At 34.0% G+C, this 70,710-nt stretch overlaps 8 protein-coding genes across 14 annotated transcripts in view; 5 read left to right on the top strand and 3 right to left on the bottom strand.

Moving 5' to 3' along the window:
• Positions 1–729: 729 nt before the first annotated feature.
• LOC109014524 (protein LURP-one-related 4-like) lies at positions 730–1,561 on the top strand. Its single transcript, XM_018997023.1, has 3 exons — positions 730–963; positions 1,065–1,286; positions 1,417–1,561. The coding sequence occupies exons 1-3, from the start codon at positions 730–732 to the stop codon at positions 1,549–1,551; spliced, it is 591 nt and encodes a 196-aa protein (XP_018852568.1). The 3' UTR covers positions 1,552–1,561.
• Positions 1,562–5,003: 3,442 nt separating this feature from the next.
• On the bottom strand, positions 5,004–10,516 carry LOC109014445 (myosin-11-like). 2 transcript variants are annotated; one of them, XM_018996914.2, is made up of 9 exons: positions 10,062–10,516; positions 9,455–9,655; positions 9,222–9,344; positions 9,035–9,072; positions 8,831–8,939; positions 6,356–8,548; positions 5,996–6,127; positions 5,498–5,637; positions 5,004–5,365 (listed from the first exon to the last, which is right to left on the bottom strand). In XM_018996914.2, the coding sequence occupies exons 1-9, from the start codon at positions 10,137–10,139 to the stop codon at positions 5,131–5,133; spliced, it is 3,249 nt and encodes a 1,082-aa protein (XP_018852459.1). In that variant the 5' UTR covers positions 10,140–10,516; the 3' UTR covers positions 5,004–5,130. The 2 variants fall into 2 exon arrangements, with proteins under 2 accessions (XP_018852459.1, XP_018852458.1); XM_018996913.2 differs by having other exon boundaries at positions 5,005–5,365; positions 5,996–6,133.
• A 16,669-nt stretch (positions 10,517–27,185) lies between these two features.
• On the top strand, positions 27,186–27,545 carry LOC109014507 (nuclear transcription factor Y subunit C-1-like). The gene has a single exon (XM_018997006.1). The coding sequence runs from the start codon at positions 27,186–27,188 to the stop codon at positions 27,543–27,545; it is 360 nt and encodes a 119-aa protein (XP_018852551.1).
• A 16,249-nt stretch (positions 27,546–43,794) lies between these two features.
• On the top strand, positions 43,795–47,730 carry LOC108984442 (remorin-like). Its single transcript, XM_018956413.2, has 5 exons — positions 43,795–44,147; positions 45,251–45,301; positions 45,382–45,469; positions 46,030–46,111; positions 47,212–47,730. The coding sequence occupies exons 1-5, from the start codon at positions 44,000–44,002 to the stop codon at positions 47,410–47,412; spliced, it is 570 nt and encodes a 189-aa protein (XP_018811958.1). The 5' UTR covers positions 43,795–43,999; the 3' UTR covers positions 47,413–47,730.
• A 1,025-nt stretch (positions 47,731–48,755) lies between these two features.
• Positions 48,756–51,336, bottom strand: LOC108984424 (remorin-like). Its single transcript, XM_018956377.2, has 5 exons — positions 50,704–51,336; positions 50,572–50,622; positions 50,387–50,474; positions 49,236–49,317; positions 48,756–49,157 (listed from the first exon to the last, which is right to left on the bottom strand). Exons 1-5 carry the CDS (start codon positions 51,071–51,073, stop codon positions 48,957–48,959), a joined length of 792 nt encoding a protein of 263 aa, XP_018811922.1. The 5' UTR covers positions 51,074–51,336; the 3' UTR covers positions 48,756–48,956.
• An 882-nt stretch (positions 51,337–52,218) lies between these two features.
• Positions 52,219–56,137, top strand: LOC108984437. Of its 5 annotated transcripts, none has more exons than XR_004800906.1 (10): positions 52,219–52,468; positions 52,562–52,673; positions 53,381–53,508; positions 53,834–53,973; positions 54,104–54,172; positions 54,446–54,584; positions 54,825–54,887; positions 54,967–55,237; positions 55,317–55,576; positions 55,666–56,137. XR_004800906.1 is itself a non-coding variant. In XM_018956407.2 (10 exons), exons 1-9 carry the CDS (start codon positions 52,366–52,368, stop codon positions 55,220–55,222), a joined length of 885 nt encoding a protein of 294 aa, XP_018811952.1. In that variant the 5' UTR covers positions 52,219–52,365; the 3' UTR covers positions 55,223–55,237; positions 55,317–56,137. The 5 variants fall into 5 exon arrangements, 2 of the variants coding, with proteins under 2 accessions (XP_018811952.1, XP_035543845.1); XR_004800907.1 differs by having other exon boundaries at positions 55,762–56,137; XM_018956407.2 differs by having other exon boundaries at positions 54,967–55,010; positions 55,136–55,237; positions 55,317–56,137.
• A 4,733-nt stretch (positions 56,138–60,870) lies between these two features.
• Positions 60,871–66,747, bottom strand: LOC108984420 (probable DEAD-box ATP-dependent RNA helicase 48). Its single transcript, XM_018956374.2, has 10 exons — positions 65,596–66,747; positions 65,165–65,271; positions 64,463–64,518; positions 64,152–64,376; positions 63,772–63,978; positions 63,585–63,671; positions 63,211–63,306; positions 62,870–63,085; positions 62,028–62,210; positions 60,871–61,471 (listed from the first exon to the last, which is right to left on the bottom strand). The coding sequence occupies exons 1-10, from the start codon at positions 66,633–66,635 to the stop codon at positions 61,241–61,243; spliced, it is 2,448 nt and encodes an 815-aa protein (XP_018811919.1). The 5' UTR covers positions 66,636–66,747; the 3' UTR covers positions 60,871–61,240.
• A 1,514-nt stretch (positions 66,748–68,261) lies between these two features.
• The window catches only part of LOC108984419, a 6,947-nt gene continuing 4,498 nt past the window's right edge, over positions 68,262–70,710 (top strand). Inside the window, exons 1-4 of one of the 2 annotated variants that reach the window (XM_035687024.1) lie at positions 68,262–68,456; positions 69,249–69,389; positions 69,483–69,584; positions 70,268–70,393. In XM_035687024.1, the coding sequence (XP_035542917.1) occupies positions 68,373–68,456; positions 69,249–69,389; positions 69,483–69,584; positions 70,268–70,393 (453 nt within the window). In that variant the 5' untranslated portion in view covers positions 68,262–68,372. The remainder of the gene's footprint in view (positions 68,457–69,248; positions 69,390–69,482; positions 69,585–70,267; positions 70,394–70,710) is intronic. The other variant, XM_035687025.1, reaches the window with a different exon arrangement.

Below are 70,710 nucleotides of genomic sequence, written 5' to 3' on the forward strand. Positions count from 1 at the left end.
ATGCAAGCTGACTTAGATCAGCTAGTTTGGAGGCCGGCAGCTAGCAATTGGGAATTGAATGATCGGATATTAAACATATAAATATTGCAGTTGATTTGATAAGGTGTAAGGCACTTAATTAGAATATCATGTATTGGCAAGGTTTGGAAGGCGTGCCACATGAATCTGATCTATTAATTATGTTAAGCTTCAGATGGCTAAGGTTAGGTGCTTCCTTTGTCCTTAATTGATCAGCTAGCTCCCAAAGGAATTTAATAAATAAATAAAACTGAGTATTATTCACAACAGTGTACGAAAAAAGAACAGAATAGAAAATGTGGGGCTGCATCTTAATTCTATTATATGTTACGCACCTTTTTTGGGATGAATAAGAGGGTGGCCTTTTAGAAAATAAAATGGACGTACTTAAAGAGACGTACCCAAAACTCCTTAATTTCCAGTTGACCTAGTTCTCTTCATCACTTCCTGCCATCTCAGATTACAGAAAACGAAGTGCTATTCCATTGAGTTAAATCCTATCCCTGTTTGGGTTAATATGTGACTCCAGTATGGTCAAGTACTTACAAAGGTATATATAATATATATATATATATATATAGACATGAGACCTGACGTCTGCAGTAGTACTACACTGCCCTAAAATCTCAACTATATATATATATATATATGTAAACAAGCATTCACACATGCCAAACCAGCTTTCCAAAGCCTTTTCCTACTCAAATTTCAATGGCTAAGGTGTATCCTCAAGTACCTAGGAGCTTTTCTCCCTACCTCATGACCTCAAAGAGAGAAACATTTACCGTATGGATGAAATCGCTTTTGTATCAGACAAATGGTTGTACTGTCTACAACACGAATGGTGATATCGTTTATCGTGTTGACAACTATGACAAAAAAGGTAGCAATGAAGTTCATCTCATGGATTTCCGAGGCCAAGTGCTCTCTACTATAAGACGAAAGGTAATTATTTCTGGGATTTTCAATTGCTCTCCGGTCTGTCAAGGCGGAAATCTAATGACTTGCACTGACTTTGGTTTCTGACGTTTGATGTTATTATGCAGAAATTACTTGCTTTCGGAGGTTGGGATGGGTATAGATGCAGTGGTTCTAATACAAACGAAGAACAGCCATGGTTTCAAGTTAAAAAATGCAACAGAATGCTAATGGGAGACTTGGCTTGTCAAGTTTCTGTGGGCTATGAAAAGTACAGGATAGTTAGATTAATGGCTGCTGGCAAAGGAGCTTTTAGAATAGTAAATAATGAGGGAGATATTGTTGCAGAGGTCGGTACAGCGCTTTCTTTCCTTAGATATCACGATTCCTTTTGGGACGTTGTTTCAACAAAATGATGATGAATTCAATTAATTCATAGATATGCTAAAGAACTAGTTGTTGTTTCTTTTATTTTTGCAGGCAAAACCAAAGCAGACATCTTCAGGAGTACTGTTGGGAGAAAATGTTTTAACTTTGGTGGTGGAGCCTCACATGGATCATTCCCTAATCATGGCTCTAGTGATTGTGTATGGACTCCTTCGTCGTAGAATGTAAAACAATCTTATAAATTTCTAACCACAAATTTGTAAAGGCAGCTTATACCTGATCATCTTTTTGGGCTTCTGATTGATCAGTTCTTTTTTTTCCCTTCTTTGGTTTGAGTTTTCTGTAAGTTTCGTTTCCATTCAATTTTGTTTGTACGTAGATGTGGGAAAGAGAGAGTAGACATGTACGTAGTAGAGCAAAAGATCGAAGCACGTACGCTCCTCATCATGTACTCGTTCTTAATTTATATTTAAATTATATATTGCCTCCTAATTCTCTCAGAATATATATATTGCTGTCGATTTTTAGCGCGATTTGCAAAAACTGGACGGTAACGATTGTAATTGTATTGACACCACAGGCAAAAAATCAGTACTCAGATTTTATCACATGCAGAGAAATTAAATAACTAGTCAACGTCGTTGTAATTGGATTCACTTTAACTCATTATAAAGGGTAAAAATTTCTACCTTCCAAACATCCTAATATCAGAATAAAACTGATTTGATTTGTAATTTGGTTTGTGATGTAGGAACGATAAAGAAAAAAAATAAAATAAAAAGTGGCCTGCAGATTCAATCGCACACACGATACAAAATTTACGAAATTTTATGAAATTCAGTACTAACATGTGGACTACACCCAAGAAATTAATTGCACAAGAATCTATTTTAGATAATAAGCAAATATAATATGATGGCCATATAAGATAATCATGATACAATATATAGTAAATCCTAATCGTCGGTCAGGTCGGATCGGGTCAAAATCTTATTGGATCATATCATCAAATTGAAACGTACGTTACAAATACAACCAAACTGATCTACACATAGATCAAGCCCAACACAATGAACACATTATAGGAAAACAGTACTCATTGCACAAAACTAAAAAAAAAAAAAAAGTACAAAGATCAAGCAATTTTGACCTAATCTTGTTAAGATCCCTCAAACAGGCGTGCTTTATTGAAATAATTTAGATATAAATTATTCATGTCAACATGTAGTACTACTCCTGCTTACAAATCATGCGTCAAAGAAAATTTGAAGAAAAATATATAAAAAATGGCCTCCAAGCAATGATCCAAGGCTGCCACCTATTAGCTTGCTGATCATGTTCTTCATAATGTATATATATAGTTGCACGTCGATTTGGAGTATTTCCAATATATAAAGTAGAAGTCAAACATGTATGCCGGCAATAATATATATATATATATATATATATATATACACCTCATCATGAACATATACTCCATTATCCATTAATTATCCCATTACGTACCATCTACACGTCTTAAATGTGATCTATCGGATCAGCCTGGCCCATCTAGTTTTTCATAAAAATACTCGATCCATATTCTGCATGAATCCGTTATTTTATATATTTCTATATTTTTCCTCCGAATTTCTTGGTTTATGATGTTAAGGAATAATCTCATATTGATTATGGATAAGGTCTTGAATATGTTTATAAATAATGAGCAATCTTTTTTTGTAGAACCGGTTTTATGAGATGAGTTAGACCCATTAATTTCTTCATGGTATTAGAGTCTGTCACAGGACGAATAGGAGCACACACTACTTATCCCGTGACAAGGAAAAAAAAATACTGGCCTACATGTGAGGAGGGTGTTAAGGAATAATTTCACATTGATTGTGGACAAAGTCTTAGACATGTTTATAAATAATGAACAATCATCTCTTATAAAACCAGTTTTATAAGATGAGTTAGGCCCATTAATTTCTTCAGATAATATAGCTAATTTCTAGAACATTATTTTTTATTTATTTTTTTAAAAAATGAATCATGCATGCATAATACAAGAAATTTATATATCATGCATAGACGATCGAGATAATGATGACGATGATGTTATACAGTGCATGCGCATGCACTTAATAATTAATTTCCCATATATTGTTGTTTACGTACGGATCAGTGAGCGCGCAAATCGTTTTTAGAAGTTATCATCACGTGGATCGATCAGCTTGAAAAGTTTGGAAATTAAGAAAATTAAAAAGACGTTCCGCTAGTGCTATAAAGCCCATGTATAGTCGTCGCCCGAAATCTTGTGGCCAGCTTTCTGTGTGCTTACTAAATTGGAAAATGAATTGTAGAGTTCTCGGGGAAGTGATCTGATACACTCTTTATAAAAAGAGCTTTGCTACACAACTCCCACCACACTCCACACTCCACACTTTTTTAAATTTTTTAAATTTTTAATATTTTTTTTAAATTTTTTTTTGAGTTTATTCTTTTTAAATTATTTCAAATTTTTTATTCATTATTCATATAATAAATATTTAATAAAAGAAAAAAATAATAAAAATTAAAAATAATATAGAGTGTGGAGGTTGTGTGAATAGTAGGAGGTTGAGTAGATTTTTTGTTATAAAAATAGGTAAGTTTGAAAACTACGGGAAAAATTTTATTTTTTAATATTTGACGGCTACATTTTTTTAAAAAGAAATGTGATAAATTTACATATCTTACAACTATAATATTCAAACTTACACTACTAAATAATATGTCACAACAACTATAATTAATAAAATCAGCTCCATGCATGCATGCACATTTTCTGCACATGACCGATATCATGTACCGTTTTCATCGAATATAATTAAAGCCTCGTTCAGATATTAAGATGAGATAAGATGATATAATAAATTTATGAATAATAGTGAAATAATTTAAGTTAAGATATTTTATGAAATTTTAAAAAATGAGAAAGAAAAAGTTAAATAAAAATATTATAGAATTAAAATATTGTTAAAATAAAAAAACTTTTAATATTTTTTTGTTTGGAGATTTGAAAAAATAGAATTGTTTTTTGAGTTTTGTTTGTAAGTTTAGAAAAGTTGTAATAATTAGATAAAAAAATTAAAAATTTGAAATTGAAAAGTGTTTGTGTTTGTGGTATTTGGATGTATTCCGTGAGATGAAATGAGACGGAATGAAACAAAACATCTTGCAATCCAAATGGGGCCTTTATTAATTAGCAAATTAACTAAATATGGATATAGCCCTTACAAGTGCATATTCATTCGATCGTTAATTAAGCTTCTTAAAAGATGATCATCTGAGCATAGATTATATAGAATATAATTAAGAACATGGATTATGTCATGATCATGAGTTCCTTACCGGCCGCTAGATCATATGAATTCGATAATTAATACAATGGAAAATGCTAAAGAAAAGAAATATATATATATATATATATAATTCTCCTACCTTGCAAGAAAGACCAGTTCTTTTGTATTTTTTCAACCACCAAATATGAAAAAAATATTAAAAAAAAAGGTAGCATATATTACAAAAGGTACACCGAACCACGGTCCACAGCTACAAAACCTTAAAAAAAAAAAAAAAAAAAAGACACAAAAAGGTATGTAACGTATAACTTTTTTTTTTTTTTTGAATTATTTATATATATATTTTTTTTACTTTTGAGAAGATTTACATATTAAATTATGCACTCGATCTGATGAAATTGCACATCCGAATTTCCCAAGATGCTTAATTCAACTGTGTTTCGTATTTAATTTATATTCCATAAATTCGGGAATAAATAAATAATTAAATCTTCTTAGCATTCTTGAGGTTACGTACTTTCATTACAAGCTTTTGTCTTTCACCTTCTACCTCTGCAAACTTGAGACTTATTTCTGAATATCTCTCTTGCATCTCCTTTAGGTCAGTTTCCATTGATCTGTTCCTCTCCTTTAATGACCCCAATTCGGCGATTAAATCGTCATCAAGGTTTCCTTTACTGGAGGCTTTGATCAGTTCTTTCTGTGAAGTTTCATAATTGCTGCATAGAAACGTTGAATAGACATATATATTAATAGCTTGCAATTCAAAAGAAAGAGAAGTTATAATCACCGTAATTATCCAAGAAACCAATGGCAACTAGTAGTAGTACGGTTCCATTTTCAAGTCAGACCTCTGATTTAGTGACAATGCGTTCTCATTCTCTCCAGGCCGAGGGCATGCTGTAATGCTCAAAGGGTCGGTTGCAGTAGTCCTTGCTTCTTGATCAGGTACACCACTGTTTGAAACATTGTTGCTAGTGTCTTTGCTTGCCTGTAAAATGAGATAATTCATTTAACGAGATTTCGACTTATAGCCTAGTTCAATTGAATGGCAACAATCTAATCTGGTTAATTTAGCAGTCAATCTTGATAGAGAAATTGGAGCGAAACAAAGCAGAACACTGACTCAAAAAACAAAATAATAAAAGTACACTGAATTTTAATAAAAAAAAAGAAAAAAAGAACAGCACTATGTACAGGTTTTAGCAAACCCTCATCAGCCCTCCAACCATGACAAGGAAATAAGGCAGGTCAAGCAGGTACTTTTTATCATTAGCTAATGCGCGCATTGAAATAACATAAGCATCATCTTATATATGATGTATTACATGAAGTACACTGTCACAAACCTTTTGAAATGGAATGGCCTGATTGAGTTCTTCCACCTTGCTCTCTAAATCTTCAATTTTATTTTGAAGATCCCTTTCCTTCTCCAAAAATGAATTTGTTGAGGTTTCCAAGGCAGTTTCCTTGAGCTTTATCTGTCCCTGCCAGAAAACAAAAATCATTATAGATACAAAAAATCTTTGTAGGAGTACCAATTTATGCATTAACAACAGTAAATATTACTATGTAACTACACACAGGAAACTGTCATCACTAGCAAAACTTTTGGCATTGGCCATAGTCATCCAGATTACATCACTTATGCATAAGAATATACTTTAAAAAAATCATGATTTGATCTACTCCTTGGAGTTGTAATTTACCTCAAGCAGTTTTATTTTCTCCCTCAGACTTGCAACTTCTTTCAAACCGTGGGGAGCTGTAGTTGGTTTTTGGTTTTTCAGAGTGGTTTGGGTTCCATCAGAAACCAACTGCCCATAACTATCCTTGAGCTTCTTCTCTATACTGGTCAATTCGTCAACCTTCTTCCTTGCGTCATTTTCTAATTCCAAGATCTGGTTCCTGAGGTTTTCTTTCTCAAACTCATCCTCAAACAAGGAATGTTTTAAATTATTACACTGAGATCTAACTGTTTCCATCTCCAATTGTAAGAAACCAACTATTGCCTCCTTCTCATCCTTGAGATGCCTAATTCTACTGAGCTCCTTCAGTGACTTCTCTGCTTCCTTCTTCAGCAACGCAATTGTGCTCACCAGTTCAATTCTTTCCTCATTTCCCCTTCGAACCAGCATCTCAGATTCCTTAATTGATATCTTCATTTGTTCCAATTCTGCTCGACAATTTTCTTGCTGTTCTGCACGTTCAGAAAGGCTTATATGTTCTTTCATGAGCCTTTTAATCTCAGCTTTGAGAACTTCAATCTCCTTGGAGAAAGCCCTGCTAACTTCTTCACCATGCTGCTTCTGATATTCCAGCTGCTTGGACTTGTAATCAATTTCCACCAACATCTGCTCTATCTGATATTGCTTCATATCTATTTGGTTGGAAAGCTCGTGCATTCTTGCCTCATAGTCATCCCTCATCGACTGGAGCTCTTCTTTGACTTTCTGGAGCATTTCTTCTAGTTGACTTTTCTGCCAACGGAGTTCATTAGCTTCCTTCAATGCTTTCGCAGCCACCTTCTCATTTGCATCAAATGTAGAAAACATTTGCACTGAGAGCCTTCTAAACTCATCCTGAAGCCTCTCAGCTGTACTAGCACTTTTCCATCTTGTCTTCCGCAAGGCTTCCTCTGCTCGGATGGCTCTTTGCTCCTGCTCAACTTTGGCACGTGTCACAGCTTCCAGATCACCTTCAAATCCTTGAGCCTGCTTCTCCAATTCTTCTTCCAACCTTTTGATATGGGTTTCAAGTTCCCTCATGGTAGCCAAAGAACCTGACAATTCTTTTGACTGCTTCTTGAGTTCATTTTCCAAGCTATCTATATGGGCTTCTAGTTCAGTTAGGTCAGGAGGGGTGGAACATTCATATTGTATCTTCAGTTGTTCTTGCAGTTGACTTTGCTCCAGTTTATATGACATGTCATGGTTTTCCTGCTTCAATATCTCGTAGTCAAGTTCAAGCTGCTCCATCTGCATCTCTAGCTCATCTTTATCTCTCCTATAAATCTCTATTTCACCATTGAGGTCTATGATCTTTTGCTCCAGCAAGCATGTTTCTTTGGCATCACTGTGCTCCTTAACGAGCTCTTCCAGTGCTTTCTGCTCTTCATCTTCATCTGTCTCACATTTTAAGAGGGTTCCCCTCAAATATTCAGCATTCTCACTGGATCCTATTTTGCTGTAAAGATCAGATATTTCCGTGTTCTTTGTTGTCAACATTTCTTCTAGGTCCCTTACAGCAAGAATCAACTCAGTGTTAGATTCCTGAGTTTTCTGCAATTGTAACCGAAGATTAGCATTCAGGTCCTTCTCATAGATCAATTCTTGTCCGAGTTCTTCAACAAGAGCACACAGATCCCCACCTTCTGACTGCAACTTGTTTTTGAATTTTGTCTCATCCATACGTTTATGGAAGGCCTTGAGTTTCTCGCATTCTGATTCGAGTGCATCTTTCTCCTCTTTCAAGCTTACAATCTCTCTCAAAAGATCCTGCCCCCTTTTGCTCTCTTTTACAATTTGCTTTCGAAGGGTCTGCAATTCTAAGTCTGACACATCTGCCTGCCTAGCCAACGCAACCAGCTCAGCCTTGAGCTTTTCAATTTCAATATCTGAGGCCTGCTGAGATCTCTCTCTTTGAAGGGCACTATGAGAACTATGAGTCGACTCATCTGTACTTATGCCATGATCAGAACTGCCTGACCACTCCTCGTATACTGTCATAGAGGCATTTGCTGCTTGTTCCTGATGCATGGTATTACTTCTCAGTCCAAGTTCTCTTGGGGTATTAAGTCCAGAGCTACTCTCAGAACCTGATAATGTAATGTCAGATCCAATAGACGCTCTATGGTTACCATTCAATTCAGAATTGTGGGTAGTTTTATTGGTTGGCCCATCCTGGAGAACAGCAGGGAAAAAAGAAACATGATGACATTAAATCAAACCATATAAACAAATAAAAAAACAACTCTAAAATAAGAAGAAAAAAATGCCATGCTCATATCTGTTTGCATATTTGAGCTAAACTGTGCAAGCATGAAGCAAGTTTTGGCACCATTACTCCCCCACCCCTCCCTCTCCATTCCCCCTTTTTGAGGGGACAAAAAAATTATATGACAAAATATATAGGCGGTATGCAGGCAAGCCAAATTTGTTTGGCTGGATGTAATGAAACCTTACTTCAGTAGGATGGCTTGCAATGATTTCATCAACATCATCATTGCTCAAGAATGTCTTCAAGCACTTATCCTCGGATGTTATGTTCAACTCTTCACATTGTTCCACTTCCCTGCAAAAGTCATTCAATAAGGCCAGACTCACAATTATAAGTTATAAAAAGGAAAGTGCACAATCCTCAGGAGAATAAACCATGGTTATTTATACCTTTGATCGGCATCTGCCTGCAGCCTCTGAATCAAAACCTGTTGAAAACCAGAAGCAAGAGTTCACTTTAATACGCAAGCAATCCTTAATAATCATGGGAGCAAGCAGAGAGGTCTATGAAGGATATCCTGGTATTGTTATGGGCAACAGATAATAACATGAGGGGGGACAGAAGGAGAGTACTAACATGCAAAACCGCATTCGAGTTTGAATTCTTAAGGGGAAGAGAGACAGACAAAGGTTTGGTCGCCTCAGCATAGTCAGCAAAATCAATAGAAATTTCCCCAATTGTACCTGGTTTTGAGGATCCCTGCACAAACTCACCGAACGAAAGTCACATACTGACCTCCCACAATGACACAGCCAGCTCACATTAAAAAACCATCTTAAAATTCAACAACTGCAGTTAATGTTTCATACAGTTGAGACAAGGAAGTAGTAGATCCTCCCAATGATCTTCCCAGTCCTCGGTTCCCGATTAAATCTCACCGTCTGGTAGACCGGTTTTTCCCAACAACAGGTTTCGTTTCGAACTGTAGCTTTCTCTGATTTGGCCGTCGGCTTTCCCACATCCGCAGGAATCAGAGATACCGTCAACGCATCCGCACTAAACTGCGACACCTGAAATCACAAGCCACACTCTCTTACTTTTACTGATTCCCAATCACATTGACCACAACAGCGTCATTCACATTCACGGTCAGTCACATTCCACTGTTTGACACCCAATAAACCAAGGATGGTTAAAGAACCATACTTCTGATTCTTCCATTTTTTTTCCCGAAAATTCGAAACCTCAATTGAAATGATTCGAATAGTCTGTGTCGAGCTCATTTCATTTTTCATTTTTCATTTTCTGTTCCTACATTTTCTCGGCAACCAAGCAGAAGAAAACTCAACTCATATCCGCCAATATTTAACAAAAATCCGATACTTCAACAAAATCAAAACTATTTGGACCGTAACTTTGATACTGGAAACCCAAAAAAAATATTATTTTAAAGAAAACAGAATGTAATAGACTCACCTGCGTTGCATGGAACTGCAATTTGAACACAGCTTTGACTTTGTTCTTGTCGCTCCTCCACCTCGCCGACTTGAACATCCTCTCTCTCCCAGCTGCACGTCTTACTAACAATATCCAAGCTCCGCCGGAGGTCCGCCAAGCTTTAACCGGAAACCTCCGCACTCACTGGAGTCCCGGCGAATTCCACCAGAACATCACCATGCCAGTGAGCACCGATTCAATGCGAGCCAAAACAATGAAGCTCTGCAACCTTGGAACATAGGGAAGAGACAGCACAGAGAGAGGGAGAGTAGGGAGCGAATTGACAGAGTAGGATCAAATGCGAGTTCTTCGGGCAAAGAGCCGAAGCGTAAGAGTGAAGAGATTGAACAGAGGATATTAAAAAAAAAAAAAACAGATCTGTGAGACACAAGAGAGAGAGACAGGCAGACAGAGGAAGCAGCTCTCTCTGTTCTTTTTTCTAACAGTTTCATTTACTGGCGCCTTGGTCTTTGGTTTTCTTTAATGAAATATAATTTTAAAAAAATCAATGGGAAGCTTCTCTCTGAGATTAATTTATTGATTAATTAATTAAGCGAAATAAAAAATAAATTAGGTGAAACATTATTTAAATATATATTTAATTTTTAATATATAAGTATGTAGTGCATTGGGTCAAAGGGAACAGTAATTATGATTTTATTCATTTGGACATACATACCCTTGTACTTTATTATATGTATTATTGTTCGAAATTAAACTATTTTAATTTGAATATTTCTTTTTACACGTAGATTTTTGGGGTTGCCCTTGTGTTTTCTGCGTTGTTGGTATTTCAATGGGACAGACATCAGTTCAGATTAGAGTTCACATGTATGTTAACATGGTACTTTTTTTTATATGGAGTGTTAATATGGTACTTAGATTCATGTTTTTGTCACTATCATCTAAACTATTACACGAGCTAATTAATTTTTGTTCGTTTAGTAGACTAAGTTATATACTCTTCTTAATTTTGGAGGGTTACGTTATGAAATAATATAAATTTGTTTTTCTTCCTGTAAGTATATGAATGATACACCTTTAAATTACTAGCTAACACAACAATATTTTACTTGCAAGTAGGGTTTAAAATTGAATTTTTTTACCAATCAAATCATATTATATCAACAGTATAGAATGTGTGTCATCGATCTATACTGACTTACAAATTAAAAAATATATATATTATTCAAAAAATATAATTTTTTTTAAATATATGACTCCCCTAATGATCATATAAGAATATTTTAAGAAATATTTCATTAAAAAAAAAAAGAAGTGGATAACTTCTTATATATACAAAAGTACATGTCGATATGTCAGTATCCTAGGGAATTTATTGGATCCGTTTGAAATGATTTCGTAATGTCATTGTCATTAAAATGGAATCTTCAATCTTATATATTGTGCGAAGCCCTAGCCAACCCAAAGTAATGTATTTTCTTCTCACTTCATCATGTATATATAGTTGGCATATATCTTATTTTATTTTATTTTTGTATGCAATTTAAATAAAAAATAAATAAATATTGGATGCCATTGTGAAGGGAAAAAATGTCCATAGCCCATAAATTGAGCCCAGCCCATCAAAAATCACTAAGGATAAAAAGAGGAACAAGAAAGAGATAAAAGAAGGTGACAATGGAGATATAAAGGCTGCAAATGACTGAGGGATGTAAGAGAGAGACAAGAAAAATACGAGGGATGTAAAATATCATGTCAGGAGAAGAAAGCAAAAAAACTCACACAAGAGAGATCTGCTACCTCATGGCAGGCTTGCATCCGCAATAAAGGGTCAGATAAAATATAAAAGGAGAGGCTCAAACGACATAAAAGGAGACTGAACTAATGATATAAAGATTTCTGGATACGGATGAACACAGATATATCAAGAGGGAATCGATGGAAATATATTGAGGAAGAGCTACAACCTTTTCCGTATAGTAAGATATGAGGATCCATGAGTGATTGTAACAAATATATTATAGTGGAGACTTTCCTCCCCAAAACCCCTTGGATGTAGGCATATTGCCGAACCACGTAAATCTTGATATCCATCTCTCTTTACTTTTCCTATACTTATTTTTCATTTACCGCTATGGACATGCAAAACATTACCGTACAACTGCACCAAAACACTACTGGAAGCTCCAAAAAATTCACATCGCGACACTACCTTTGTGGATTTGCTCGTGCCCGCAAAACACGACGTCAACAGTCATAAATACTTAATGGCAAAAGATGATGGCTAAAATTAAAAATAATATACAACATTTTTTTATTAGCAAATGATGTTGTTGATCCACAATTACTACCTGATCAAGAATTGAAGAGAATATCATACAAATTAAAATACTTCAAAAAAAGTTGGGAAAAGATTAATTCACAATATTATAATTAATTATCTCCAATTTATTTTAGGGAATTCAAGCATTTAAACGTGGCAGATGTATGGTATTATTATTTGTCACCTAGCTAGGGTTTGGTGAATTTCACCAGTTCAGATAGCTGCCACCATTAATATATTAATTATATGGTTTTAAAGTTTTTTCCACCATATTTAATTAAGGGGCATTAGAGTCATTTGGGTTTTGCTTTGTTGGGATGGAGAGCCGACCGACATAGAAGAGACCCCCGCCCAAATTAAGCTCAAATAATATATATAGCTAGCCTTGTAGAAAATGACGTTTTAACAATTTGATGGAATTACGTACGTAAGCTTCAATTATGATTAATGTCAAGCTATGGAACGTATCCAATTGATGGAATATGGGGTTTCCGTGCGACTTTGTAATTACTTTAATTCCTCATGGAGGCCCCAACATTGGATTCTAATTTCAACGTCCTGTCTCCACGTTATAATTAGGCCATGCACCCTTTTTTTTTAATAGCTAGAATTTCTATTAAAATAATAATAATAATAATAATCTATAATAAAAGGCTAAAAGGAAATATCTGATATCTGTGCGCAGGAAAAAATATTAATGCAATTGATCTGGCGCTTTAGAAAAAAACAGATCTAGGAGAAATAATTAATGGATCATGTTTTGGCATTACTTATAACATATAATACTTTATTATACTCGTTTGAATATTTGAATAGAAAAATTATTCTCATCAACTACTATTCATTATCTCACACTCCACATCTTATGAATAAATAAAAAAAATATAAGTGTGGGATGAACCGTGATTGATGCATATCATTAGCCATTTGAATATATAGAATAATTAACTAAGGGAAGCACATTGTGAGAATAAAAATCCCTATATATGATAATGTGCTACCCGTTCTTATATATATATATAAAGAGAGATAAATATTTTAGTTACAAATCGATTATAAAAAATAAATTCACAGAACAACATAATTTGATGCGGTACGTTAGATTGTGAAGTTATTTTTATTGTAAAGTATATCTAATGAATCATATAAAATTATGTTATTCTTGTGGGTTTATTTCAATATAATTCATTTATGTCTATAGCATTCTTATAAAATATATATATATATATTTATAAGATCATCCATACCTAGTTACTAGATCCAAATTAACTTTGTATTTTGAATTTTCCTCCATTCCTATGTACTAGTCTAATCCTTTACTCGAGAAAATAAAAACTAATGGATCTCCCGGCGGGTAATTAATCTATATATGTTAAGTGGAAAACAAGATACAAGAATATATCCATTCAAACTAGGAAGGTAAAATGTTGAGAAAAATAAAACAGGACATAGAACAAGTAATTAACAGAGATCTCTAAACAAGGATGAATTAATATGGAATATGGTATGACCTTTCAGCTCGATCGATATTCTAATAAAACTAGGATAGGTATCGCTTTGGAGGCAATATAGCGCGCTACTATCAACCTCGAAGAATTTTGTAATCATGAAGAAACTTGGCCGCAAGGTACCTTGTAAGGCAGTCAATCTCTCTCTCTCTCTCTCTCTCTCTCTCTCTCTCTCTCTCTCTCTCTCTCTCTCACACACACATTGTATGCGTGTGTGTGTGTGTGTGTGTGTGTGGCTGGTGGAGATTTGAAGTTGGATGAAAATTATGTCAGTGCTAGCTGGTATATGAGATATCATGGGTCCGTGGAAGAGAAACGATCGAGCTAGGTGAGGCTGATATACGAGAGATGTTGCTTTCGGTTCTTGTTTACTTGGCTTTAAAGCTGGTCATGGCCTGTCATGGGCGCGGGTGAGGTGACCTAGCTAGATAGCTCAAAATTAGTTGCAGTCAATCACAACTCCACATATGTCTGCAGATAATTTAGACGCAGAAACTCACCACCAGTACCAGTATTATTATATACACTTTGCATATATATATATATATATATATTACAATTGGAATTAGGGCATAATCAATCAGTACCTTGAGTCGACTCAGCTAGCTGGGCACCTTTGGCAGGCAGCACCAACTGCCAAACCTAACTGCATGTCCTCAACCCAATTCCCAGTTTAGGTAGCGCTAGCTTAATTCTGAGGCTTTCGTTACTATGGTGGTGGTCCTACTTTGTGAGTTGTCTTCCTTATTAGTTGTACAGTTTTAACCTGCTGCAACTTAATTGAACCAGTACTACACCACATGCTTGCAGGCCCCAAGAGGACGTGTCTTTTGGTTCTCGACAGATATAAATGTCTGGTTTTTTTTCCCATTCTTTGGTTACAGAAAAGTTCATATAAGTTGATTTTGATGTTGCTCTGATCTTCAGACAACAACAAGAGATGTTGTCCCCAGTAGTAGTCCACACTGTAAATTACCTCTCAAAAAAGTGAGTAGCATCTCTTCATCACGTACATTGTTTTTCATCATGTGCAATACAAAAAGACTTCCCTATATTAAATTTCCCTTGTCTGTTACATTCATGTGTAGCATCTTACACTGAATTGATGATATTCATCGTTTTTGTGTGCATGAAAACTCACGTGATCCATTTAATTGTGTGTGTATGTAGTCAGGGGGCATCGTTCGTTTTATATAGAGCATGCTAGATGCAGTTGATGGTTCAGCTATATATATGCTTAATTGCAATATTAAAGTCTATCTACAACAATTCCCTCTTGTGAGGAAATTTAAAGTGCTCATTTTGTTGCCTGTGCGTCCCTTACATGAAGGCACCCTGGCAAGATGGATTTTCCCCATTTTTTTATTCTTCCCAGATCTGTTGGCACATTAATCAGCGATGAGATTTGTCACTCTTTTCAAGATATATAATATATTTCAGGCTGGACTCGTGCCCTTTGAATCGAATCAAACAGTAGTATTACTGGTTAACCTAATTATCTCGATTAAACTATATATTCTTCCCAGCTAATTGTCAATTAGCTGGATTAATTAAGAGAAACACTTTGAACCGGTAGAATTGTTTTTCTTCCAATAACAGCCCTTCAATAAAAAAGTGTCACATATGAGTTCTATTTTATCAACATTGTAAATGCACCACAAAGGATTCAGAAATCTTCTCCCCCTCTTGAAATTTCTCTTCGCCTCCTCCCGCCCCTCTCGCAACCACCTCGCACCGACGTCGGTCCCTTCTCCCACCATCTCACGCCGGCGTCGAGCCCTCCCCCCACCCTCTCTCAGAAACCCTCACCCACGGAACCCCCTGAGGCGAACCCATCTCACCAGCCCCCCTAGGCAAAATATGCTCCTCAAACCCTCCTCCTTTTCATAGCACCGGTGTCGAGCCCTCCCCCCACCAGTGGGGATTCCTATTGTGTCAAAATGTGCTTGTTGTTTGACAAGGGCTACAAGGACTTGGACCATGTTCTTGCGTCTAGCAAGTTTGCAAAGGAAGTGTGGCAGAGAGCTGCTGCCCAAGTGGGGTTAGGTCGTGTATCAGCCTCAACGTGGAGGCACTTAATAGAGATGTGGTTCCGAAAGGCCTCAAAGAGTACACAAATGGGGCAGCTAGTTGGGCTATTACATGCTGTCATCACTTGGATTCTCTGGCTGAGGAGATGCCGAGCTCGAATGGAAGGGAGGATGGATTCGGGACAGAAGGTCTAGTTGCAATTGAAGTATTGGACAGCAAGGATTGGAGAAAAACTCAAATCGACTAAGATGCAGTCGATGCGGGATATAGCCATACTACAAGACTTTTAGGTTCCTGTGAAGATCTCGAAACAGAGGCTACCTCAGTTGGTGCGATGGCACCATCCGGCCAGCTGCAAGAAGAATGAAATTAAATGTAGATGGGACTTCTAGAGGGAACCCAGGAGCAGAGGGCATAGTGAGAGACTCAGATGGAAACATCAAAATGGCTTTCTCAATAGCCCTGGGCTTAGGACTAATAACTATGCAGATTTAATGGGATTATTGCATGGTCTTCAGTTGGTTAAAGAGATGGGCATAATTGATATAGATGTTGAGCTAGACTCCTTGCTAGTAGTGCAATGGCTGAAAAATAAAAAATGTGCAAACTAGTATCTTGAGGAATTTTGGGAAGAGGTAATGGTCATATCACATGGCCTTAATTTTCAATTTTTTCACATATTCTGGGAAGGAAATAAATTTGCAGATTATCTGGTAAGGTTGGGGGCGGAAGGCATGACTAGCAGATAGATTTTATTATTTATTTTATATTTTAACATTCTCCCTTAGGTGTGGGTCAGCTTCCTCTTTAATAGGTGACCCAACGTACAAGTAGAATATTTAATTAAATGAAATAGAGCGTAAAATTAATATTCAAACTCAAAATTTTTGCTCTCATACTATGTGAAATCAATGCTCATCTCAATTAAAAATTTAAATTAATGAAAATAGTTAAATTTTATTATTTATTTTATATTTTAATAATAAATATCTAAAAAATGGCCAAATATATAATAATAAATAGTACTAGTCGAAGTAATATTTCGGCGTCAGATAATTATTAATGGCTAGCTAGCTAGATTCCATTTTCTTTAATCACGTGCTGATCAAGGTGGATTAATTTCTTTGGTCACGTTGCGTAAGTACGTGACAACAATATTAAATGATATAAAGTAGTAGTACTCCTATTTATCGATCGTCATATGATCATTAATTACTTGTAGAAGAAATATATAAAACTAGACCACAAAGACATGTCTTAAGTACTCATGATAAAAAAAATTACAAATTTTCTTTATGTAGGGAATAGTAGTACTTAATTATAATGTAATATCTTTCATTTTCGGTGCATGGAGAAAGACAAAGACTGCAATGAATCCCGGCCACGATGGAGGGGGGTGGAATTATGAATTTATGAGGTTATAATGTGCGTAGACGAACATGATCATGAGAGACAACAGAAGGTGCATGCTCACGTGAAGGTACTGACCGTCGTGGTCGACCCCACAATCCACGCATGCAGTACTGATCTCCGGCACGGCCCTAATACAAGGAGACTATCAAATTAAAGGGGGTCCCATTGCAAACACAAGCCTTCAAGAACGTTCGTCACTGCAACTATCTATGATCATGCTCGAATTCTAGTACTGTTTTTGCTCCTGTGGATCGGATGCACTTCACTTACAGTAGTGAAAACCACTTCTCATGAGTTCCTCCTATGATCGGCCTATCACTCTCATGAGTCGATCTCTCATTAAGTTTGGTAACTAGCTGGCCTGCTAGTAGATTTTGAATTTCATGTCCTATCTAGTCTAGCCTAGACAATATAATTTTCTTTATTATACGATTTTCTTTGATAGAGAGAATAAAGGAAGAATTCTAATTAAGTGCCAAAATTAGGAATTGAATAAAGATAATCACCTAGGCCGGCTTATAACAGGCAAAAAGTGTACAGGTCGTGCATGTCATGTGATGAAAGAAATGATCCCCACCCTGCAGACACTATCTGAGGTGTGTCTCATGATTTTCTTAGAAACTACATCACACGCCAAAATTAGTTTTGGCCCAGTTGCTTCCAGAAAGCAGCTCTAGAGGTGACCGCGGATATTGCAAAGATCATCATGTACATCTGCATCAAGCAGTACTCCCAATAACAATGTCACATGCTAGCTAGCTAGGACAGCTTGAAAAAAGTGTACAGTTCTCGCGTGATAAAAGCTCATGACTCACTTCTCCCTCTCTCTGTCTCGATCGAGCAAATGAAGCAAGGATGGATAAGGGTGTGCATGCGTGGGTCCTTCGTTCAGTAAAGAAGCAAAAGTACTCACGAATTAATCTAGTTCACTTTTTCGGTTTTTCTGTTTTTTTTTTCTTTGGGATTGGATTTGATGGTTGGCCTGCACAACAAGGGACAATTCTCCCTTTTTGGCTAAGTCCAAATGCATGATCCTATGATGTTAAAACTTAAAAGACTTTTATCGAAGTTAGTAGGCTTCTGTACACGGATCATATATTACAGCTGAGTCGCTGAGCTGATTATGCCGCAATAACAGCTGAAACAGTGCATTAATCCAATCAAGATATTTACCCGAAAGAGAAAGATGACCAATCGTCCAATATATAGGACGTTAAAGGTCTTTGTAAATCACGGAAAAAGCTGGGAAGTTGAAGACGTTGAAAGGAGCTGGTTGCTTTTGATTACATGGGGTCGTCGATCGGTTCCAAGTTGGGTTAAGAAATAGAGTAATGCTACTCTTCATCTCAACTTTCATCATTCTTCCATTATTTTATGATTTGGCATTAAATGATTAGAGATTATTTATTATATTTTACTTGTGAACTTATCATTTAATACTACATCATGGGATGATGGGAGGATGATAAAAGTTGTGATGGTAAATAGATTTTTTCTAAGAGAAACTTGCTTACTTAGGTAATGGGACACCATCCACACATTTCCACGTCAGTTTAATTATTATATCTTTTGTAATAAATTTTTAAAAATAAGAAAAAACACTCTGCTAGGATTTTGCCCTTTTTTCTTTTTTGTTACGTCTTCTTGTCTGCATGGAGGCCGGCGAGGCTTTGCCAATCACGACAAGCCTTCAAAGGTCATTTGTAGATATGGTTTTTGTGGTGCTTCAACCTCTGCCGGAGATGGATGTGTCTTTCCGAGCTCCGAAATCTATTGATGGAGAGTTTTGTTTTATGTTCTCAGACGAATAAATAGAAAAAACAACATTACCTTTCCGGTTTTCGTTGGTTCTGAAATTCCTTAGACAATGGCCATCTTTGGATTTTATTAGAGCTTTTATCTGTAGTCGATGGGGGCTTTCGACTTCTCCTGTGGTTTCAGCAATGAGACGACCGAGACATGTTTTCATCAAGATGTCGAATGAGATGGACTTCAATAAGGTGTTGTCCACAGAATCTTGTGAGGTAAATGGTGTGTCGTATAGGGCCTTTGCTTGGACGCCAAAATTCGATAAAGAATATGAACTTGCATGTGTGTCGATGTGGGTGTTCTTGCCAGGTTTGCTTCCTAATTTTTTTCACAATTCGGTTCTTAAAATTTTGACGGCACCGATTGGTAGGTTCATCCATAGGGATAACCCAACACCTTGTGTGACTCGCTGATGGAGCCCATGTCTGTTGTGAGGTTGATGTGTCTAAAGAACCAATTACTCACTTCTAGATAGGGAAATCTGGGTTGCAACGTAATAGACGTCAGGAGGTGGTATATGAGACCCTTCATGCATATTGTCATAATTGTAGAATGCAGGGACATAACCTGCAGACATGTAGAGTGGGGCTAATAATTTGAAAAGAAAAATTAAGGGAGGGCAGGTGTGGGTGAAGAAAGGGGATCAAAAGGTGATGCCCGATGTAGAGTGTAAAGAAGGTATAGAGAATGGGCAGTCAATGATAAAGTAGGGGCCATGAAATTATTCAAATGATAATATCGTGAAGGTTGGCAACCAGAAAATTATTCTGGTAGAAGAGACGACGAAGGCATCCAATGATTTAGTGCAGGAATGTATGGGCACGTCTGCTATGCACAACAATTGCATGCAAGACCTGTCCTTTGGGGCTCAAAAGAAGTCATGTGGTGCAGGACATGTGCAGGACATGCAAGAGCGGACGATGTGCTTAACAGATTCGGGTGGGGACCAAATGCAGGACGTGCAGGAGAGCTTGATTGTGTGTGCAAGAGAGGCCAGTGCTGTTGTGGCAAGTTATGTTTGTGCAGTAAGGGAATCTGTGGCAGTTGAAGGTTATGAAGCAAAAAGTGTATGTGCTTTTTTGAGTGATGTTTCGGGTGCAATAGTGGCAACTGTTGTCTTAGGTGTTTCGGGTTCTGTTGTGGTAGACGCTGGTATGGGTGGGGATCGTGGTCAGTAGTTAAAGGATATGCAGTAGAAAATGGGTATCGTGTCTCTCAGAAAGGTTATTCCTGCTATGTGTGTTGGTCAGCAAGAGGGGTCTAGAGGGAATGAGTGTCTAGAACCAGTTAAGGAAGTGGGTGGGGAGGGGTCAGTATGTGCGCAACTGGGGTCTGAAGTTCATTCTAACATGGGTAATACACAAGTTGATGGTGTTGACACCTTTGCTTTGGAAGGGGTTGGTGTTGAGGCTCCGGAAGATATTCACTCAGATCATGAAGCCGAGAGGGATAAGATGAGGGATGATATGCAAAAGGATTATAGTACAGATTCAGAAATTTCAAAAAAGATAAATGGAAAGTTTGTGAAAAGGAGCTCCACTAGGGTGGTGACTCGTCCTTCTAAACTCAATTTATGATCAATCATATAATTTTTTGGAAAATAAATGGAGTCGGAACTTCTCATTTGCATTTGAAAAAAATCATTTCTCATTACAGGCCTAATATTTTAGCTTTGGCTGAGTCATTCTTGATGGAGGATAGAATCCATAGTTATTTGAGAAAGTTTTTTTGTGATTCTTTCCTTACAAATGAAGCGTATGGTGGTAAAATTTGGATTTTGTGGAACTCGGTAGTATCAATGCAATGGGTGGAAGGTTCTAATCAATTTGTGATTGTGCAAGTGAAGGAGAATGGTCATATATTCATTCTTACTATTGTTTATGCTAAGTGTAGTCAACTAGAACAGAAACGTCTTTGGGAGGATTTGGAGGCGCGTAGCAATATTAATCTTCAGTGGCTTCTTTGTGGTAACTTTAATATCATTAAAGATGATTTTGAGAGAAGTGGTGGAAATCTTCATCCATTTGCTGCAATGGAAGACTTTAATTTTTGTATACACAATTGTGGCTTGCAGGAGATGTGTTCCAAAGGTCCGAGTATGACTTGGTGTTAACGGCCAAGGCGGTTTGGCTCGAATCTGGACAAAATTATATAGATATTTTATTGATTCTAACTTTCTTACTTATTTTTCAAATGTTTTTTATTGGGTTTTGGCGTGCACTACTTCAGATCATTCTCCTTTGCTAACCCGTTTAAATTTCAATTCATGTGGACAGACCATATATATTTTCTTAATTTTATGGAGGGAGTGTGGAAGCAAGATTGTATTGGTGTTGGGATTCATAAGTTGTCTATTAAATTGAAAATGGCTAAGGTGGCTTTAAGGGAGTTGAATAAACATGTTTTTTTATTGATTAAAGTATGTACTTTAATCCTGAGAATGATAATGATCTTGTACTAGTGGCTAAGATGGATCTTTTTACTTGGATTGATAGAGAGGCAACGAAACTTTCTCACATAACAAAAAAAAAAATGGTTCCTAAATTCTTTCACACTATCCTAAATGCTAAGAAGTAGAATCGGGTATAGAATATGTGTTTGGCTGATGGTACTTTGTTAAGTACTCCTGCTGATATTCACCATGTTGCTATAGATTTGGGGAATAGCAGTAGTCGTGATTTGCCTACTTCAAGTAACCTCATTTCTCTTGTGATTTTCGATGCTGATAATTTGCTTAATTGTAAAGATCATTCCCTGGAATAAGTTAAGGATGCTCTTTTTAGTATTCATGTTGAGAGTAGTTCTGGTCTTAATGGTTTTGTTGGAATTTAGTCAATGAGGATTTATTGGAAGCTATATCTACGTTCTTTAAAACAAAATCCCTCTCCAAATTATTCACTGCGTCCTATATTGTTTTGATTCCTAAAGTGGAGAACACTAATAGTTTTGATAAATTTAGGCCTACTAGCCTCTGCTCGATTTTTTATCAAATATGTGCCAAAATTATTGTGGTATGTATGACGAACATGCTATCTAAGATTCTTTCTCAAGAGCAATGGACGTTTATTCCTGGTCACATTATTTTTGAGAATATAAGTTTAACCTAGGATTTTGTTCATTCTATCCATAAAAAATCTGATGGGGGTAATGTTTTGATTAATTTGGATATGTCTAAGGCTTATGATAGAGTTGATTAGAATTTTTTGTTACATATTTTGGAGACCTTTGGTTTTTCCGTTCAAATTTATGCTTTGATTAGAACATGTATTTTTTCACCGTGGTTTTCTCTCATGATGAATGGCACCCCTTTGGGTTTCTTTAAATGGGAACGCGGTCTGAGGCAAAGTGACCCCCTTTCACCCTATCCGTTCATTGTTATGCAATAGGTTCTCTCTCACCTGCTTCAGAAATCCTTCGAGAATAAAAAAAATTGGGCAGTTTACTCTAGCTTGAGGTGCCTCTCTTGTTTCTCACCTTATGCATACTAATGATATTTTTATTTTTTGCTAATGGTGGTCAGAGGTCTATGAAAGTTTTGATGCAGGTTTTGAATTGTTATGAAGAATGGACGAGACATGTTCTCAATAAAGAAAAAAGTACTATTTATTTTTCTAAACATATCCATGTCTCTAGAAAATGTTTTATTCTTCGCTTTACTGGGTTTTCTGAAGGGTCTTTTCCTTTTAAATATTTGGGAGTGCCCATTGTGGTTGGTAGATTGAAGGCATGTGATTTTGTTGATTTAATTGGTAAATTTAGAAAGAAAATTGCACGTTGGAAGATGAAATTGCTTTTTGTTGGGGGTAGAATTATTTTGTTGCGTCATGTTTTGTTTAGCATGGTCACTCATCTTTTAGCTGTCTTACATATCCCTAAGGTAGTGATTAAGTCGCTGAATAGGCTCATGAGCACTTTCTTTTCGGGTGATTCTGAAGGAAAAAGTAAAAGGAAATGGGTGGCTTGGAATAATATATGTAGACCTATGAAAGAAGGTGTGTTGGGCATTAGGGACTTTGGAGATATTCAAAGGGCTTTACATATGAAACTTCTGTGGCGCTTAATCTCGAGTAAGCCTTTGTGGGTGGGCTTTTTTCGTAACAAGTATGTTATGGATAATCATTTATCCCTATTGGAGCATAATAAGGGTACTCAGTTTTGGAAGTCTATTGTTAGATGTATTCCGAAAGTCTTAGCTAATTCTAAGTGACTAGTGCAGGAGGGTAACATTTATTTCTGGTATGACAATTGGAAGGAGAGTGGCCCCCTAAAAGACCAGTATCCAGTTATAGAGAATATATTTCTTAATTAAAATTAAAGAGTGTTACATTGAAAATGGGTGGGAGATCTCGAGCTTGGAAAGGTTAATAGGCCCTCACAAAGCTAATGATTTATATCAATTTTTGGCTAATCGTAAGGCTGGGCAGGATGTTCTTATTTGAAATAAGAAAAGTGATGGTAACTTCACTACTAAAAGTGTTTGGGATTGTATTAGGGTTCAGGCTCCAACTTTACCTTAGGCCAATTGGATTTGGCATAATCACCTCCCTAAAAAAATTTCTATAATGATGTGAAAATTTACGAATAACTGTTTGAGTGTGGATGGCAAGATAATGGCCAGTATTTCTATGGCTTCAAAATGTAATTGTTGTTCTTCTGGTAATATTGAGTATCTTAACCACGTGCTTTATACAAGTGATTTTGGTAGACATATTTGGCGTCTGGCTTCAATTCAGTTAGGTGTGTACATGGGTAATTTTGGTACTTGGTAAGAGCAAGTGAACTTTTGGTTTCATCGTGCTGAAAAGTCTAATCAGGTTCGAACTATTTTTTATCTTCTTCCTTCCACTATATCCTGGAAACTTTGGAATTAACGTTGTAAAGCTAGATATGAAGGTAAGTTTGATGTGGTGAATTCGGTCTGGCATACTATTAAAGTTTGGATTCGTCGTATTATGCAGTTGACCGTTAAAAGTGTGAATCTCCCTTCAAAGGATATTGATATTTTAAAGAGGATGGATATCCCGTGATTTTACCTAAACCTAAGAAAGTATCTATGGTGAAATGGATTCGACCGCAGCAGAATCGGGTGAAGTTTAATAAGGATGGTAACAGTTAGGGTAATCTAAGGTCGATAGGAGCTAGAGGTGTTATTCGTGATGATGGTGGAAATTTTTGTGCGGCTTTTGTTGTATTCTTAGGCCATGGCTCTAACAATTTTGCTAAAATGAGAAATTTCCTCGAAGGGGTTAAAAGGTGCCGTTAGCTTGGTTTTTATCGAGTTCACATTGAGACAGACTCTCAAATCCTTGTTAGATGGCTTAATAGGGGAAATTGTAATATTTGGTATCTTGAGGATTTTTGGGAAGAGCTTCAAATATGTCTAGGAAGCATGGAGTATAGAGTGAGTCATGTGTTTCATAAAGAAAATGTTGCGACTGAATTTTTAGCTAAGGAGAGAGCTGAGGGTTTAAACATAGACTGGAGTGAAGAAATAGATATTTTGCCCAGTAAGTTACGGGATCTTCTTCGCATGGATAAAATTAATATTCCTTATTTGTGAATTTCATAGTGAGATAGTTGTTTAATTGCATCTATTTTTCTTATTTTTGTGTGAGCTAATGTTTTTTAGCAGGTTGTCATTCTTATCTTTATAGGTGCACCTTGTTGTTGCTTTATATATAATCCTTTATTATTTGTCGCTTTCGTTTTATTTATTTGTGGGTTTTGGTCCTTATTGATTATTGTGTAATCTCAGGTATCTGTTTGTAATCACGATTTTTCTCCGTCACAAGTGAGTGTTATTAATAAATTTGGAGTACTGTCCTCTTCTTTTAAAAAAAAAAAAAGTCTCACGTATTTCTTTTTTAAAAAATAAAATTCATTATTAAAAATTAGATTGTTTCTTAGTGAGTTTCAAATTTACCTATTTTTTTTCGTTACTATTTTTAGTTAAGTGAATAATATCATAAACCAGTTAAAATATGTCACTATAACAACATCTGGACTTATTCAATGAGAAGAATATTATGCCCCAAAATAAATCGATCGGACTTAGGTGTAGTGGGTTTAGTTCAATTTTAGAGTTGGAGGAAAGTAATTGGGCTCAATAATAACAGATGTCAGATTTAACTGAGCCCACCTCCCTCCCTCTTTAGTGGCCTGCGTGAATTTAATCACAATCACAGCCCCAAGCCCATGAAGAATCTGTGCAAACTGCCCAACCATTTCTCAGTTAAAAAAAACTGTATAATGAAGGGAGCCCTTTTCGTATCTTCCGAGCACACTGATCCAAGGGATCATGGCTGCTTCTCTCTCTCTCTCTCTCTCTCTCTCTCTCTCTCTCTCTCTCTCTCTCTTTTAATATATTATAGATTAAAAAAAAGAACGAAATTTGAATAAATTACCATCTTTATTTTATTGCCTAGGTGAGCGCCTAGCTAGCTAGCATGTCCAAATTGTTAATTTGTCAAAATTATAAAAATAAAACACTCCACGACAAAATAATATTAATTTCAATATAAATTCTATGACTAAATTAGGCCTAGTGATATTTGAGAATATTTTATCTCATTATTATTTATTATTATTTTTTATCTATTTTTCATTACTATTTAATATTTTATCATTATTTTTTTATTATTATTCACAAAATATCTGAAAATATCTCACTATCCAAATATAACTAGACCACCTAGTTTGGATTAAGAAGTGGTTTTAACTTATCTCATTTTATCTTATTTTATTATTATACAAATTTCTCAAATTTTCACACAAAATATAATAAATAATTCAATTTTTTCAAATTTTAAAATAATAATAATATTAAAAATAATATTATAATAATATTTTATTCAACTTTCATATCAACTCACTATCCAAATCGCACCTTATTAAATAGACAAAAAGTAAAATAAAAAATAAAACAGTTCGGCCATTGGCGAAAGAGAGCATGCATGCACACGATCAGAAGATCATTACTTGTAAAAGTTGATCATGACTGGATCGGTTTAGAATCTCCCTCAAACTCAATCAATAATTAATAAAAATTAACTAAAATTGTTAATTTATTCATGCTGCAATATTTATGCAATAAGGTTGGTACGTGGACCAAATCTCAACAAATCCCAGATATATAAAATTTGATCATCAGCTGGAATCGAATATATATGTATATATGTTCTGTATTCAGCGACCCAAATCTTTAACCGAATGGCCAAACACAAAAAAACTAACATCGATCGATCGATCGATCGAGTTGAATTTAATATATCTGCTTGAGTTTGATTTGCCACAAAGTAGTACTTTGTCCTTATGGATCCTTCAAAATATATATATACAACCTTATATTAATTGATATTCATGATCATTTGCTAGCTAGCTAGCTAGCTAGCTGTAGGGCTGATTAATTAGGTTATTAATTTCAAGGCCTATGACATGAATATTTTCCTAACTAGCTAGCTAGCTTGTCGACATATTGTCAACACGCATGTAATTAGATGCTAGGGAAAATGCCTAATTGTTTGATTTAATAAATAATATTATGAAACTCTTAATATATGGCTCCATATTATCGTACGTACGTATATTTTTCTTTTATTTTAATATATAGTTAGCTAGCTAAGCAAAGACCATAAAAATTCAACTTTCTCCTGATCTCTGAAAGAAACAAAAATGTGTACTAGATATCCCATCATCAAATATTACAAATTATTAGTAATACCAAATTATTAATATATATTCGGTTTTAATTAGCCGGCAGGCAGCTTGATCATCGATATGCTGGCCGGCCAGTACTAGTATACTACTACCATTCCGGCCCCCATGCGCGCATTTCCTTCACTCATGCAAAACCTTCCCCAAATTAACCACATGCATGCACTACTGATGATGATCTCCTATATAATATAATATAATATAATATATATGTGTGTATATATGTATATAAAGCTTCATGGATTTCATGCTTTCCATCCTCACAGCTAGCTATCCTTGGAACTATTTAGCAGCGCGCAGAGTACTCAGATCAGCTGGTACGTAGAAATTTATAAGAAGATCATGAGGCAAGCCGGAATATACTCGGGAATACTTGCCGGAGGGAGAACGGGTCCTCACCTGTTGCCGTTGGCGAGGATAAAGAAGATCATGAAGAAATCTGGGGACAACGTGAACATGATATCTGGAGAGGCTCCCATCGTGTTTTCCAAGGCTTGTGAATTGTTCATCGAGGAATTGACACGAAGGTCATGGATGGTAGCCATGCAAAGAAAGAGAAGAACGCTTCACAAAGAGGACGTTGCCTCGGCTGTTATAACCACTGATATCTTTGATTTTCTTGTCAATTTGGTCTCTGCAGATTCTACTAATCCTACCCCCTTCGCCTCGGTTGCCATGGAAACAGTACTGGAGTCCAGCTAGCTAGGAGCTCTCTCTCTCTCGCGCGCGCGCATGTACGTGGAAGGATTATGTGTTGATTGCTGCAGATTGAGGTTGACAATTTTCGTAATTGTTCAAGTCGATCGTTGCGTGCACTAGATCAATAGTACTACGTACCATCATGTGTTACGATCGAGCGATGCGAGAGGCATTATCCTCCTAATTGTTGACAACTTTAATTTACCATTATTAATTATGTATCGCGTGCGCAAAAGCACATGGTTGACTGTAATTGTAAGCCGTTGATCAAGTGTCGTGGCCTATGTATTTTAATTTCTTGACCCGATGAAACTCCCTTTTTTTTTCAGAATATATATGCTAAATCTACTACAGTTTCTACTATAAATAAAAATCTTCAAATATTCTTGTGATTGCGGGTGACATATTACTGATCATGATGTGATAAATACGAATTTATTTTACTTTTTATTTTAACTCTTGATCAGGACTAACACGTCAGTAATTTGTCATGTTGTCATGCATGCATGCACCTGACTATTGAGTTGTAGACCCCGTGTATATATATATATTTATATATATATATTTGCCCCCATGGATTGACAGTACCGTCTTTGTAGAAAATAACAAAAAAGGAAAATTAAAATGTGTAACTCAAATATATATAAATATGAACTAACTAGGGTGACTAGATCTCAAAATGGTGAGCGATTTTGTTCACTGAAGCTACTACAATCATGCAACATGGTTCCAAAAAGGCATTTTGATTCAACAATCATAAAAAAACATAACCGATATCAGTGTTATATATATATATATATTCAATTACAAAATAATTGATCTAGACTATTCAAATCTATTCTAACTAATTTAGAACTGTTTATTCTTTTAGTTTGTGTCTCAAGGTGAGATTTTTTTTAAAAAAATTATTATTTAAAAATTTGAGAAAATGGCCGGATATATCTAACTTTTTTTATACTACAAGAAATATAGGTTATTGCAGCGATTTACATTACACTCTTATTGAAAGTATTTGAATTTTGATTTCATATCATATTCCTATTGAATTTAGTCAATAAATTTATATTTTAACACATACATACATATATAATCTCATATATTTGAATAAGATATTTGAGGGCATTAATTATGATCTTCTTCATAAATATTTATGCTCTATTGAAGTAAAAAAGGGGATATTTGAGGTTACATGTATCATGAATTACATTCTTGTTGGATGCATGAATGACATTGCATCTCGCAGATCTGCGTAAATAAATTCCTGAAAAACAAGAAATTAAATAAATTCCTGACAATGGTAATGTAATCAAAGCTCACTTAGCTTCTAAAGAGCAAAGAGTGTACATGTAGTCTAGCCCAACCCAATTGCTTCATCTTCAACATAGGATAGTACTGTTACAAGCACGAGAAGCAAAGGAAAGCAACATTTTCATTAACCACTGTTTTCTTCTCCTTTTGAAATTGAAAGCACGAGAAGCAATTGAAAGCAACATAGGATAGTACTGTTACATAGGATCAGTAATTTTCAGACAAGCACGAGAAGCAATTGAAAGCAACCTAGGAATTAGGATAGTACTGTTTCATAGGATCGGTAATTTTCATCTGATCCTCCCTGATTCAGACAACATTTCTCATCTCTTTCTGGCTTCCCCAGCTGCCTTTCTTTCACTTCTCCGCCCCCCATTAACATAGCTCTGCAAATAATCACATAATTAATGTTGAAGAGAAATAAGAACAAACAAAAAAAAAAAGAGTGTAGGGTAAAGGTCTAATATAAGTTTGAGAGAAGCAAATGCATGGGTGAGAAACATCATTTTATCTATTCTATTATAATAAGAGCCTATCCAGCGTGAACTGTAATTTTATTGTCCTTCCGTGTGTGTTGTGTTGTGTTATATCTTTTTTATCCTTCTCCATTTAAGTGAGGGTTTTTGTTCTTTTGGTGCAGGTGTGCAGTTTTAGTCTCTCTTTTTTTTCTCTTTCAGTCTTTTTCGGTGTTATGTTAGGGATTGGGATGGGGTTGTGTCAGTCGATTTTTCCTTTTTTGCCTCTTTATCAGTTAAGTGTTAGGGTGTTTTAGGTTTATTATTTTTGTCTTTTGCATTTTGCCAGTTGTGTTAGTACAAAATTTATGGTTAAGTATTCTGTTCATCTGTCAATCTGCCACTTCATGTTCTGGATTTTTTACCTTTTTATTTCATTTTTGCCCGCTTTGCTTTTATTTTTTGTTCTCATTTTTACAGTTTTGCCTCTCTATTTTGTTTGTTTACCATTTTTATCCCTCAGTTTGTTTTGTTTTATTCATGTTTTTATGTTTTTGTCCCTCAGTTTCATGAACAATGAATTTTCAATCACTTTTCACTTCCATTTTTGTCCCTCTATTTTGTTCGCATAATTATACTTTTGCCCTTATTTTTCTTACCATTTTGTCCCTGACCAAGTGATACTCATTTAGAATTTCAAACCCCACACACACAAATCATAATTCCTCTCCCTTCTCTCTCCTATTTTTCTTCCTTTTTTCTTCCTTCCCCGCACTATCCCCGGCCATGAGTCTTCTGCACCAATGTTTTAAATTTCATAACGTACCGGCCGATATGGCCAAAATATACCGTTTCTGTGGTGTAGCTAGTACAGGGAAGCCTATTGTTTCATACTAGTCAGAATTTCGACCGTTTCGGCCCTACCGGCCTATATTTCAGTGTTTAATTTTTCTTTTTCTTTTTTTCATTTTTTGACCCCCCAATTCATAACAGACTATTTATAATATATATTTATATATAATTTATTCATATATAGATTATTATTTTAGAATATAATTTTTATATATATTTATATATATAATTTATTCATATATAGATTATTCAGAAACGGTATTGATATCAAAATATTTCGTTTCACTGCCTCGACCGACGGCCACCAGTACGATATTCTAAACATTGCTCTGCACAATTCCTTGCAACCTAACCGCCATGGATAGCACAATCTTCATGGCCAACCAGCCTCCATGTAGCCACTATCGAGCGTCAAAAGCCCCTTGCGTCACACACGACTCCACCGCACACCAACATCGAACATTCTTCCTTCACCGAAGCTCCCAGCTCCTCTGTGCCCAGCGGCCACCGCTGTTAGTCCCTCTCTCCCCATCTCAGCTTTTCTCTTTTCATCTTGACTTTTCATTGTCCGAAGTTCTCTCTCTATCTCTCTCTCTCTCTCTCTCTCTCTCTCTCTGTTTTTGTGTGTGTCCTATGGGAATTTAATTCGAATCTGGTGGTAGAAATCCAATCTATATGTGTTTTGAGAAGCAAGATTCTTTGCTCAAGTATGGGTTTTTGAATATATATATATATACTAGTAAGATGTTACGTGCCTGAGGCACGTATGCGCAGTTCAAAGCACTAATATATTTTATTAAAATAAAAATAAAGTACATATATCTTATTATTTTATTACTAATATATATCTTAAAAGTTATTGAAAGATAGGTTATTTGTAAATTATTATAATGCTTTCCTATTATAATAAATACGAAAATACAAATCTACATAAATCTGTTTTCCTATTATAACGTATTTTCAAATTGGAAATTGAATCCATGATTATTATTATAATAAATCTGTTTTATTAGCATATTTAAATATATTAATAGTGGAATAGAAACCAACAGAAATCATAAAAGTAGCCATAAATAGAATGTAAATGAAATACAATTGTATCTCTGTGTTCTGTAATTATTACAAACGGATGGAAAGTTAATGAAAACCAACATATTCCGTTAAAACAAGAAATTTATGTTAAAATAAGAAAATTCCGTTTCATAAGCTCTTTATATATAGAGAGAGATATATACACGACCATGTGATTGTGTTTTTAACATTCTTGTCTTTCTTTCTTTTTGAAAAGTAACTTTTAGCTTAAGTTTGGTTGCTTAGAAAGTGGATAAAGAAGACAGGAAAGTTACGTTTTAGGAAGTCATGAATCTTCTTCTGAGTTAGTTGGTTAGTCACCTTAGTTTGTGCACGTCTTAGTCTTATTTTAAGACTTTTTTTTTTTTTGTTCGAAGACTTAGGTTAGTTTCTTAGGAAGTGGGGGGAAATAAAGGATGACAATAAAGATCGAATGTCATGTTGTATGTCTTTTGGTTAACTAATGAAGAAAGTCACCTAAAGCAAGCTTGCTAAATAATTTATTGGTTTTTTTTTTTCATGCGAATCTTGTCATTGAAAAAAAACTTGTGTTATCCGAGGGTTTTGCAATTAGGTTCTGTTAATGGAGATTTATGTATAGTACTTTTTAAAATATATATATCTCTCTCTCTTTATATATATAATGTGGCTATCTAACAGTAAATCTTGTTTTAACGATTTTTGTTGTTTTTCCGTTAAAGTTAATGCAGTTCGTCTAAATCCGTCGGTGTACTGTGAATATAACGGGTGTATGGAAGTTAGACCATCATATTTGAATTAAACTTCATTAAATACGTATGGAAGTTAAACCATCATATTTGAATTAAACTTCATTAAATATTGTTGTTTGTAAAGAAGGTTTATACACAGCTTCTTAGAGTTTTGATCTTTGAGCACGTTTCTCGTTGATTTTCGGCATGAAATAACAGTTCTATACATTTTTGTCTTGCAAAAGAAGAAAAGAAACGGTATGATCAATATATTTATTATTTTGGCCACCTTTTTTGACCATATACTAATTGCATGTTGTTTTACATTTCGTATAACGCTTTTATCAAATGGTTCTGATCTCTTGAGGTACTCCTCCTTTGTTTACCTTAAATATTTGTAGGAGTTAGCATGTACATTATACATCGTATGAGATGAATCGTTCTCTATTTGTTCTATTCCAAATTTTGAAAAATTTTCATGACTTTATTGGCATGCATGAGACTGGCCGGCCTATATTTATTATAAGAAAAACAGGTTTTTATGATTAATTTATTGTAACTAAAAGATTATTTGTAACTAATTTTAATTACAAATAGTCATTTTGTTAAATTAACTTGTCGTAAATAAGCAGTTTTCTTATAGTGATTAATGCAAGAATACTGGGTATAAGGTCTATCTTGATCTTTAGGCACTGGATAATAAACATGAAAAACGAAAGGTCATAATTGGCTCTTTTGTCAATTTGTTCCCTGTATGTACCATTTATTACATTATTTGAAGTCATGATATCAACGAAGTGATTTATATCAGATATTTCATTATATGCATCCACAGATGAGTTTGTTTTAAGCCGAAAAATTCTATAAACCATACCATCATCTTATTTTTATCCCATTATATATAATGTAACATATTTATCATCATTGAATAATCATTTATAAGATGATTCTTTATCATCTAATGGTAATAAATATGACACATCTTACATAGTGGGTTGAAAGTAGGATAGTGATGTGGTGTTTAATTGGAGGGGGAGTTTCTAGGCTTAAATGAGAAGGAAAAGAAACCCAAAAATATGCATGGTTCGCTTCATATTAAAGATTCATGGCATTCATTAACTTTTTCGTCCAAGGAAAATAAAAGAGGAAAAAAACCCAAATACCAAGCAGGATACCAAGTCATGATCTGATCTGCGGTGGGAAATAAACACCGAAATGATGCGAAGTCCAAACCCTCATTAACTTTGCTCTCGTTAAAGATGTGAAAAAAGTGAAATGTGTAGGAGAAGAAACAGAGAAAACCCACTAAAAGCAAGTCCTATCCAAAAAATACAGGCTTAATAAAATAAAAAGATAAAAAAAAATAGAAAAAAGGCAAATAGAAACACTACAACTAAAAATTAATCAAATAAAATCATAAATATATCACAGCGTGTAATTATTTATAAATAACATAAACATTACATCGTTATTTAATTAACCAAAAACATTACGTCTTTATTAATAAAAAATTAATTCTTAACAAAAAGAATTAAATATAAACTAAGCAAACATGCATTATTGCATGTTACTTTCATCTAGTGTGTGTGTGTGTGTGTGTATATATATATAGCCTAAAAGTATTTTGCATGGTATGTTTTGGGGTTGATGATGCTTTGAGATTCTGTTTTTTTTTTTTTTTTTCTTCTGTGTCATCGTTTTTTTTTTTTTCCTTTAGTTAATCTAATTTGTTGGTTTGATTCTTGCTGAGAATTTACTCTTTTCTATTTGGAGTTGACGATGCTTTGAGGTTTGTACATTTCTTTCAGTTTCTTTTCCCGATTTTCATTTGCATATTTTTTTATTCGTTCTGTTTTTAGGATTTTTAGATTTTATTATTAATATGTTTAATTCAGTTTGTATATTGTTGGATTTTCAGTCCCAGCTTTTTGAAAAAAAAAAAAAACAGGTGCTTTTTTTTTTTTTTTAATGTTTAGGTTTGTCATTTCTATTTATCTAAGTTTGTCTTTTTTTAAAAAGAATTTTAATTCATTTTTTTGTTTAAGATCTTTAGGTTTGTTATTTCTATATTTATTTTGGTTGAGAATTTTGGTATTTGAAAAATTGGAGTTGGTAAAATGTTTAAAAATGTTGAAGGTAGTAAAAAAGGTGTTTGTCAAAAACAAATTTATGCATTACAAAAAGAATTTTGTTCAATCTTTCTAGGGATAAAAAAAATGGTTTTTTATTGATTAAAACTCAATGCTTTTATTAAAAATAAAGTTATGCATCTTATTAATGAAAAACTGGTTAAAAATGTTTGGAAAAAACTAGGTATAAAAGAATATATGAGTTTTGATTGATTAAAAATCAAGGCTTTTATTAAAAATAAAGATATGCTTCTGATTAATTAAGCAAAGACTGGTTATGATTTTCCTAATTAAAAAAATCTTCAGATCAATTGAACAAAGCCAAATATGACTAAATTGGTTTATACTGTTTGGGTTGATGAATTTGTTGTTTTTATTTATTTCTTGTGTGTCATGTTTATTTAGTTTTTAAAAATATTGAAGGCAGTTAAAGAAGAGATTGGAAAAAAGAGAGAAAAAAAAAGTACAATTGGTGAAGAAAAAATCACCAATTGTACAATATAAAATATATAAAATCATATTTTGTTGGAGTGTAAAATATATGGGTTTGGTGATTTTATAAGACATTGTAGTCATCCATTTTTTGTCATTTATCTTTATAGTTCATTTTTTGGTTATCCATTTTCCATGCACGGTTTTAATGATTTAATTCTACATTGCTACCATCCCTTATAGTTTGCAGGGATGATCATGTAACAAAGAATTAGCTCCATGCTTAGCTCTATTTACTTTTATTTGTACTTAATTGCTCTAAACATTTGGGTTAGATAGTTCATGTTAGAAAATAAGAGCGGTGTTGACCTTGTGCAACGCATTTGGATTTGAAGGTTTTATTGGTATTTTCTCATTTTGTTGTATTTTTGTTGTTCATTTTTGCATCTGAATCTAGACTTGGATCTAAGATATTTTTTCGTTGGTCTTCGAAGTGTCATTTGTATATGTTGTTTCGATTCCTATTTTCTCACTTTCTGCGAGATCCGAATCCCATTATAAATTGTTTACCTTTTTCTATATTTTTGTTGTTGATTTTTGGATGTGCAAAACCTATTATTAGAAAAAATTATAGTATTAGCAAAAATATTATGATTTTTGTTGTCTTATTGTGTTTTTGGTTTTTATATTTTCGCTAAGTGTCTTTCTCTTCATTTCTTTTCTCCGTGCATGTTTGTATTCTGATTTTGTTTTAACTTCTATGTATCTCTTCATTATTTTTTTCGGTGCATATTTGTTTTTTGAAGTTTGGTTACCCCTCTGTGTTTCTCTTCATCTCTTTTCTCGGTGGAGAATTTTTCCTTATTTTTTCCCTTCTTATATTTCATGCCAATATCTGTTTTCTTGCCTTCTTGGGGGTTTGAAGCACTTTTGCTTGTAAAATATCTCTATTTATTTCTTATGTTTGAGAACTGTGCCTTTGCCAACTAGCAGTTCCACCTCCGCCCACCATATTATAATGTTTTGGTGAGTTTTTTACCATTTGTTTAATGTAATTTGTTTAATGTGTATGTCTTTTAGTTGATCTATTTCATGTTTGTATAGTCTGCTCCCAATTTTTTCCTTTGGAGTTCAAGCTGCTAATTTGGACTTTTTTATATCTTTCAGTTTTATTTTTTTCGAGTTTGTATATTTTTGTTGGCATTTATTTGAGCACGTGGATTCAAAATTATTTATATTTTCCGAATGTATGTGTTTCAAGCTAGTTTAGAGTTTGTACATGTTTAAGTTTTATTTTTTGGGGTTATAAATTTTGGTTGGTGTTTTTTCCAACAAGTGGGTTCAAAATTTATATTTTTTGGGTGGTGAGTACAATGATGTAGAAGAAATCGTATCTGCAAGCAAATAGAGATGAAACTCAATATAGGAAAACTACCCCCAAAAACAAAACCGACTCAATTGAAATAATAAACGAAAATAGTTTAGTCATAAATAGATTACACAAAAAGTAAATATATAAACTGATGTAGTTTGATATGGTACGTTAGATTGTAAATTTATTTTTATTGTAAAGTAAATCTAATGGATTTCAAAAACCACATCAGTATGTAGATTTATTTTGTATAATATCTTTGTGTATATAACAGTTCTCAATAATAAAAGCTGGTTGTGGGAAAAAGAACCATTCACAAATATACAAAACACATAACATACTAATTACATACAGCAAGCGCCAGATGAGAAATATTTTCACACCATCTAATGTCATGTTTTAAGCAAATTTGCCATTTGAATTATACTATCTATATTTTTTCGTAAATTCTTTTTCATGAAAGTCAAAGGTTTTTATTTTTTATTTATTTACAAATTTGTTGCACTATTCAGAAGAAAACAAAATTTATATTGTGATGATAAAACTCAAAACACTTGGGATCGGACACTCTTCCTTTCCAAAAAAAAGAAAAATATAATTTAAAACATTTTTTGTGAAACAATGCAAAATTATCACAATATGTATTTGAATTTGTTTACATCTACCAAGCATGCTTATTGGAAAAACAATTGATTAAAAAAAATTCCCTAATTATTTTATTCAAATCTTTTTTATTTATCTTCTTTTTTTTTTTTGCAAGGGAGGAATGTTCTCAATATTTTGAAATTGTTGTTATAATAAGTTTTTTTTGTTGCTGAGAAATGTAATAAATATGCCAAATTGTAAATCCTTTATAATTGAAACAGTTTTCCTAATGCAAATGTCAACTGATAATTGAAACAATTGCAGACTTTTATTCAAACCCAACACGTCCAACTTTCTTAATGTAAGTATTTTAGAAAGATTTTAGTTTTTTTGCATTACTTAATTTATTACGGATTAGTTAAAAACTTTAAAGTACTTGATTCTACACATAAATTGTTTTTGACAAATCTGACTATAAGCTTGACCTATGGTGAATTTCTTATATGTAACGTCTATTGGTGTTCAAGAAATAATCAACAATTGCGATGTTGCCGAATTGATGAAGAGTTTATAACCCATGATGGTAAAATCATTTCCTTAGTACCTGATTTAAATTTCTATGCAAACACTTTGTCTAAAAAATTGTTTCTAATATGATGCAAGAAAGTAAAATTCTGGATCAATGCGAAGATAAATGTTGTTAATTTACGCTAAATATTTTTTTACATGTCATGCATTAATTATAACAAGCAAATTGGATATGATCGAACATAATGAAAGCTTCCTTTGTAACAATTACAAATATCAAAACATTTTTCAACCACGTTATGTATTCTCTAAATTTTCTACTTTGATAATTTATTCCACAAATTTGTAACATGTAGTTTTTTTTATCAATATTAACATAAAATGATATTGTCATTGTTTATATACAGCTGCTGATCATATGTTGAAGTTGATGACAATACAGGAAGATTAGCTGCTGTTATAACTTATATTTGGTTAAATCACACAGCCGAGGTATCTTTATTTTATTTTTTTAACTACTTTGTTGTTTGAAATAAAAAACGTTATTTTGTAATTTAAGATATTTACTACATTATCTATAAGACAATTCACGTATATATTACAAAAACAACAAATCTATTAAAACCAAATTATAAAAAAAAAAAAAAAATCTTTAATTGATTTTTATATTATAGCATTAAAAGATAGGTATAGTAGAAAATATCTCTTATTCTCAAAAATAAAAATGTCAATAATATAATTACATTGCATAATAAAACTTGTATTGATTTACAGTGCTTCAATTTTCTGCATATAAATTCTTTATGTCTTTATTAATTATGCAATGCTATTAAATATATATTATGCAAGAGCATTTACGATATATAGAAAATATTGCAACATAAATTTAAGAAAAATAGTAGATGATTCAATTTACTGTAAATCTATATCGATTCAACTATCAGCAATACAAAAATTTCAACGTCTTCTTGACTGATCTCACACAAAATTTCAACTAATGTTTTTCTTTCATGATCTTTGCAAACTAGCCAAAAACATTTGTTAAAATTTAGATTTTTTTTTCTATGCATTAAATTTTTTATTACGATCAATATTTTATAAAAAAATATATATAATTTTTAAATAATTAATTCACCCAATTAGATAAACGTGCTTTGCACGTTACTCTGTTCTAATATTAAAAAAAAAAATCATTTTAAAGGAAGCAAGGGAGTATTACGTACAGACGTTGTTCCCAATGTTTTCATATAAAAACATGCAGCTGCGGAAAAGTTGTTTGTCACTTTGTGTATACGCGGTCGCACTGCATTTGTAGACCATCATGGACAGGTGTGACGTAGAATCTGTTTCGTCTCTTTTAAGATGGTGTATAAAAGAAAGTTGCAGTTACTTGTTTCTCTTTTTCAACGAAATGTCTGGATATATATTTTCAAAGAACCCAAAAGATCTCTAGCTATCCTTTTAATTTAAATTACGGACCAAAACATGTTTGAATAAAGTAGTTTTGAAGACATGATCATGAACATGCCAAGAAGTTGCCAACCAAATTAATATTATTATTATTATGAATTAGATGAAGGTTTTAAGGACAATGATTTTACGCCGTAACTTTCAAGAAAGGAATCTGAAACCAAGCTTGATTTATTTTTTAATCATATGAAATGAGTTGAAGAGTGTTATGAAAACAAATTGCAGTTAACTTTGTTTGTTTATTTATATAGAGCAGCCAGCTTCATTTAAATGGATGGGTCACGTTTACAGTGGGCTAGCTTTCACTACTGCGCCTTCGTGCTTGTGCTGTTGTGTTTCTTTTCATTTTCAATACCCCGTAGGAGTAATTTTCGATACAGTGTTAAGATGTGCAGGCAATGTATATTGATATTATCTTTAAAAAAAAAAGAAATTTATTATTAAAAAAAAAATTTTTTGTGAATCTTAAATTTATTATTTTTTATAGAAAATCTACGGACTGTAAATAAAATTTTATTTTAAAATTTTATCATATATTTCATTCGTAAATATTACTTAAATAGAAATAATTTTTATTTTCAAATTTTTCAACTTTTCATATAATTATTATAACTTTTCTAAATTTTTAATTTAATTTTACAACTTTTCAAATAATATTTTAATTTTATATTTTTTTTTAATTTTTTTTTAAATTCAATAAAATATCTTAATTTAAATTATTTTATTAATACTTACAAACTATTTCACCATTATTCATAAATATTTTAAAATACTTTAAGTGTCTAAACCGCCCTTAATATAATCACAAGAAAATCTATTGAGACATTAACAATAATAAACAGTATAAGAATTTTTGTTGTATGATTGTATCCGTGGATTCCAAGTTTTTTCTCTCGTGATTCATTTTGCTTTTTAATTCTCATAAACTTAAAAAAGATAATTGGAGAACTCGGCCTGATCAGTTTGGGCCTGATTTCTTTTTAAAATGGAAAAAAGAAAAAAAAAATCAGCCAAGAAAGGACGAAGTTAGAGTTCAAACTCGAGAGAGAGATGGACAATGGTGTTTCACCTTAACTCAAAAAAGTTACATGAATGTAGGGAATTGAGAATAGTAAAGGGAATGATTTGTCACATCAGTCATCATGATATCATGTGAGCATATAGGAAGATTACATAAAAATCTTACATCACATATTTTTATTTAATTAACATATAATTTATTTTTTTTTTCTTCTATATTAATACTTAAATTTATATGTTTAAATAGAAGAACAAAAATAATAAATCACGTATTAATTTTTATATAAAGGTGTTTGATGTTAGTTTTCCTTATATCGTTTCTTGAATATTATATATTATAATGATGATGTTTTATGAATGTTATATTAGTGATTATAAATTATATAATATTTATGAATTAAATCCCAAAATTTAATTTTCATATGTGCGGAGATATGTATTCTCTTGAAAATGGAAAAAAATAAAAATAAAACAAACTGAAGGATCATTCCCTCTGTGAAATTCTAACAAGCATCTTGAGATTTTTATCTGAGGCATTTTTTTAAATTTATTTTTTTTGATAAGTAATCAAAGATATTGTATTCATAGAACTAGGCAAGGCCCAGGTACACAGGAAGTATACATGAAAAAACGCCTAGCTAGAGGTTACAATAGAAAGGATAAGATCATAGACATTAGATCCGTTACAAACTATAGCCCCCCCATAGAAACAATGACTTAAAAAAGAAAGCTTTAAGCTCAGTCAAAGTTCTCTCATGATCTTCAAAACATCTAGCATTTCTCTCATTCCAACTACACCAACACATCCAAATACACCAACATAAGATCATGGACACTAGATCGATACTCCCCCTGAGCAACAAAAATTGTTGATATGCCTTTTTTTATTATTGGAATATGTCCATTGTGCAATAGAATGCGCGCATTGATTTTGGAATCAATATATCTTGACTGCTCTTCATTCTTCAAAATCTTTTAGCAAAAATCTGATATCTCTTGCTACTCATTCTGATTTCCAATTGTTTGATTTATGAGGTTGGTTTATACTCTTAATAGCATTTGAGGAGTCCCCTTCTATGTTGATTTTTTTTTTTGGAATAGAAAAACAAAAAACAAAACAAACTGAAGTTGAAAAATAGAAAGAATATATATATTCTGTGAAGCACGTCATTGTAACAATTTATGAGTACAACTCACTCAGAGAGGCCACTTGGTAGTTGGTTGATGTAATAATCAGCCGCCCGCATGCATGTATGCCTTCACACATACATGACATGCATATATAAAACATACACGAAGCCAAACCATGTGCATACCGGATGCGAGGACAGTGATGTCAATGCTCCATAATAATCATGCCCACCAAAATCCCATGTAATTAATTTCATATATATATATTTAATAATAAATTTTAATTTTTTTAAAAAAATAAAATGCACAAAATTTATATATTTTAAAACCACCTATTTTTTTCTTTTTTTTAGATATGTCATTTGTCCGAAGGGTGGTGCTACTCCCACCGCTAGGGTTCCTGCTAGTTGTTTTATATTTTTGTATTTATTTTTTTTATATATTTTTTAATATTTTTAAAAAATAAAAAAATCATAATATTATTAAAAAATATTTATCTAATCATTAAGTACAATATAATAATAAGAAAAATAAAAAATACTAATAAAAAAATTCAGCAAAAAGAATAGCATTTTCCTTGCCCGAAACTATCTTGAGAGAACGTAACTGTCATCTTTCTCTTTAAATAATTAAAGACCCTTCAGAAAGACATGCGAATTTTCCGAACTAGACAGCAGAGCAGAAGGAGGATTGGACATTTTCTTTTGAATAACATGACAATTTCCCATTCAAATTCCTGCATATTGTATCTTTATTTACTGGCATTTATGATTTCTAATTTACAGCTGTCTTTTGGGTATTAAATTTAAATCCCCATTTCTTTTTTCTTTTCAGATTTTTAATATCAACCGGATAACTATATTACATTTCGTAAGCAAAAGGAGGGAGGACGTGGTAACTTTGCATGACTCATCATTGCTGCTGAATCATAAAATATATAGAGATAGAGTTTATTATTAAGAGCATTGCTATTCATAAGTCCATACACCACACACTAAAAGTTTTTTATTATTTTAAAATTTTTTTAAATTTTTTTTTGATTTTATTATTCTTAAAATAATTGAATTATTCTATTCATAATCCATATACCACACATTTAATAAGAAAATAAAATTAAAAAGATTATAAAAATGATAGTGTGTGGTGTATGAGGCTTAGGAATATAATTTTTCTATTATTAAATGTTTCTTAGATTTTCATCTTTTATTTTAAAGAAACTTATACACTAGTTAATTAATTACACGTGTGATTTTAAATTTAGTGGAAAACGTGTCAAAATATGCATGAAATTATGTAAGACGTCTCGTTTGTATAATTTTTGTTGTGTTAGCACCAATTCTAAAAATACAAAAAACTAAAAAATATATTAATAAAATAAAATAAAAACGAAATAGAGAAATCCTAGGCACCTCTTTCCAGATCTCTCGTAAAAAAGTAATGAATTCAGATCTGATTTTTGTCGCCTCCGGCCCTCCTCCGTCTCATTCCTCCCTCCACTTATCTTGACTATCAAGATTTCTTTTATTTAATTTAATTTTACTTTCTTCAAGATAAAAAAATATAGACATATAACTTTTGAATAACTCTCAAGAGACATGCATGACATAAATAGATTCACAGGTTAAAAATCGTTCGGATGAAAGTAATGATTTTGTTAAAAATTATTGTATGTGGTTCTCACGCACCACCTATTCTAATAGCTCTTCTCGACATACACGTCAGATCATTAGACTCGTCACTATCAGACTTTTTAGATCTAACCTTTGTGACTGAAAAATACAAATGTATTGTTTTCACAAGCTGACACAAATCCAAACTGTAATCCGTCTTTTTTTACATATATCTTAATACTTTCATTTTTTGTTTACTTATTGTTAATTAAAATAAAAAAGAATTCATATCTAAGACGTTTGTCTATAGAGGTTGAGTCATATTTTTTTATGAATGATGAGGTTGAATCTCTATTTAGGCAGAGAATGTTATCTCTTAGAATTTATCTGTAGAGAGTATCAATAATAGTGAAGTCCAAATCAGACACAAAAGGTAATAGTGTACTTATGAAACTCCAAATATATTATTTTGATTTACGATATCATGTTTGATATGATGACATCTCAAAATATATTTGATTATAGATGTAAGTTTATGAATGAATAATAATAATTTTCTTTAAAAAAAAAACGAAATAAAAGCAAGATGGGGTCAGATCTCTCGCCCGCCCATACTTTCTGCACCCAGACAGGGTGGATACATCCTTCGTCCTTTCTACGTGTGGAGGGTTGGATTCATGGGAAAGACTCATTTAAAAAAAAAAAAAAAAAATTATATTCAATTTGTTTTAGTTTTAAAAGAATCTTGACATGGTAAAACTAGTACACGTACAAACGATTTGAAGGACCTTTACATGACATCAACTAAGAACATGCGAAGCAAATTTTATTAAAGTTGTAGGAGGACAACTAAAATTATAGACACTTTTACGTGATTTTTACGACAGACACATGAAAATTGTTCATAAATATTTAAATTATATAGGTTTTTACATCACGTATTATTTATATAATTTAATTTAATTTAAAAAATAAATTTTTAAATTTAAATATTATAAATTAAATTATATCATATAAATGAAATATATATAATACAAAGGCATGTGAACAGCCTTGCTCGTTTATGTGAATGTGAACGTAAAAATCTCGTAAAATCTTATTAATTTTAAAAAAATAATATTAAATATAATTGTAGATTATTTAAGCGTCGCGTACTCTTTTTAAAAAAAAATAGAAGTTTATTATTAAAAATTTAATTTTTTTATGTTATATTTATTCATTTTCTTCAAAAGAAATATACAATATTTACATACTCTATAACTATATCTAATAATTCTTTTTTTAAACGATAGAGAGCCCAAACCGTTTATTTTGTCTGATTTTTTTTATTTTTTTTAGTTTTTTTTAATAATTTTTTTTCACATTATTTTTTTAATACTTTTAAATATTTAAAAAAAATTCATAATATTATTAAATAATATTTTTTTAACCACTAAATAAAAAAAAACTAAAAAAATAATAAATTCGAAAATCGAAGGATGCTTGTAATAAATTTTTTATGTAAAGAAAATAAGAAAATAAAAAGAGGGCAAAAAAAAAGAAGGAACGGATAACCTAATTTTCAATTAACCGCTATTTTGTCCTGACACTACTCCAATATCTACCAACCACCGCAACCACTTCCAAGGTGTACTCTGCAGCAGCATTTGGAAGAGTTGCTTCCTCAGTTTCATCTAATCTTGTCGGAGTTTCTGCAAATTTGTGTGGCTGTTCTTGTGCAGCTTCTTTCATTACGACTGTAGCTTTTCGAGGGGTCAACCGTGGCTAAATTAAAGGAGTACGTCATGGGAGAGGAGGGGAGCCAGAAAGTTGATGCACCCCGGAAAGAAAATGACAGAGGAGGAGAAGAACAGGAAGCTCCAAACGACGTTGCCGAAGGGAAGGCTGTGATGCCACCTCCTGACCAGAAGATTGCTTCTCCTGTTAAAGAAAGTAAGTGATATCTCTCTCTCTGCTCTCTGTTTGGCTACTGAGAAAACTGAGCGAATAAAAATGGAAGTCTTTATCGAAATTTGTGTTGTATTCTGAGTTGGGTGGAGGTTTTTGGTGTTGTCTGGGTCCCTGTTAGTATAAAAATCTAGGATTTTGAGCTTCAAGTTTCTTTGCAACCAGGAGCATTACTATTTGTTGTCAGTTCTTATTTGCATAGTTAATTTATAAAAAATAGATTATTTGGTTATCGAGCAATTAGTCCCTTGAATTTCTTTTTCATTCTTATTTACAATTTTTCAATAAATCTCTACTATTAGAACTTGCCACCCTTTTTTTGGGTAAAGTGAAGGCATTTTGAGGTCTCTCAAGTCCTAATCATGTGTTGTATGAGTTTGATGAAGGAAACGCCATTACAAAAAAATAATAATAAAAAAATAAAAAAGAAAAAAAGAAAAGAAGAAAACTACTCATACAGCCTAATAATTTAGTGAGACTTCTAGCAATTGCGCATGGTTGTTGGTCATATCCTAGATTTTCCTTTGGTTGATTCGGCTCCCAAAGGTGAGTTGCTTTTGAGGGTTGCCTTTATTTGAGGGTGCTTTTAGTTGTTGGGGATTTCCGTTGTCTGGTTTGTTTTTTGCCCCGCTGGGGTGGGGGGTTGTAAAGCTTTAAGACAAATCATAATTGGTTTAAAGAAAACGGGTTGACAGTCTATTTCTAGTTTAGACACGTTAATCTACTTTTAGTGAGGATTAACATGAACATGGGTGAAATTTCTATTCTGTAAATGTGTTAGCTTGATCACCAAGTCTTGTTGGGACTTAAACACAATCCATTCAGCTTTTACTACATCACCAGTCTATGATTGAACAGTTGAGACGCATAAAAATCGAGATTGTACAAGCCACCTAACCAGTGCCACATAAATTTTGCTGTAATTGACACAATTTGCAGCTGAACCTTAGCAGCCATTTCATTTCCATTCTTTATATTTAAACAAAAAATTACAATCAGTGGATGATACCGTTTAATGATTCACGTTTCCTCCAATTTATGACCAGTTCCACCTTTTTCTGATTTTGTTGAAACTTTCATCATGTCAGAGGTTGCAGAACCTACTGCTGAGAAAATTCCAGGGGGTTTAGTCAACAGAGGTAAATGCCTGAAGTTTGTTTTTGTGCATTACATGATATATAGTACGAGAGATAGGTGACTGTTTAATATGTTGTCTCAGATGATGTGCTTGCTAAGATTGCAAATGAGAAAAGGCTGGCTTTAATTAAGGCATGGGAAGAAAGCGAAAAAACAAAAGCAGAGAACAAGTAAGGCTATCTCAAATTTTCTATATCATTTTACCCTCCCGTTGTATTCTCATTCATTTCCAAAATTGACTGAAGGAGTTAAAAAAATTTGTTCTATACTATTATCAATTGAGATCAGTTTGGCAAAAGCAGTGGCACTGAGTCAAATGCTCTTCAGGTCTCCAAAAATTTGATTAAAAATTTGATGATTTACAACTACGCATTTTAGTTTGGAATATTTGTATCTTTCTTGTTGAATTTCCTATATACTCGTCATGAGAATCTGATCATGTTCTGTATTGGTTGATTTGACTTCAAAATATAACCAGTGTAGGTACACTTGACAGATTTAGCCGTTCCAGATTTTTGTATTACATTCTAAGTTGCTAGCCATGACCATATGACGTTATCCTTTCTGAACATAAGAAAATTTACATAGTCCAAGTTGATCCCATAATTAAAGGAATTGATTCCGGAAGTCAAAACCTGAAATTCAGTTTCATATATTCTCAATTTCTTTCTCTATGATGAGCTTCTTCTCTCCCTGTTTAAAGTGACCCTGCATTGCAACTGTCTGACAGGGCATATAAAAATCTATCTGCCATTGGATCATGGGAAAACACCAACAAAGCTTCAGTAGAGGCACAACTCAAGAAGATTGAGGTAGATAACTGTGTTGTGTTGCCTGCATACATCATTGCTGTCTGTTGCACCCTAATTTGATTCAAAACCACTGATCGGTTGGAGATTGTTACATTAGCACAGTGAAAAACTAGGAGATTGTTATTTTTTTTTCTCTATGATCTGGTAATATAGATTAGGCATCCATTGAGTTGGCAAGATATCTCGGCAAAGTACCCATTTTCTGTTCCCTATTCACCTAAGAATTGGGGGAAACCATTTTATTTGACGATGTAATTCTCTTTTTCTAGGACTACAATCATCTCACGTGAGCCAGCTCATTTGAGACTAGATTAAAATGATTTTATATTGTGCTCATACAAAGGGCATTATCTGAACCTCGATGGATGCAGGAAGAGTACAAAAAGTCTATTGATAATGTTAATACCCTGCTCAGCCCAAAAACTTAGACCTACACCAAGAACTGAATATCAAACATATCAAGACAAACAGTCTGCACAAACTAAACAAATGCCTCTGACAAACCAAGCGTGTCAAAACCAAGACACTTTGCCCAAGCTGCACCATGGATCCTATTTCTTTGCTATTCCTTGATGAGAGACTCAATATTCCATTGCATACTGATATAAATCTCTCTATCACATCTAAGCTTCTACTACATCAATTTGACTCTAGGAGTCTTTTATGAATCCAGGAGTGTCATGCATCTCTGAAAACTACCCGCATTTGTGTTAACACCATGACTCTTGTCCGAGTAAAAAATTGAACCATTAGTTTTGATATCCAAGAGCCTATTCATATACATCTTGGGATGTGAATAAACTAAAGTACAAGCCTTTGGGCTGGGGATCAAGCATTTATATCAATTTACTCCTTGCCCTTAAATTTATAATTCCATGTCTTATATAACTATCTGGAAAAGCAAACTTGCTTAGACTGTTGTGTGAAAATCAAATGAATATATTTCAGACCTTTTGCATTTGTCATTGTCTTGCTCAAATTTGATGGTACGGTATGTTTAGAGAGCCATTACAACACTTTCAGCTAATAATTGGAAAATTTCGGTGCGTGACATGAAGATACTTGATTGAAAAGGGATTGACAAACCTCTTCTATAACAGGAAAAATTCGATAAAAAGAAGGCAAAGTATGCTGAGAAAAAGAAAAACAAAGTGGCTGAGGTCCACAGGGCTGCCGAAGAAAAGAGGGCAGCAGTTGAAGCCACCCGAAGGGGAGAATTTATCAAGGTAGAGGAGACAGCTACAAAGTTCCGCACTACCGGATATGTACCTAAGAAGTTACTTTCTTGCTTCAGCTACTAAGATTATCACGCAAAGAACTCAGAACAAAGATTGAAGACAAGTTCATCGGAATTGACTTTGCCCAGTTTCTTCTATGTCTTGGTTTGTCATTTATATTATCTGCTAATTTAAAGTTTGTTTCTTAAGTGTTCTTTGGTATGTACGTGTGAAACGAAACTTCTAATTGTGAGAACCGAAGGAATTCCAGCGGAAAACATTATGTTCGCCATGAAAAAAGGATATGTGTAGTCTTTTTAAGAGTCGTTTGTAAGCATTAATATGTCTTTTGAAAAATGGTTTTCTTGTCGATTGCTATAAAAAGAACTCTTTCAACTTTCACCTCTAATTACTAAGTAAGGAAGTTGTAAAATTACTTATAATTGGATGTTGTCACGACAGAAACTTAAATTCCATCTCAAAGTTGTGATAAAACATCAATTTCAGAAAATCAACAAATATTTACAGTAAGGGTCGGGAGGAAGGGATCCCTCCACCTATATCCCCTCCAACAAGCTGTGCTGTGGCTTCCAGCAACTGAGGTCGAGAGGGGAGATTTCCCCTCGATCGCTGCCTCACTGCGAGGATGTGGCTGTGAGATCCTCGCGCCACATCCTCGCAGTGAGTCTGCTGTGACTTCACTCGATTCTGCCTGGTGGAGTAAACTCTTTTCAGCTTAAGAAGCCGAGAATCTCATGTGTCTTCATTTTCAGCTTTTATTTTATATTATTTTCTTGCAGCATCATGAAAACTAATTCGAGAAAATTGTTGGGGGGTGAGAATCTATGCGTATATTAATCGTGAAAGCTCAACAAAGTGATAAAACTAAGCAGTGATGAGAGTTTGCATGGCCGCAGATTAGGAAATAATAAATAGTTTGCCAAATTAGAAATTTTCCACCGTCCCAAAACTCAGAAATGGCTCCTTTCCTTTCAGTTTCTTTTCCCTTTTTGATGCATAAAAAGAACCCAATATGGGATGTGGCTGTTAAAAACTAAACTTGATTTTATTGCTGAAACTGATGAGCTACTTTCAGTCAGAATTTGAAGGGGCAACAGTAATCCAAGTTTTTATTGAGAAAGTTATGGCCAATTAAGAAATTGTGAAAACCCAAAAGTGTCTTTTTATTACCAGCATGTGGTTGTGTAAAACGTCCAAGGACTTGAATAGCATTAGATGTCATTAATTTAGACTCTAGAATTTTCTTTTGAATTTTTATGGCTATGTACTTGAGCTATGAATCAGAGTATGAAACAGAGTGGCGTATTCCTCTTCCATTTTTCTCTCTGTGTGTTTTGTCTCCATCTTGTTTCCAACAGTGGCAACTCTTTCAAGAAAGTAGAATTTTACGGATAAGAACACAGAGGTAAAGGGAGCATGGTCATACCCCAGTGCCATGAAATGAATTATAAACCTGAATAATTCTATAAACCTTGACTTCCAACTCAATACATGACCACAGATCCAACTGCGCCTGGCTTTAGATAGGAGCACAGCTTTGTTAAGAAATCAAACCACGCAAGAAAAGGGTAGAAAAATCGGCAGTATTTTTTTCTTTTTTCTTTCTTTCAATATTTTTCACAAAAATTCAAGCAACTGAAGCTTCGAAGCAGCTTCTTGGGTTTATGACCAGTTGCACGGAATCTCTCAGCCATCTGCTCTAGCTTGATAAATTCTTCTTTTTGTGAGGCTTCAACCAGAGCCCTCTTTTCTTCTTTTGCCCTCTCGATTTCAGCTATTTTGTTCTTTAATTCCGCCGCATATTTTTCCTGGAAAATATGCCGGAGCTGATTTCTCAAACACTTCTTATTCATCATGATTTTAGAGATCCAAGATGAGCTTATTACCTGAATCTTTGTAATTTCCGCCTCCGCAGCTGCTTTCTTACTGTGCGCCCATGACTCAAGAGTTGACAGCTTTTTACTTGCCCTGTTCAACAATTACAATTTCGTAAAATGATCTAATACGTCAATGAATTACTTAGTTTTGTTTTGTATCATGCAGATTAATGTTCATTTTAGATGTTGAGCTGAGTTCAGTTCTTTATAAATAATAGTGAGTTGAGATGGTTGAGTAAACTAGTTTTATGGGGCCACTGAGTAAATATGCGAACTTTGAAACCAGATTGAGACTCTTCAATGTACGAGTACAATACTCAAAGTTTGGATGTAGAGAAAGAGTCTTCCAAGTTCAAAGAATTGTAAAATCACATGCATCCGGTTTATGCAGTAATGATAATGTATTTAGTGTTTCCCAACAGTTTTGTGGCAAGTTTCCTGATCTATTCTGGAATATGAAAAAAGCATTGAAATTTTAGAATTAAACAAATTGTATTTCCCAATTTCAGTCACCCTTTTAAAAATCTGTCTCACTGGTGAAATGTCCCTAAGAAAAGAGAAGCCATGAACAAAAGTTGCTTCAGAAACTTCGTGTATGGCCACCTACTCACACCATTCAAGATGGGCTCCAATTTCTATGGAGTTTTTATTTCTTTGTTCTACATTAACTTCTGCTCACATAAAGGTCATCCAGTACGGGCTATCGTCTGGTTCACTGCAGATTGGCTTTGTCCCATATCACGTAGTCACAGTGGTGCATGATTCTAGCATTTTTCACTTGGACTCCAAAAGTTTTGGGAGATGAAAGTACTCTCATGCATGCTTTTGAATGAAAGAAGAAAAAAGAAAGTGAGGAATCCTTTTTCCAGACTCTTGACTCTCTAGTTGTTTCCTTTTTCCCATTTTTTTGAAACTATCTGCGTCAGTTTCAGGCTCTCAAATTTTCGGCATTCCTTTGTACTTTTTCATCAAACGAATGATATCTTTCTTCTGGAAATCCCGAGGGGACCGACTCTTGAAATTTGTGGTTCCAAATTAAGCAAATGAACATAGGACATGTACAGAAACAAAGGGTGCCCCATAGAAACAACAATAATATATCAGCACTGTATTTTCGACCTGAAACCGCTTGTATTAGAACACAAGAGAACTCCTCTTACCTGTTCTGTGTCTTTTTCTTTTCGCTTTGTTCCCATGCCTTAGATAAAGCCACTCTTTTCTCTAAGTTAATTTGTGCAAGCGCAACACCTAAAATATTATCAGTGATAGAAAGTTGACAATCTTCCCAATCATCATACACTGCATAAGAGCAGAAACTTCAAGATAATTGCCATTGATCAATTACCTCTGTCAGTCGAACCCATCGAACTTGTATGAGCAATAGCATCTGCAGCTCCTACAAAATGAAAGATCCTTTAACCAAATATCAATAAACGTCCAAAGATACACACAAACATAAACGATAATTGATTGATACCATATTGAGTTTCTTCATGTTCATTCCCACCATCAGATGAAGGTTTTGGTTTGTAATCACTATCACCTGCCATGGCAGGTTGTGGGAAATCTGGCTGCTTCCCCCTTTCTAAAGGAATCAAATTCGGAGTTTCTTCATGTCTAGTACTTCCCTCGCTAGGTGGAGCTTTTGGTATGAAATCTCCATCACCCTGGAATGGTTCTCCAAGGGCAGGAAGTTGGCGAGCAAGCTGCTGGCTATTTTCTTTACCGATATGATCTTTAGCTTCTTCAACTGCATTCCATCTACCGGTGGGAGGAAATATTGGTACGTAATTACCTCCAATAACTCCTATATCTGCGAAGTTTTTCTTGTCTCTAGGTCGTGCCATAATATATCTTCTTTGAATGTGATTAACAATGGAGTCAAGGAATTAAAAGTTTGGCTTGTGTTCTATTGATGATCTCCTGGGAGGTTCCTTTGAGACCTTTGTTATAATGGAGTTCATCATCACAGAAACAAGGAAGAAAACTTCTGGAAAATAAATATCAAACTACCAGCTTATAAGAAAGCAGTTCGATATTTTTGTCCCTTATTTTCCTCTCTTTTTTCTGTGATCTTCACAAATTATACAAAAACCTGAAAAGGAAGAAGAATAGTGCAGAAAGTAACGTATATATTAGTATACCAGTGAAAACTGATATTCCAGGAAAACCTACGATTAATCTCAGACTCTCAATATCTGAGTGGTGGCGGATGGTTGCAAATCCGACAGTTAAGGCACTCATTTTCCTAAACATTCCAAAAGCTGGACGTTCATGGTGATTCTAATTTCTTTCACATCATTTTATGTCTACTTTTGGTAAATATTATTGTAGGATATTGCAGCCAAACATGACCCACCTTTGAAAATCAGCCAGCTCAAACTTTATTAAGCACAGTATACTTATTATAATATTGGCGTCCATGACAATGTTATTAATCTTTAACTAGTGTACCTATATTTAGACGTGATATTTCACTATAGGAAACTGCTATAAAAATAAAAAAATTATATAAAATAAATTTATAAACTGATTTGATTTTATAAAATCTGTTAGATCTATTTTATAATAAAAATAATTTTACAATCAAACATACTATATTAAATTATATCAATTTATAAATTTATTTTTATATAATTATTTTTGTGATTAAAATATTTTATTTTATAATATACATGTACATGCAGACGGGTCAAAAAAGGGTAAATTATATTAGAAAAAAGGGTAAGTTGGTAATTGCATTGACAACAAGTCCCAATTCTACAAAGCCACTGAGCTATATTTAAAGAGTGATGTTACGTACAGTCGTAAAATATGTAAGTATCGTAAAATCGTTTTAAAAAGAAAAAATTATTATTAAAAAATTAATTAATTTTTATATGAATTTTATATTTATTTATTTATTTATTTTAAAATAATTATATGATATTTATGGTGCAAGTATCATTTGTCATATTTAAAGGATCGTGTTTTTCTTCCTCGTCCACCCATTTTTAGCGTTACCGTTCCGTGTCTGTGAGGCCTCTGTTCGACGATCTTTTACGCTGGCAATATCAGAAAACGAATCCACACGCACACGCCAGATACCCTGAATCACCCACCCAGAAGAATACGAAAGGCAGAAAAAAGGGCACCCACAATGCTCATTCATGCTCCCCATGCCTCAACTCCCTCTCCCACTTATCTCACCCACCACCCTCGCCGCCTTAACCCCATGTTTCCGCGCTCGGCTTCTTTGAACGGTGGGTTTCATTGCCGTAATCACATTTTGCTCTTTAGGAAAGCATTCGATTTGAATCTTCTTTTTTTTTTTCCATAATCTTATTTTATTCCAGTTTCTATTGCGAATGGAATCATGAAGACGAGGTGGAGGCGGGGAATGTGTCGGCCAGTGGTAGTTTCTGCTGCTGAGGAGGGGAGCTCAAGCTTCAAGTCGGATAGGAAAAGGTTCAAGGCCTTTTAATTGTTGTCAATGAGATTTTTATATGGGTGTCTGAATGTGAAACAATTGTGAGAACCAAAGGGACATTCATGCTTGCTTGTCACTAAAAGGTTGGAAACTTGGACCAAGACTAAACAGTTAAAAGTTTTTGTGAGATTCAATGTCGTTGTGTGGAAAACCTTAGGGATCAGTCTTTTACCTGAGGGGAAAGTGGGTACCAATTTGTGATCTGAAGTACCCTTACCTGTTTCTCAAGCATGAATAGTACTTGGAGGTATAAATTTTACATCTTTATCTACAGGGAGAATGTGGGTACCATTGTGTTGCCGGGGGGCTCCTTTTTATATGCCTATATGTTTTGATTGGTATTACATGTGTGGAAAATGGCACCAAAAAGTGGTTGAGAGTGGAGACGTTTATTTCTAGTAGGACTCTTCTTGACGGGGGGTCCGTGCAAACTGATTTATAGCCCCACATCGGTTTCTTATAGTTGCAGGCTTGCTAACTCTTGCAATATGACATGATTTCCTTGGCTATATCCCTTTATTCCGTCTAGGTTCTTGCGTACATTATAGCTGTACACTCTAAGCATCACATTTGCTAGGTTGTGTACGGTTTCTGCTTTTCCAGTTTGATGCGTATGGTTGCTTTCATTAGCCAATGCACTATCACATTGCTTTCGTAAGTGTTGGGTTATTTCCATTTGATTCAGAGAAGTTGTGGAACACATATGTCTGCTTAAAGCAAAGGAGAATTTATCTGAGGAGGAAGAGAAGGATATGCTGGATTTTCTTTATACGACCCAATATCAAATGCGTGGCATTGTTGCAATATCATTAGGTAAGGTTCTGCTCAGATAGAATCCAAGGACATAATGTTTAGCTACTATTATTTGCCTGAATCAAGTTTTGGGTTCTCTTCAGAGTCTGAAAGAGTAAATTGCTGTAGTCCATGCTCCAAGAACAAATATGTCTCTTTTTAAAGATGTTACTAAACACTCAGTTTAGTTTGGTAGTTTGAGCTGTCCCATCTACATTGACATATATAACCTGTCAATTAATTTGCAAATTTGATCAGGCACACAAGCATACACTTACTCACATTCACATTCACATATGTTTATTGGTTGATTTTTAGAGGATAGATGCTCTAATTACTCTTGCAGGACGTATCTCAGAAGAAAATATCGAAAATTACACCCATGCTCTCTACATGCGCTTCCAAAGAAAAGAAGACCTTGCAAAGTTCTATGAGAACGTTTTCTACTTGGGAGTTCTCAAAGAGCATGTTATGCCTTACTGCCATGTATGGCCTGGCATGTAAACACGGGCACTCTGTTCATACTGTCATTTCTTACGGTTTCCTCAGAATCAATCTTACCTCAGATTTTCATATTTTGCCGCTTGTTTTACTGATATGTGCTTTATATAAACAGGGGTTAATTAATGTGGATTTTGAAGCTGAAGTAGAAGATGATATTCTATCCATATTTCGGAAGGGAGAGGTAAAGAGTGATGCAATGTGGAAGCTTTGAATTTTGATTCCCTGAGGTTTTTTGTATATAGATAATTCCTAATCATGAATGCAGCGAAGGCATTAAAATATATAGTAATGAAATAATGTCTTATTTATTGACTAAGATGCTTTTATTCATTCTCCGATTTGGAACCCAATAAAAACTTGAGTTTTCATTATCTGACCACACGCTGCAATATGAATTTTGTTTGCAGTCACTGGTACTGTCTTTCTAAAGGGATTCATGTTACTTCCTTGACAGGAATTCAACTACGGTCTAGAGTTTGTGCTTTTGATTTCATTTGTTAGTGATGCAATTGGTGGAGCTGCTGAACATGCATTGGCTTCTCTTGCAAGGCTGACAATTGGGTTTCCATCCTTAATTGTCCAATCCACTCGAGGTATGCTTGAGCTGAAACTCATAAATTGTTATGCCCCCTAGTGATCTTCTTTGAGCAGGCTAGTGGCAGTTTAAGAAGTAAATTTAAACTACAAGCAGGTTATAAATAATCCACATCTTGTAGCAATATGGTTAACTCTTACAGCTTAGATAGTTTTTCCTTGGCTTTATATAAGGAAAAACTCCCATCTATTCAATGTTTTCTACCATCTATCGTTTCTTACTTGTATTGGATTCTCAGGTCTCAATTTAAATCTCAGCAGTAAGGAATATACACATGGAATGGTGATACGGTTTCGGTCGCGTGAGCTCTCTTTCACATTTCCTATCTGATTGTTTGGCACGTCCATATTTTGATTGCTTTGTATTGAAATATTTTGCAGTTGAGGCCTTTGGGATATTTATGGGCAGCTCAGAATACAAAGATGTAAGGGGCCTAAAATTTTCAAATCAAGAGTCTTATTTAAATTCCTATTCAAGCTGTCTTAGATTTATCTTGTTAAAGAGATTAGGCTGCAAGACTCTTAAATTAACTTTTGATTGAGAAAACAGATATGGAGGTCTAAATTCCAGCCAATCACCCAGAAAATACTCTCCATTCATTTTTCTATAGATCCAGTGGGCACTGAGATCATGTAGCGAGGATACTTCACGGTTTGTGCTCCTGTGTACATAATTTGATGCATATTTGAAAGAATACATATATCATGTTGTTTACATACACTGCTTGCAGGTTTCAATTTTGGAAGGCATTCTAGCCAGTTTGTTCAACTTTCTAGGAGTTGCAGGCCAGCTCTTCTTCCTCTTTCTTTATTTTTTTTTTTTTTTTTTTTTTTTTTTTTTTTAGGCTGGGAGGTGGGTGGGTTATTATGAACTTATGCTAATGCTTCTTTCTGTATTCTTTGCTTCCCATTTCCCATTTATTGTTGTAGGTATGTTTCACTAACCAATGTCCCATCTCACACTTGTATGGTCGTGTTCTTCAAAGTTTAGGTACTCATTTCTTGTTGCATGTCTTTTCAACAAGGGGTCATATACATTTAAAAAGTTGTTTCTTGCTTGTTGACTATATAACTGCACAGCGCACACAGTATGTGCCAGGACAAAAACATGAGTTTTGGTTGAAAGTCTGTCTCTCTTATCCAAAAGGAAAATGCCATTCATGTACTTTGCATCAGGACCAGCTACTAGGTTCTTGATCTGTCCTACAGAACCCTGGTAGGAAGCAACACATTGGATGATACTTTGAAGCTAATCAGTGCCATTGTCGGAGAATGGAGGAAAGGAAGTACCTTGGAAGAAAATCTCTCCTCTCTACTTCTAGTTATTTGTGGTATAATTTAGAGTTTGAGTCATATCATGAGATGAACATTTCTGTACGAGGACCCCCATTGATTGATCATTCTGATTTGTCCTCCAAGTACTTGCGTGCTAACTTGGTTTCTATCTGATACTCCAATAAGCATAATAGATTTTATATAGGCAGTTGCATATATAATGAACAGTGTCGTATTCATTCTTGATCTTTACTCAAGGAGGTCACAACTTGCATCACATCTTGGAAATTTGTCCGGAATATATTGTTTGACCTTGTAAAGGCAGAACTATAACTAGCGCTATAAATCAACCAGTATATTCGATAGCCTGCTCAATACTCGCCTAATTAAATTCGAATCGAACTGGACTGGACTCGTGAAAAAAAAAGTTGGCCCGTGAAAACAAATACCTGCTCGATTAGTAAATGACACATACCCGACAAAACTCGACTCGACTAATGCTCGTTAAGGCCCACTCGTTTATGATCAAGTCGAACTTCTATGTTTAACACTTTTATAATTAAATATATAATATGTAACCTAATTACTTATGTCTATATATTGAATATACTTCATAGCTATATTTTATAATTTGTACAATAATTAATGTTTTTTTTTTATTTATCAAAAAAAAATTAATGTCGATGAAATTTAATAATTTCATATACTAGTATATGAGAACCATATATGAAATAAATATATGTTATTATATTATATGTATGTATTAATAATATATGTATGCATATAATATATTGTTATCATGGATAAATATCAACTAGTTAAATATTAATTATTTATAAATTTTTAAGATCTTATAATTCAATAGAAGTTTTACTTGTTAGTTGTAAAAATTTAATATTAAATTTTTTATTTTTTTATTTATCTAATTTATTAATTATTAGGTCTTATTAAAAAGAATAAACAATTCAAACTCGATCTCAAGCTGGTTTGTGGGACAAGCTCGAGCTCGAGTTGAGAGTTTAGTTTATCGAGTCAAATTTGAACAAAAAATAAATAAAAATCTCATTCGAGTATTTTAAGTCTAGTCGAACTCTGTAAGCAAAAGACTCGGTTCAATTACAGCCCTGTAGTCTAAAACCGTGAAGAAAATGCAAATCGATTATTGGTTGGACTGTTCCTTTTAAACATTTAAAACTTCACAAGAGTCAAGACTCTGCCCCCACCATTCAGGCTGATAGTAGTAATAACATAAATTACAACAACCAACTACTTATTGATGTGCTTGAACTTGACTTCTTTTCTAAACCATTGCAGTTCTAATATTCATACTTTAGTCGGTGGCGGAACCTCCATTGATGCCATCTGTTGTTGAACTTCAATCCCCTGTTTTTGCTATGAACTTCTTATTTAACTCACTCCTGACCGTTTCAAGATTTGAACTCTTTGTTTCCTGTAATTTGTTTCTGGTTCCAAAATCATATCAGCCATCTTGTCATCTAAGGTATTCACCGGATTGGATTGCAGCTCTGCTGGGAAAATCAAGACTCCGCCAACTTACATGATTGAATTTCAAGCGTTGTACAGTAATGAATGCATGCTTCTATGTATGGTCTATAGTACTATTCAATCTAGTGCAATTACATTCTCTTCAGACACTACAACAATTCACGTTTCTTCTGGACTCTATGTATCATACAGCTGAGGAAAACAAAATGAATTTGCACTACAAACTACAAAAATTCTATCTTCACTGAATACAAACAAAGATTTTCAAGAAGACTGATCAGTTATGAAGTGGGTTTGGTCCCCCTGGAACTTCTCGTAGAGAAACTCCATAAGTCGGATCAGTACCATCTTTGTTGGATCCCTCTGCACTTTCGGCAAAGAAATACCATGAAAACTTGGAAGAGGAGTTGAATTTATCTGTTTGCTTGGTTTTTTCACCCATGTCTTTGTGGATGTGGCGGCAAGTTGATTGCTGGCTGAGAGCGAGTATGATGACAAGAACCACTAATGAAACTCTGAGATACTGACTTCCCATGATTCTGCCTGTGACAGAGAACTAATCTTGCTGATAACAAAGGCAGAAGAAGCTGGCTTATAATTATGTTCTCAAATGCAGGCAGGGCTGGACTCATTTTAATATAGGATCAGACAGCTTGTGGTGAAGATAGAGCCAAAACTCACAATTAGGCACATTCAAATGGCCGAAATACCCTCTTCTTGTCACTGAATTTACGATCCTACCATCCTGCAATTTTAAGCTGCATCTAGATCATTTTTTTTGCATCCATTCTGAATAAGAATTACCTGTGATGCAGGCTATTAAAAGAGTCGAGATTTTAATCATTGGACTCTAATCACTAATGCATTGGAGGTCATGTCTGATATATTATGTGGCGTTGAAGGCTAATTCAGTCCTTTTGTATGCAGTGGAGTGCTGATTTAAAAGACCGTTTTGTGAAGGGTGGTGTGAGAGCGTTGACTTCAGATTATATTAGAGCTCTAATTTCAATTTCCCCATTTGGGTTTTGATTATATTAACTTGTGCTATAATTATTGTTGAAGACTTGGGGTACATTTGTGGACACGTGCTGCTAGATCACATTGATAAGTGGCACAGCAGCGTTCACTGTATATAGTTTGCCTTATTACATGTTCTTGCTTTCTGAGCCGTTGATTCTCTACTTTATATCTGCATTATATTCAAGTTTGTACTATGTAGACGCAATCCAACTGGTCTCCAAATAACTTGAGAAGATTGGCTCAAAAGGAAAACCTTGGAACAAGTGGCTGAAAGTAACGAAAATTAAAAAGTTAAAATGAAATAAGATGAGTTGTAAAAATAAATCAAGTTTGATTTGAAAGTTGAAGTATACATGTATGATTTTTGTATGGCGGTGGTGGTGGAGACTTTTTGTTCTGCAACAACGTGGTTCTGAAGACTGATTATGTTCATAATCAAGTAATTAATACTTGCAAAGAAAAAAAAAAAAAAAAAACAATTTTTTAAGATAGATCGGTCTGGTCTGCACCGACCCATGAAAGTCTATTCTCAACATTCTGAGACTTATTAATAATGTAATCGAACCGGCCCTTATATTATGGTCGGAAAGGATGGAGGAGTTAGGTGAAGGGGTTTTGTTCTTCTTTCTTCTCCATCTTTTTTAATGTATTTTCTTGAGATCACCAATGAGAATCCTTGTTATACCTTGTAAACATGCTCATATAAGCTGTAACGGAAAGGTCCCTTGTAAACATGCTCATATAAGCTGTAACGGAAAGGTCCAACACTTTCGCAATCAAAGGTATCATAATAAACCTAAATAATGTTGTTTCTTTGTTTTGTATTTGGTATCTCGAGGATACCCATGTCCTAGGCTACCTTCATTATCAGCCTTATAATTTTGATGCAAGTTGCAGCATTTTTTAATGCCTCATTAATTAGGTCAATCTGGGATTACTTGTTAGATCCATAAGAAGATTTGCTTACGATGAAGTTTCAAAATTGGATTTAACTTCTCTTGTATTCCTTGGAAGTATTGTATTAGGCGGGAAAAAAAAAAACCCGAATATAATATTTTAAAAAGAAAATCTATTTATAAGTTTAATTTTTGAGAAGTACTACAGACATAAAGAGATTATACAACGTAAATTCACAAACAGACATGGCTTCATGGAATCCGTTAGATCTACTTTATAATAAAAATAACTTTACAATCTGACATACCACATCAAGCCACGTCAGTTTGTGGATTTACTTTTATGTAATTCTTGTGTGGCTAAAATATTTTCTTTAATTTTTTACATTCTAGTTACAAACTAATGTAGTTTGATGTAGTTCATTAGATTATAAAGTTATTTTTATTATAAAGTAAATATAACGGATTAGATGAAACCATATCAGTTTATAAAATTATATTTGTATAATTTGTTTGTAGATATAACAGTACTTATACGCCACTGGCAATCTTGAATAGTTTATTTGCCACTTATTCACTCATACTATCTTTCAAGTTTCAACACTGATGTATTCATTTTTGGCCTTGTTGAAAGACAGTCAGCAGCTGGCCCTAGTTGATAATTCTTGTTTAACATTATTATCACTAAGCATTGTGATTCACGAAGTCAATTCAAAAGTCATAGGGTCTTTTTCTTTGATCATCTGAAAGGATAGCAGATGCGTATGATTTTGTCAGTTAACCAATTTTATAAAGCATTGTATAACTTGAAGGAATTCAGAGGACTTTCCTGGAGCCTTCAGAGTCAATATTTGGGATTATATTTGAATTTGTGATAAGAAATTTCTTTGATGTCAAAAACGTATGAATACAAGCAATTGAATAATGGGGGAATATGCAATTTTCCCACCAATTTCTTGAGCATGAACATGCGGAAATGGTTTTCCTTAATCTCCGAGCAGATAATATTGACAAGTTATCATCCTGAAGAATTCAAGAATTGTAAAACACTTCAGATGCGTGTGAAATTTAATGGGAAAGATTTTGCTTCCCTAGCTACCAAACTTTCTATTTTTAAATTGCATCCCAAATGATAAAAAATAACAATTTGATACCCGCTACTAATTTTTTCAAAAGTTCTACTATGAATAGTCACTTTTGCATTCTCTTTCCACGTTCCACTGATATGATTTGTCAAAACAGTTATTTTATATTAAAAAAAAATGATGCAACCAATCATATTAATAGAATGCGCAAGTGAATATGCAAAAATGACTGCACATAGAATTTTTATTTTTTTAATTTGTACCCCATTGTTTATCTCCCAAATTAAATGTTGACAAAACCCTAATTAAATACCCCAAGACACCGTTTAGATAATGAAAGTGTTTCATTTTATTTTATCTAATCATTACAATTTTTTCAAATTCTCACACATAATATAATAAATAATTCAACTTTCAACTTTTATCTCAACTCACTATCCAAACAAGTCCTAAATCTACTTAAACAAAATATCACAAAAACAATTAAAAACTAAAGCGAATTGAATTGATTGAATTACATATTCGGTAGAGCCCCCACTCTCGCTTTAAAATTTAAAAAAAAAAAAAAAAAAAAAAATCTAGTAAGCATGGTCTACTCTACGACTTCATAAGATACAGCAATAAGTGGCTATTGAAGGCCGGTTGTGCAGGAGACTAGAATGACATAAGAAACCTAAAGTGGCATCAAAACAAAACTATGCCACATAATCTTACACCATGTTGCCTCCAAGTATTTACATAAAGAATATTGGTTTTGATATGTACTTTGAGCTTTGCCTTCTTTTTGTCAAGGGGAATTACAACCAAAATATGGAGGGCACCTGCTTCCAATTGTTCATCGGCACTTGTAGATTAGAAAACAGAAAGAAGAATCTACTTCTTAATGTGGATGCCAGGGATACCTTTCAACCCCATTTTAAGAGCCGTCTTACGGAAGAGCGCCGGAGGCTTCTGTAAACCGATTGACTGAGAATACTGGTTGGCTAATTCCGCAAGAGTAGTTTTGTCCCTGCCAATTTCCCTGATCGAATTATAATAGCCAAGCCAAGCATGATATGCTGCATCTTTGACACTACCATCAATCTTTGCCAATGAATCTTCCATCTGCAAGTGTAAATAGATCCAGGGAATTACAATTAGGAGACCTGCAAAGGACTGAAAACCTATAAACTTGCAATGCACACTTCACGAACATCATAGAAGTGAATCAGAGACAATCAATTGAAATCGAAACAGAACGTATAAGTCTAAGGTACTGCTTTACAGAGCAGCATCTCTGCACATTCCACAAACATATTCTGTGCACCTTGTCAAATTCATAACTTAAACTATAATAGCCATTCACAGTGCCCATCTATTCCGGAAATCTGAAGTGCAGCAGGGATTTTAAGAATATTGAAATTGCTGGACAATGAGTTTTGATAACTTTTGTTGTTATTATATTTTATAATTAGCATCATAGGACAGTGATAGGATGACAAGATTCAAAGAACTTTTCAGCATTTAAACTTCAGGTACTACATTGCCATTTACAAGGATTTTTTTTTAATAATTACATTTCAGTCTTATAAACTATACAGTTTAGCTCACATCCAGCATGCAAATATAAGTTATACAACCATGAGAGACGCAACTTAGCAATGTGGAGTTGGACACTAACCTTTAGCTTTATCTCCGGATCTATATATGGTAAAGGAACTTTCTCAAGAGGCAGATCTTTAATTTCATCCAAGAAATAATCTTCCCATGGTGCGAGCAACAGTATGCATTCCCCTTCTTTGCCTTCTCGTCCAGTTCTGCCAAGCCGATGTATATACTGCTCCCGGTCAGAAGGAATTCCTACCTGGTAATAATAAGTCTTTCAAATTTAGCTCAACTCACTAGAGGGTAATGCAAACAAAGTAAAGAAGAATCTAATAATTACAGGCTATTTGGCATTTACTTCAACATTAAATGACAGTGAACATCTATAATTTTTCACCGAAAAGTGTAGCAAATCCATCCAGATTTCATTACAAATAACCACAGCATCTGATTTCTGCTTTCCATAAAAGATGGATTGGGGCATTTAATCATTTAGAGTCCATGGGCTTCTAATAGAAGTAAATTTGAATATGATGGGTCCCTATAGATTCTAAATTTGAGCAATCAACTGCCTAAATTACACTATTAGTTTCAATGTTCTTCCGCAGTTAAAATTTCTCCGAAGGTTACCACATGTTAATTTCTACTTGACTCATAAAAAATGTCAATTTCTACTTATAAAAAAAATTCCACATGCTTTTCAAATGATTACAGGACAATCCAAAATAAATAAATAAATAAGCATGCGATCATGTGATAGTATGACAAACACGAGTTTTAAGGTTAAATGTGCCAAAATTATGGACTTATAAAAAAAATATATAACAGAAATTAAGGAAGTTTTAATAGCGGGGGATACTGCAACCAATTACATAGTTTAGAGTTAAATGTTCAAATCCAAAAAAGCTTTATGGATACCTGAATGACCAAAGTAACATCAGGGTAATTCATTCCACGTGCTGAAACATCAGATGTGACAAGAATCAATCTTTTTGATTCCCTGAATTCTTCGGAAATGCGAGTACGGTAAAGCTGAGGCTTTCTAGAATGTATCTCCCTTACACTCATTCGCATTTCCCGGAGAAGTAGATATATGAGTGATGTTACCATCCCAGTTGTACAAAAGACAATAACCTGAATGCAAGTAAAAAAAATTTTGGCCTCCAGGATTCCATTAAAAATGAAAAGCTGACTCTAGAAATCTTCTTTTGATAAGAAACTCTACTAATCCTTTTTCAACTAGTGACTGCAAATCTGACCTTGTATTCAGGTGATTGAGAGATATGTTCCTTCAGAAGATGGTGCAAAATTTGAAAATGTAATTCATGTGAAGCAACAATACAAGATTGCTTAACCTGCAGTTAGCAAACCAAACCACAGAAAGCATTAAATTTGTAGCTTCCCATGTCAAACTTGGAGACAACCATAATATCCATTATTCTTAACTATGAAAAAATAAATAAAAAATGTTCATGACTCTAATAAAACTAAAATGAACATCAAGACAAACAGTTCTAACAATGGAGCAGAACTGTGTAAAGTATGCAAGTCATCAGCTTAAAGTTTGGAGTAGAAGTTCAAGAGAAACAGTAACTTTCTCATTTCTGATACCCAAGTTAAAACTACAACATACCTTAGAAGGAGTTTCTACACAACCCAGGCCTATTGTATCAATATAAGCATGTTCTCTTTTCAAAACAAGTTGAGATATCCGGCGAACCTGCATAATCATTATCCAAAACATAATATTTTTAGCTGTTTCACATAGCAAAAAATAAAATGGTTTTACAACTTGAAATGAAAGGTTAAGAAAATGTAACCTCTTTTGGGATGGTTGCAGAAAACAGCAAGGACTGTCTCTGACGAGGCAAACAATCAATAATTTTCTCCACATCCTTCCTAAATCCAAGGTCTAGTAAGTAATCAGCTTCATCAAGTACAAGCATCTTCAATCTCATTAAGCGTGCAGACAAGCCAGACCTATTTTCGATGTGATCCAGCAACCTACCAGGAGTTGCAACTATTATCTGCCAGAAGTTCATTAGAAGAATTTTGAAAAAGGAAACCATTATCTTCCTGCATCAATACTGTAACAGATGAAAATGGTAGCATTTGGTTGTTGGTATATTAGCTATCCACTTTCTTAGTAATCACATGCTCCAAAAGCACAAAATTTAACATGCAGAACACATTAGCAAACCTGGCATGGATATGATTCTAAGCGTTTCTGGTCATCTTTGAAACGTGTACCTCCAACTAGTGTTTGCACACTTATGCCATCATGGTACTTTAGCATAACATTTGCTTCTGCAGCAATCTGACTCGCAAGTTCCCTTGTAGGGCAGAGAATAAGAACATAAATTGGAGGCACCCGATGAATGGTGTTGTCACTCATAGCCTTTAGAACTGCTTCAATGGTAGGAAGCTGTTTTTGTTTAACAACAGCATTTGAAGGAAAGAACAAAATATATTACATGCTAATTCAGAAGAGATAAAGATAGACTTTAGTACCAAAAAAGCTGCACTTTTGCCTGTACCGGCTTTAGCTTTGACCAAGGCATCCTTGCCTGCACCCACAGTAGGAAGGAAACCATCAATTATAATCTTGATTCTTGTTAATAATGAAGACAACAAACATCTTTAAGCAATCAGAATCAAACTGGAGCTACACCAATTATAACACTTCCTCATGGAATTAGTGATCAAGTAGGACAATTCATCAACTAAATATAAACGAACCATCTTAAAGGTAAATGCATCAAGAATAACATATTGACAATGATACACACATGGTCATGACACAGCAGCAAACCCATGTATATCATTCATTTACCAATTTTATATGTAAGGCTTCAGACTCATGCCTCAGAATTTAATCTCAACATCTTAAGTACCAAGGAAGTCACTTTCCTCATTCCAATCTGGCGGTGGTAACATCCATATCTCACTCACATCTTCAAAGGTGAAGGTAACTAACACATACTTGAACATTTTTTACTGCAAATTTAGCAGTTGAATGACACCACTCATCAATGCCTATTAATGCTAAACTACTTTACTGAATGAAAAACTCAAGTTCTCAGATAATAATAATAAAGAGTTTATTATCAACAATATATGCTACATAATCAACACGACTAAAGAATTGGGAAGGTAAACATAAAAAATGGATGCTAATTACAACCAACATGGCCAAAGAAACAGCTAGCATACCCTCAAGGCAAACAGATAGAGTAGCTTCCTGTACCCGTGTCATTTGAACATACCCAGCAGCATTGAGTGCCTTGACTGTCCTTGGAGATATACCACACTCATCAAATCTGGACAGAGAAAAAAAAACACACGTGTTAGCACAGAGAAGTTCCTCCATTCAAAAACCTTTATATCTATACAAATCGTACCTATCAAAACCAAACTTTTATACGCCAAGGAATAGCAAATACAAACAGATATACGAAATTGTAATCTCATAATTTATAAAGTTTTTCATATCATAAAGACCAAGTGACCACAAATTATGCAGTTGCAAATGATCAACGAGTATTCCGTTGACATATTTTTTTCACCGACATTCGCTTAGCAATCGAACAAAGCATGCCAAGTACCAACAATCCCAATCCTCTAGCTAAAAGCACTTTGCATACCTTTTCTGAGTAAGAATTGATGCCTCCTCACCCTTCTCCCTTCCATTCTCAATCAAACCCTTCTTGCTTAGTTCATGCCTTATCAACTCAACCTGCCCCGAAAAATCACTCTCCTCCTCCAACGACCGCAGCGGCACTCTTTTAGTAATCTTCATATCATACTTCCCGAGAGACGCACTGCTCCCCACCTTCCTCACTCCCCTCCCACCTCTCATTCTCTCTTTCTCATCCTCCAAGTCCTCCTTTCCATCCACACTAAGTTTCCCCCAACTCGAATTTCCCGAAAAATACTTAGAAGACTCTCCCTCAAAATCCGAACCCGGCTCGTCGTCTCTCGGAGAGCTATCGTCTCTAAAGAACCTTTTCCTTTGGCCCACAAGTTTCGCCAATTTTTTGGCAAAGGGTTTCGCGGGCTCCCTTACTGGACCGTAATCCGAGTCGTCATCGTCGCTTTCCGAGCTCTCATTCCGCCGAAACCGCCTCCGGCTTTGCACAGAATAGTTCCTTGTATTCACGTAGCGGCCGTTAGAATTTGTCAAATTCACATTTTCCCGCCCTTCCGATATCAACTTCCTCAAATCGATCGGAGGTCTGACTGATCCTCTCCCCCCGTTCGCTCGGATATACCCTAACCGTTCGTTCGTCCCCCGCGTCGGTGGACATTTCAACGGGCCGTCGTCTTCGTTCCACAAATCTTCGGCTCCATCTTTCATAAAGCGATTGGCTAGGGCTTTAATGTGGTCGGTGGGGCTCATCGGACCGTGACAGTTGGATGGGTCCGGGTTTATAGATGGGTCGGGCTTGCCGGCGAGTTTGGCCCGGATTTGGGAGCGGACTCGGGCATGGAAGAGCTGCTTTTCTTGCTCGAGGAGTCGCTTCTCTTTCTCTTTGGCCCGTTTCTCATGCATGCGCTTCCATTGCCACTTGTTGACGCCGCCGGGGAAGGTCCGGGGCCCGCCGCCCATTGGCCGGGTGAAGATGAAAGTGCAGAGAAGCTTTGATAAGGTTCTGGGACGTTCTAGAAGGATCGAATAGGACATTTGGTTTTGAGCTAAATGAGGCTCGAATTGAGACGCAGAGAGAACAAATTAAGACAGAGCGAGGGAGATAGATTGAGGTACAGGGTTTAGGTTTAAGGTAGAAGGAGGAAGGAGATGGGTTAGGGTTTAAGATAGGCGTATATGGGCCCAAATGGGCCTTGAGTTTGTAACTTTTTTAAGACGAGTGGCTCTACAGCCGCACAGCACCCGACAGTGATTTTTTTTTTTTTTCATGTATTTTTTAATTTTTTTTATAATATTTTTTTAATTATTAAGTAAAAAAAAAAAAACTGGTGGAAGATACGTAAGAGTAGATTTCTCTTTTAAGACTGACTTCATGACGCAACGACATTTGCCGTTATGCCCGACTCTCGCTAGAAGATAGATTTAACTTCAAATCGAATTTGGACGGTGAATGTATTTTATTTTATTTTATTATTATAATTATTTTAAATTTTATATAAAATATAATAAATAATTTAATTTCTTAAATTTTTAAAATAATAATAAAAATAAATAAATAATATTTTAATAATATTTTAATAATATTTTATTCAATTTTAATCTCACTTTAACTCATTATTTAAACACTATTTAAATAAAAAATTGAATTATTCTACTAGAAATTTCTATACTATATATCTATTAAGAAAAAATATATATAATAAAAAATATATAATTATAATAACTCTAAAATTGTATTTAATATTGTTAAAAATAATAAAATTTTACATATAAATCTTATGTTTATCCACTTGCAACTGTACATACTATAAAAAATTAGAAAAACATGAGATTCAGTAAATTACGGGAAAAACCTTCTTTTAATAGGCTCGAATATTTTTTTGAAGAGCCGTGCTACACCCTTGCTCGAGGACGGCTACCGACAAGGATATTTGATCTTTTTTATTTTTTTATACTCATAAATATTTTTTTAAAAATATAATATTATTAAAAGATATTTTTTTAATTATTAAATTAAAAAATAAATTGTATCGGATCCATCCACGAGATGTATCCTCGGTGAGTTTAGATTTTCTCTTTTTTAGAAGCAAATGCACCAATACTTGTAAGACAATTGTGGTTAACTTAGGGCAATTTTAGAGGTGAGATAAAATATAAAATTTTCATCTCATCTTATTATTATATATTTTTTAAATTTTTATATAAAATATAATAAATAATTTAATTTTTTTAAATTTCAATTCAATTTTTTTAAAATTTTAATATAATAATAATATTAAAATATAATATTTTAAACACTAAAACAAAACATAATATTCTCATCTCTCTCCAAACCTGTTCTTATTCATGCAAGTACTAAAGAGACGGAATCTTCTTTAAAAGTCGGTTTGGATTTAAAAAATATTTGATGTCATCTTATTTTATTTTATTATTATAATTTTTTAAAATTTTTATATAAAATATAATAAATAATTTATTTTTTTTAATTTTTAAAATAAAATAATATTAAAAAATATTTTAAAAATATTTTATTTAATATTTAATTTTTATGTAAAATCAATTAATGTAATCCAAACTCTTAATCTAATAATTCCCCTAACAACACGTGGCCTCAGACGCATTGCGTTGCGTCCATATACACATTATTTCACTTCTCTTCTTTCACTATTCTCAAAGCGAAAGCTCAAACCTCTCGGAGACACTAGAGAGAGAGAGCAAGTCGGAGAAGTATCGCGTTCCGGCGACTTCTCACCTTAGAGAGATTGCGGCGAAATGGTGGCGCATAACTCGCCGGACTGGCTTCCCTCCGGCTGGACCGTCCAATTCAAAGTGCAAAAAACCGGTCGTAAAATTAGGGTAATATCGAACATTCGAGCTTAATTTTTACGTTTTCTTTAGGGGTTGGTGATGTTTAATTGTTCTAGTTTGCACCTCTTGTATCTGGATCTTACAGCTGAATTTGAACACGACGATGTTAATTGCTAAATGATTGATCTCTTTGATCAAATATGTGTGCTTATTATCTCCGTTACCCCTAATGTTACTTTTATAACGGTATGGGTCACGACGCTTTGTTTAGTTAATTCAAGTTTTTTCGGTTAGCTGCATATCAGGGCGAAGCCGGTAATTTTATTTTGGGTGCCGGTTATAATCTTTAATTGAATATGCAAGTGCATGTGCAAAAGTATATAGAAAAAATATGAATTTTAATATTTAATTCAGATATAAAAAATCAATTATACTAGTTGAATTCGATACTTGGTTAATGAGTAAAAGTAATTAGCCTCATGTTTAATTTAAAGAGCAATGCACAAAGCTAATATAATTAACAGGTGTGCAAACAGTAAAAACTTTAAACTTGATTATACATGTAAAAAAACAAAAGAAAAATCATTCGTGAAGAAAAGAGATATTTTACAAAATTCATAAGTACCCTAATTCCAGTATTTTTAATTAGCAAGTGCATAATTTAAAGGACTTCGTAAGATTTTTTTTTATAATTACACTATAACTCAGCATTGGCTAGATTGGGATCAGTTATTGCAGATATTTGAAATTACAAACCTTAGAACCGACTACTTAGAAAAAGAAATGTTTTGGTCGTAGGGCTGCTCTGATGCTTATGATATTTTTTTCCTGCTCTTGTAGTTTTACACAAATTTGCAAACTGGACAGAAGTTCTTTTCCAAAGATGATGTTATCCACTATTTAAAAGTTAGCAGTGAAGGTACAAAGCATCTGCCAAGTGATAGGCACATTAAAAGGCAATCTAGAAACAATTCTAAACCAGTATGTGTGATGTTGGATTATCCTACACTTCTATGGTTTAGACTTCCCATATTTATACCTACCTTCCATATGATCATGTTTGGTTTTTGACAGCTTGCACAAGAAACAAATGAACGTCCTGAATGGTTACCTAAAGGTTGGACTGTGGTGGTAAAAGTTCGAAACAGTGGTTCACGGATTGGATCAAAGTATAAGGTATAATATATATTTGTTAGGTGGTCTTTTTGCAAATATACTGTATATGATTTTACAAACCCCTTGGCATATTAATGCTGGTTCAGCTGGGGAATGTCTGGTTTGCTACTAGTTAATCACGATTTAGCTGTTACTCTGGAGTGCATGACAATGATTTTCTGGGAATTTTTATTTTTAATGTCATCTATCTTTGCTTTGTTGTATATCACTGGTGGTTGATTTTTTTCCTTGTATTATTATCTTTATTCTTGTTTATAATGTGAACTTCCACTGTGCTGTTAATCATGAATTAGCCATAACTTTGGAGTGGCTACTTATTTTTTTTATAGTAACTCTGGAGTGGCTAGTTGGCATAGCATGTGCCATAGGGTGCAAGTGTTCGGTGTTCCCTTTTTGCATATATGTTAAGTGATTGATATCTATACATATTGGTAACAGTCGTGAGGTATATTCCTATTTGGGTCAAATTTAATATGTTTATTTATTTATTTTCCATATTTTTTCTCTATAGTTCATGAAAAATTTGAAAGATAATGCCTAAATTAGTCTCTCAGTAAAACTTTTTCCCCTTTCTAAATACTAAAGTTAATTATTCTGAATATTTCGGTCCCTTTGTTCTTGTATTTTGCCTTCCAACAGTAATGAATTTCTCAAGTTTTTATGCTGCTATATTCTTGTTGCAGTGTTACATCGATCCGTTGAATGGATATAGATTCTATTCCAAGCCACAGGTGTTTCAATATCTCAAAACAGTAAAGTGTGGTAGCTGGACATTCAAAAAGAGTAAAACCGATGTTGACATGCCTTTGGTGAGCGAAATTTTTTCCTGTAAATATTCTTATGCTTTAAATTCTCTGTCCTTCTTTAGGTATTGTTTTCTTCGTTTGCTGGCTATCTACCAAAATACATGCATCAATAACAATGATTTTCCAGATTTGGAAGTTTTTGTCTACTTTAAGTAGTTTTAAGGCGTTTTTCTTTGGTGGCCTTATTGTTGTTGTCATCATCGTTGTCTAGTAAAAGATCAGAACATTTGTGAATAAAAACTGTAATATTAACAAAAACGCATTATTACCTTTTTTTTATCGGTAAGCAAATTTTTATTGATCAAAAGAGTACACAAGAG

Source organism: Juglans regia, chromosome 2 (assembly GCF_001411555.2).
Source record: "Juglans regia cultivar Chandler chromosome 2, Walnut 2.0, whole genome shotgun sequence".
NCBI lineage: Eukaryota > Viridiplantae > Streptophyta > Magnoliopsida > Fagales > Juglandaceae > Juglans > Juglans regia.

Bases quoted from the DNA above. Each gene is read 5' to 3' on its own strand.
- LOC109014524 (XM_018997023.1), top strand. From the start codon at position 730: ATGGCTAAGGTGTATCCTCAAGTACCTAGGAGCTTTTCTCCCTACCTC. The intron at 964-1,064 runs GTAATTATTTCT...GTTATTATGCAG, and splicing joins TCTCTACTATAAGACGAAAG to AAATTACTTGCTTTCGGAGG. The intron at 1,287-1,416 runs GTCGGTACAGCG...TTATTTTTGCAG, and splicing joins AGGGAGATATTGTTGCAGAG to GCAAAACCAAAGCAGACATC.
- LOC109014445 (XM_018996913.2), bottom strand. From the start codon at position 10,139: ATGTTCAAGTCGGCGAGGTGGAGGAGCGACAAGAACAAAGTCAAAGCT. The intron at 9,073-9,221 runs GTTAGTACTCTC...GGTTTTCAACAG, and splicing joins ACTCGAATGCGGTTTTGCAT to GTTTTGATTCAGAGGCTGCA. The intron at 6,134-6,355 runs GTAAATTACAAC...GTTTTCTGGCAG, and splicing joins AGAAAATAAAACTGCTTGAG to GGACAGATAAAGCTCAAGGA.
- LOC109014507 (XM_018997006.1), top strand. From the start codon at position 27,186: ATGAGGCAAGCCGGAATATACTCGGGAATACTTGCCGGAGGGAGAACG.
- LOC108984442 (XM_018956413.2), top strand. From the start codon at position 44,000: ATGGGAGAGGAGGGGAGCCAGAAAGTTGATGCACCCCGGAAAGAAAAT. The intron at 45,470-46,029 runs GTAAGGCTATCT...ACTGTCTGACAG, and splicing joins AAAACAAAAGCAGAGAACAA to GGCATATAAAAATCTATCTG. The intron at 46,112-47,211 runs GTAGATAACTGT...CTTCTATAACAG, and splicing joins CACAACTCAAGAAGATTGAG to GAAAAATTCGATAAAAAGAA.
- LOC108984424 (XM_018956377.2), bottom strand. From the start codon at position 51,073: ATGGCACGACCTAGAGACAAGAAAAACTTCGCAGATATAGGAGTTATT. The intron at 50,623-50,703 runs GTATCAATCAAT...TTCATTTTGTAG, and splicing joins ACATGAAGAAACTCAATATG to GAGCTGCAGATGCTATTGCT. The intron at 49,158-49,235 runs GTAATAAGCTCA...CATATTTTCCAG, and splicing joins CGGAAATTACAAAGATTCAG to GAAAAATATGCGGCGGAATT.
- LOC108984437 (XM_018956407.2), top strand. From the start codon at position 52,366: ATGCTCATTCATGCTCCCCATGCCTCAACTCCCTCTCCCACTTATCTC. The intron at 54,173-54,445 runs GTAAAGAGTGAT...CTTCCTTGACAG, and splicing joins CCATATTTCGGAAGGGAGAG to GAATTCAACTACGGTCTAGA. The intron at 55,011-55,135 runs GTAAGGGGCCTA...TTGAGAAAACAG, and splicing joins GCAGCTCAGAATACAAAGAT to ATATGGAGGTCTAAATTCCA.
- LOC108984420 (XM_018956374.2), bottom strand. From the start codon at position 66,635: ATGTCCTATTCGATCCTTCTAGAACGTCCCAGAACCTTATCAAAGCTT. The intron at 64,519-65,164 runs GTATGCTAGCTG...CTGTGGGTGCAG, and splicing joins TCTATCTGTTTGCCTTGAGG to GCAAGGATGCCTTGGTCAAA. The intron at 62,211-62,869 runs GTATCCATAAAG...TATTATTACCAG, and splicing joins ATGTTACTTTGGTCATTCAG to GTAGGAATTCCTTCTGACCG.